General features: G+C 35.4%; 2 protein-coding genes across 2 annotated transcripts; both read right to left on the bottom strand.

Moving 5' to 3' along the window:
* Positions 1-45,415: 45,415 nt before the first annotated feature.
* Positions 45,416-53,902, bottom strand: LOC131802226 (homeobox protein 5-like). Its single transcript, XM_059122009.1, has 2 exons — positions 53,761-53,902; positions 45,416-47,130 (listed from the first exon to the last, which is right to left on the bottom strand). The coding sequence occupies exon 2, from the start codon at positions 47,127-47,129 to the stop codon at positions 45,864-45,866; it is 1,266 nt and encodes a 421-aa protein (XP_058977992.1). The 5' UTR covers position 47,130; positions 53,761-53,902; the 3' UTR covers positions 45,416-45,863.
* On the bottom strand, positions 47,169-52,124 carry LOC131802172 (uncharacterized). The gene is made up of 3 exons (XM_059121760.1): positions 50,408-52,124; positions 47,781-47,962; positions 47,169-47,354 (listed from the first exon to the last, which is right to left on the bottom strand). Exons 1-3 carry the CDS (start codon positions 52,122-52,124, stop codon positions 47,169-47,171), a joined length of 2,085 nt encoding a protein of 694 aa, XP_058977743.1.
* Positions 53,903-72,089: the final 18,187 nt, after the last annotated feature.

Here is a 72,089-nt window from a genome sequence, read left to right as displayed (position 1 = left end):
TCCAAATAACCCATATAAAAAATGTAGGTATAATAACCGTATCCCATATCAATATAACCTCATCAATTAGCCGAAAATTGTACACAACACACATTTATTCAACTTTATTAAAATCTCTTTTCCAACTTTCTGGATATCACCTTCCAAAATTAACAATTAATATTCCACCTTAAACTTGAACAAATTTTTTATCGCCGACTAAGCCTTTAATTGAAGTTAATCCCAAGATTGTGCATTTAAAATCAACCCCCACTCCCCCTTACCCCATTAACCGAATAAATTATGTAAAAAATTAAATTTGCCTTTTTTGGTGTTTACATGGTATGTTTGTGTGTGGGTATGCCTTGGTTGGTTGCCTGACTTGTTTGGATGATTTTGCACTTCGACACCTCACTTGTGAGCAATTATTTTAAAAATGCTAAACATATTTCTTCGTTTAAGTATCTTGTAAATTACTTAATAACACCGAAGGGATTGTGTGTTGAAAACATTCGAAACAAACCATACACATGACTCGAACACACACACACACTCATGTGACTTTACAATGAGATAGCTACACAGATAGAATTGCTTATCTCCCTTATACACTTCGAAGGAGAGGCGAAAGGGTTAACATTCAGGTAAAGTCAAAAAGTCAAGGGTAATCACTTATTTTAAACGTTGTTAAAATATATTTAAACGATTTTTTAGTACAACTTACCGAGCAGGATGAAGTGAATGAGTGCGTGTGTGTGCGTGCTTGTTTGTGTGGAAACGTAAGTGTTGCTTGATCTGAGCATTGAAACCCGAGTGTATACGTCTGTCGGGGTATATGGCTGTATTTAATACAGATTCTACTAGACGTTGGATTGTGTGTGTGCGTACACATTCCCTCATATATATTTATCGGGTTATGTATACGTGTTGAATGTTACAAATCCTTACCTGAAGCAACTTTATAGCAGATACACAGTGATTTTAACTGATGTTAAAATTAACATATTTTTGTTCGCAATACATCCAAATATTCACCAAAGACTGAAAGTATATATTCATGACCAGGGTAAAAATCTTTGTTTATTGTCTCATGCCGGTTCGCCTGCTAAATTCACGATAGGTCTCGGACTAATTGCAGAAACATATGATCCATAAACGAGGAGTTTGAAGGACCTTGTGGCCCATACACGAGGACTTTTTAAAAGAATTATTTTAAGGACCTAATGACACATAAACTAGGATTTTTTAAAATAATTATTTTAAGACCTTTTAAAAAAATATTTTAAGGACCTAATGACCCAAAAACGTGGATTTTTTAAAATAATTATTTTAAGGACCTTTTAAAAAAAATATTTTAAGGACCTAATGACCCAAAAACGTGGATTTTTTAAAATAATTATTTTAAGGACCTTTTAAAAAAATTATTTTAAGGACCTAATGACCCAAAAACGTGGATTTTTTAAAATAATTATTTTAATGACCTCCTGATCCATAAACGTGGATTTTTTAAAATAATTATTTGAAGGACCTCCTGATCTATAAACGTGGATTTTTTAAAAGAATTATTTGAAGGACCTCCTGATCCATAAACGTGGATTTTTTAAAAGAATTATTTGAAGGACCTCCTGATCCATAAACGTGGATTTTTTAAAAGAATTATTTGAAGGACTTCGTGATCCATAAACGTGTATTTTTTAAAAGAATTATTTGAAGGACCTCCTGACCCATAAACGTGGATTTTTTAAAATAATTATTTGAAGGACCTCCTGATCCATAAACGTGGATTTTTTAAAAGAATTATTTGAAGGACCTCCTGATCCATAAACGTGGATTTTTTAAAAGAATTATTTGAAGGACTCCGTGATCCATAAACGTGGATTTTTTAAAAGAATTATTTGAAGGACTTCGTGATCCATAAACGTGGATTTTTTAAAATAATTATTTGATGGACCTCCTGATCCATAAACGTGGATTTTTTAAAATAATTATTTGAAGGACCTCCTGATCCATAAACGTGGATTTTTTAAAAGAATTATTTGAAGGACCTCCTGATCCATAAACGTGGATTTTTTAAAAGAATTATTTAAAGGAATTTATGACCCATAAATGTTGATTTAAAAAAAATATTTGAAGGACCTAGTGACCCACAAACGTGGATTTTTTAAAAGAATTATTTAAAGGAATTTATGACCCATAAATGTTGATTTAAAAAAAAAATATTTGAAGGACCTAGTGACCAACAAACGTGGATTTTTTAAAAGAATTATTTTAAGGACCTAATGACCCATAAACGTGGATTTTTTAAACGAATTATTTCAAGGACCTTATAACCCATGAACGTGGATTTTTTAAAAGAATTATTTCAAGGATGTTATAACCCATGAACGTGGATTTTTTAAAAGAATTATTTTAAGGACCCACAAACGTGGATTTTTTAAAAGAATTATTTTAAGGACCCACAAACGTGGATTTTTTAAAATAATTATTTAAGGACCCACAAACGTGGATTTTTTAAAATAATTATTTTAAGGTCCCACAAACGTGGATTTTTTAAAATAATTATTTTAAGGACCCCACAAACGTGGATTTTTTAAAATAATTATTTTAAGGACCCACAAACGTGGATTTTTTAAAATAATTATTTTAAGGACCCACAAACGTGGATTTTTAAATAATTATTTTAAGGACCCACAAACGTGGATTTTTTAAAATAATTATTTTTAAGGACCCACAAACGTGGATTTTTTAAAATAATTATTTTAAGGACCCACAAACGTGGATTTTTTAAAATAATTATTTTAAGGACCCACAAACGTGGATTTTTTAAAATAATTATTTTAAGGACCCACAAACGTGGATTTTTTAAAATAATTATTTTAAGGACCCACAAACGTGGATTTTTTAAAATAATTATTTTAAGGACCCACAAACGTGGATTTTTTAAAATAATTATTTTAAGGACCCACAAACGTGGATTTTTTAAAATAATTATTTTAAGGACCCACAAACGTGGATTTTTTAAAATAATTATTTTAAGGACCCACAAACGTGGATTTTTTAAAATAATTATTTTAAGGACCCACAAACGTGGATTTTTTAAAATAATTATTTTAAGGACCCACAAACGTGGATTTTTTAAAATAATTATTTTAAGGACCCACAAACGTGGATTTTTTAAAATAATTATTTTAAGGACCCACAAACGTGGATTTTTTAAAATAATTATTTTAAGGACCCACAAACGTGGATTTTTTAAAATAATTATTTTAAGGACCCACAAACGTGGATTTTTTAAAATAATTATTTAAGGACCCACAAACGTGGATTTTTTAAAATAATTATTTTAAGGACCCACAAACGTGGATTTTTTAAAATAATTATTTTAAGGACCCACAAACGTGGATTTTTAAAATAATTATTTTAAGGACCCACAAACGTGGATTTTTTAAAATAATTATTTTAAGGACCCACAAACGTGGATTTTTTAAAATAATTATTTTAAGGACCCACAAACGTGGATTTTTTAAAATAATTATTTTAAGGACCCACAACGTGGATTTTTTAAAATAATTATTTTAAGGACCCACAAACGTGGATTTTTTAAAATAATTATTTTAAGGACCCACAAACGTGGATTTTTTAAAATAATTATTTTAAGGACCCACAAACGTGGATTTTTTAAAATAATTATTTTAAGGACCCACAAACGTGGATTTTTTAAAATAATTATTTTAAGGACCCACAAACGTGGATTTTTTAAAATAATTATTTTAAGGACCCACAAACGTGGATTTTTAATAAGACCCACAAACGGATTTTTTAAAATAATTATTTAAGGACCCACAAACGTGGATTTTTTAAAATAATTATTTTAAGGACCCACAAACGTGGATTTTTTAAAATAATTATTTTAAGGACCCACAAACGTGGATTTTTTAAAATAATTATTTTAAGGACCCACAAACGTGGATTTTTTAAAATAATTATTTTAAGGACCCACAAACGTGGATTTTTTAAAATAATTATTTTAAGGACCCACAAACGTGGATTTTTTAAAATAATTATTTTAAGGACCCACAAACGTGGATTTTTTAAAATAATTATTTTAAGGACCCACAAACGTGGATTTTTTAAAATAATTATTTTAAGGACCCACAAACGTGGATTTTTAAAATAATTATTTTAAGGACCCACAAACGTGGATTTTTTAAAATAATTATTTTAAGGACCCACAAACGTGGATTTTTTAAAATAATTATTTTAAGGACCCACAAACGTGGATTTTTTAAAATAATTATTTTAAGGACCCACAAACGTGGATTTTTTAAAATAATTATTTTAAGGACCCACAAACGTGGATTTTTTAAAATAATTATTTTAAGGACCCACAAACGTGGATTTTTTAAAATAATTATTTTAAGGACCCACAAACGTGGATTTTTTAAAATAATTATTTTAAGGACCCACAAACGTGGATTTTTTAAAATAATTATTTTAAGGACCCACAAACGTGGATTTTTTAAAATAATTATTTTAAGGACCCACAAACGTGGATTTTTTAAAATAATTATTTAAGGACCCACAAACGTGGATTTTTTAAAATAATTATTTTAAGGACCCACAAACGTGGATTTTTTAAAATAATTATTTTAAGGACCCACAAACGTGGATTTTTTAAATAATTATTTTAAGGACCCACAAACGTGGATTTTTTAAAATAATTATTTTAAGGACCCACAACGTGGATTTTTAAAATAATTATTTTAAGGACCCACAAACGTGGATTTTTTAAAATAATTATTTTAAGGACCCACAAACGTGGATTTTTTAAAATAATTATTTTAAGGACCCACAAACGTGGATTTTTTAAAATAATTATTTTAAGGACCCACAAACGTGGATTTTTTAAAATAATTATTTTAAGGACCCACAAACGTGGATTTTTTAAAATAATTATTTTAAGGACCCACAAACGTGGATTTTTTAAATAATTATTTTAAGGACCCACAAACGTGGATTTTTTAAAATAATTATTTTAAGGACCCACAACGTGGATTTTTTAAAATAATTATTTTAAGGACCCACAAACGTGGATTTTTTAAAATAATTATTTTAAGGACCCACAAACGTGGATTTTTTAAAATAATTATTTTAAGGACCCACAACGTGGATTTTTTAAAATAATTATTTTAAGGACCCACAAACGTGGATTTTTTAAAATAATTATTTTAAGGACCCACAAACGTGGATTTTTTAAAATAATTATTTTAAGGACCCACAAACGTGGATTTTTTAAAATAATTATTTTAAGGACCCACAAACGTGGATTTTTTAAAATAATTATTTTAAGGACCCACAAACGTGGATTTTTTAAAATAATTATTTTAAGGACCCACAAACGTGGATTTTTTAAATAATTATTTTAAGGACCCACAAACGTGGATTTTTTAAAATAATTATTTTAAGGACCCACAAACGTGGATTTTTTAAAATAATTATTTTAAGGACCCACAAACGTGGATTTTTTAAAATAATTATTTTAAGGACCCACAAACGTGGATTTTTTAAAATAATTATTTTAAGGACCCACAACGTGGATTTTTTAAAATAATTATTTTAAGGACCCACAAACGTGGATTTTTTAAAATAATTATTTTAAGGACCCACAAACGTGGATTTTTTAAAATAATTATTTTAAGGACCCACAAACGTGGATTTTTTAAAATAATTATTTTAAGGACCCACAAACGTGGATTTTTTAAAATAATTATTTTAAGGACCCACAAACGTGGATTTTTTAAATAATTATTTAAGGACCCACAAACGTGGATTTTTAAAATAATTATTTTAAGGACCCACAAACGTGGATTTTTTAAAATAATTATTTTAAGGACCCACAAACGTGGATTTTTTAAAATAATTATTTTAAGGACCCACAAACGTGGATTTTTTAAAATAATTATTTTAAGGACCCACAAACGTGGATTTTTTAAAATAATTATTTTAAGGACCCACAAACGTGGATTTTTTAAAATAATTATTTTAAGGACCCACAACGTGGATTTTTTAAAATAATTATTTTAAGGACCCACAAACGTGGATTTTTTAAAATAATTATTTTAAGGACCCACAAACGTGGATTTTTTAAAATAATTATTTTAAGGACCCACAAACGTGGATTTTTTAAAATAATTATTTTAAGGACCCACAAACGTGGATTTTTTAAAATAATTATTTTAAGGACCCACAAACGTGGATTTTTTAAAATAATTATTTTAAGGACCCACAAACGTGGATTTTTTAAAATAATTATTTTAAGGACCCACAAACGTGGATTTTTAAATAATTATTTTAAGGACCCACAAACGTGGATTTTTTAAAATAATTATTTTAAGGACCCACAAACGTGGATTTTTTAAAATAATTATTTTAAGGACCCACAAACGTGGATTTTTTAAAATAATTATTTTAAGGACCCACAAACGTGGATTTTTTAAAATAATTATTTTAAGGACCCACAAACGTGGATTTTTTAAATAATTATTTTAAGGACCCACAAACGTGGATTTTTTAAAATAATTATTTTAAGGACCCACAAACGTGGATTTTTTAAAATAATTATTTTAAGGACCCACAAACGTGGATTTTTTAAAATAATTATTTTAAGGACCCACAAACGTGGATTTTTTAAAATAATTATTTTAAGGACCCACAAACGTGGATTTTTTAAAATAATTATTTTAAGGACCCACAAACGTGGATTTTTTAAAATAATTATTTTAAGGACCCACAAACGTGGATTTTTTAAAATAATTATTTTAAGGACCCACAAACGTGGATTTTTTAAAATAATTATTTTAAGGACCCACAAACGTGGATTTTTTAAAATAATTATTTTAAGGACCCACAAACGTGGATTTTTTAAAATAATTATTTTAAGGACCCACAAACGTGGATTTTTTAAAATAATTATTTTAAGGACCCACAAACGTGGATTTTTTTAAAATAATTATTTTAAGGACCCACAAACGTGGATTTTTTAAATAATTATTTTAAGGACCCACAAACGTGGATTTTTTAAAATAATTATTTTAAGGACCCACAAACGTGGATTTTTTAAAATAATTATTTTAAGGACCCACAAACGTGGATTTTTTAAATAATTATTTTAAGGACCCACAAACGTGGATTTTTTAAAATAATTATTTTAAGGACCCACAAACGTGGATTTTTTAAAATAATTATTTTAAGGACCCACAAACGTGGATTTTTTAAATAATTATTTTAAGGACCACAAACGTGGATTATTTTTTAAAATAAATTATTTTAAGGACCCACAAACGTGGATTTTTTAAAATAATTATTTTAAGGACCCACAAACGTGGATTTTTTAAAATAATTATTTTAAGGACCCACAAACGTGGATTTTTTAAAATAATTATTTTAAGGACCCACAAACGTGGATTTTTTAAAATAATTATTTTAAGGACCCACAAACGTGGATTTTTTAAAATAATTATTTTAAGGACCCACAAACGTGGATTTTTTAAAATAATTATTTTAAGGACCCACAACGTGGATTTTTTAAAATAATTATTTTAAGGACCCACAAACGTGGATTTTTTAAAATAATTATTTAAGGACCCACAAACGTGGATTTTTTAAATAATTATTTTAAGGACCCACAAACGTGGATTTTTTAAAATAATTATTTTAAGGACCCACAAACGTGGATTTTTTAAAATAATTATTTTAAGGACCCACAAACGTGGATTTTTTTAAAATAATTATTTTAAGGACCCACAACGTAGATTTTTTAAAATAATTATTTTAAGGACCCACAAACGTAGATTTTTTAAAATAATTATTTTAAGGACCCACAAACGTAGGATTTTTTAAAATAATTATTTTAAGGACCCACAAACGTGGATTTTTTAAAATAATTATTTTAAGGACCCACAAACGTGGATTTTTTAAAATAATTATTTTAAGGACCCACAAACGTGGATTTTTTAAAATAATTATTTTAAGGACCCACAAACGTGGATTTTTTAAAATAATTATTTTAAGGACCCACAAACGTGGATTTTTTAAAATAATTATTTTAAGGACCCACAAACGTGGATTTTTAAAATATTATTAGGACCCACAACGTGGATTTTTAAATATTATTTTAAGGACCCACAAACGTGGATTTTTTAAAATAATTATTTTAAGGACCCACAAACGTGGATTTTTTAAAATAATTATTTTAAGGACCCACAAACGTGGATTTTTTAAAATAATTATTTTAAGGACCCACAAACGTGGATTTTTTAAATAATTATTTTAAGGACCCACAAACGTGGATTTTTTAAAATAATTATTTTAAGGACCCACAAACGTGGATTTTTTAAAATAATTATTTTAAGGACCCACAAACGTGGATTTTTTAAAATAATTATTTAAGGACCCACAAACGTGGATTTTTTAAAATAATTATTTTAAGGACCCACAAACGTGGATTTTTTAAAATAATTATTTTAAGGACCCACAAACGTGGATTTTTTAAAATAATTATTTTAAGGACCCACAAACGTGGATTTTTTAAAATAATTATTTTAAGGACCCACAAACGTGGATTTTTTTAAAATAATTATTTTAAGGACCCACAAACGTGGATTTTTTTAAAATAATTATTTTAAGGACCCACAAACGTGGATTTTTTAAAATAATTATTTTAAGGACCCACAAACGTGGATTTTTTTAAAATAATTATTTTAAGGACCCACAAACGTGGATTTTTTAAAATAATTATTTTAAGGACCCACAAACGTGGATTTTTTAAAATAATTATTTTAAGGACCCACAAACGTGGATTTTTTAAAATAATTATTTTAAGGACCCACAAACGTGGATTTTTTAAAATAATTATTTTAAGGACCCACAAACGTGGATTTTTTAAAATAATTATTTTAAGGACCCACAAACGTGGATTTTTTTAAAATAATTATTTAAGGACCCACAAACGTGGATTTTTTAAACTAATTATTTTAGGACCCACAAAACGTGGATTTTTTAAAATAATTATTTTAAGGACCCACAAACGTGGATTTTTTAAAATAATTATTTTAAGGACCCACAAACGTGGATTTTTTAAAATAATTATTTTAAGGACCCACAAATACTTATAGTATAATTTTTAAAATAATATTTTAAGGACCCACAAACGTGGATTTTTTAAAATAATTATTTTAAGGACCCACAAACGTGGATTTTTTAAAATAATATTTTAGGGACCCACCAAACTTGGATTTTTTAAAATAATTATTTTAAGGACCCACAAAACGTGGATTTTTTTAAAATAATTATTTTAAGGACCCACAAACGTGGATTTTTTAAATAATTATTTAAGGACCCACAAACGTGATTTTTTTAAATAATTATTTTAAGGACCCACAAACGTGGATTTTTTAAAATAATTATTTTAAGGACCCACAAACGTGGATTTTTTAAAATAATTATTTTAAGGACCCACAAACGTGGATTTTTTTAAATAATTATTTTAAGGACCCACAAACGTGGATTTTTTAAAATAATTATTTTAAGGACCCACAAACGTGGATTTTTTAAAATAATTATTTTAAGGACCCACAAACGTGGATTTTTTAAAATAATTATTTTAAGGACCCACAAACGTGGATTTTTTAAAATAATTATTTTAAGGACCCACAAACGTGGATTTTTTAAAATAATTATTTTAAGGACCCACAAACGTGGATTTTTTAAAATAATTTTTTTAACGTCCTAATGACCCAGAAGATTTTTTTGAAAGAATTATTCACTTTATTCTGAAAATAATTTCCCTTCTCCACACCACTGTGCCTCTCAAGGCGTTTATTTGATGTCGGTTGTGTTAAATTCAGTTTCGGGGGTATTTTTGCTTAAATCGCCCGTTTGGTTGTACGTTACAAGTCAGTCAGTCAGGTGTTGAAATTTACATAAATGAACAGCACATAAGCTAAGGTGTTGCTATGGCTGGTGGCTATGGTGTTGCTGGTGTTCAACACTTACCATAGACAAATCTCTTCATGTTTGGCGATGCTGCGGTGTCGAGAAGAGTGGAAGAACAGGAAACCCTTTTTTTGTTCTGTTCAAACTTAATCACATAATAAATGTTCACGCATTACTTAATTTATGGTTATTGCCACATTTTTTCCGTCGACGTTGAAAATTACTTTGTCTTGGAAGAAGAAGAAAAAAAAAACAGAAAAGAAGATTGCCTTTAAAGAACGAAATTAAATGTTTAAATTAATTGCCAATACTTTTGTAATTTACAAGAATATTTAGTTGTATGAAAAATGGTTGGGTGGGAGGGATGGGGAAGGTATTGTGCTTAGTTAAGTTAAAAGGGAGGAGAAGGGATTTAATTTTCTTTTCGGAATTTTAGGAACTCTGAGCAAAAAATCATCCACAATTTTTGGAATATTTTTAATTTATATATGTATATATTTAAAAATCATGCATAAATATTAAAAAAATATAAAAAACGTTAAATTTTCACACACATTTTATGTTTGATAGATGTGAACAACTTCCTCCATTTTAGGTTCCATTTTTAATTTCAACGAGTTTCGCTGACCCCAAATCTCCATTATTTTCATTGCATTGCGATCTTTCTTGCATTCATATCTAAAACTGTTTCTGTGTTAGTCGTAAATTACTCAAACTAGGACATTTACAAAATGTTTCGACCATATTTTAACATCTACCCCTCTAAAAAAAACAATCCCACCACCACATGACCACATTTGTCCTACGATGACAAACAACTACAATGACAACAAGCACCACATTTGCATAGTACAACTCTATTGGAATTAAATGCATGAACTTTATGTAAACACATTTTTGGAAACATCAGCAAAGGAGCTACAGCAATTTGGTGGACATTCCACAGGAAATGATAGTCAATTCAAAATTTGGTTCATAGTAAAATGAATTGTTAATCTAAATAACTTACTATACTAGACTAGGAATTTAATTTAATAACTATTTTGAAAAGCGCGATATAGATCGGAAATTTTGTAGTATTATGAACCACATAAACCTCCCCCAGTTATGTAGGTGTTTCTTTTGCTTCAGATTTCCTGAAGCGTTCCAATGAAACAGGGTGAGATAAAAAACTGCAACAAAGTCAAACGCCATAATTTTTACTTTTTTTTTAAATTTTATTGAATGAAAGCAAAAAATTTTGCAAATAGCATCAAATTTTAGAATAAGTTTAGATTTGTTCGAATTGGTCATCTTTGGCCTTCAATGAAACGTCACATGCTACCCGAATGTCACTCTGTGGTATTTTTTGGCTTATTCCCGGCGAAGTGCTTGCTTGAGGTGATATAAACTTTGGTATTTTTTAAAAGCCAACCTTGCTTTCCAAAATACTCCAGACACAAAAGTCCAACGGATTGGTTTCCAGAGATTTTGGTGGAAATTGTGCACTGAAAATGAACCTAATTTTGTAACCATTCTTGGGTGGCGCGTGCTGAGCGCGATGGTGCTGGGTCCTGTTGGAATGTCCAAGGTCTGCGACCAAAATTTGGCGTGCCAAAGGCTTTAATACACTCTCCAGAATATTTCCACGATAATATTCGGCATTTCTTCTGATACCACGGTTGTGGATTTTTTAATAGAATTATTTTAAGGACCCTTAAACGTGGATTTTTTACAAGAATTATTTTAAGTACCCTCTGACCTTTAAACGTTGATTTTTTAAAAAGAATTATTTTAAGGACCCTCTGACCTTTAAACGTGGATTTTTTAAAAATAATTCTGTGGATTCGTATTTTTAGTGGTAACCTTGCTTTCCAAAATACTCCAAACACAATAGTCCAACGGATTGGTATCCAGAGATGTTTGTGGCAATTGTGCACTGAAAACAAACCTAGTTTTGTAACCATTCTTGGGTGGCGCGTGTCCAAGGTCTGCGGCCAAAATGTTTTCGTGCCCAAGGCTTTCATACCCCCTCCAGAATATTTTCGCGATTATATTCGGCATTTATTCTGATGTCACGGTCGATTAATACAAGCAGAGAGCGACCATCGTCTGGTGATCCACACCATCACCATGGCCGGCGCTTGAGTTCTGGTGGCCAACTGAAGGTTCACATTTTTCAGCTGACCTCTTTGGCAAGTAAACACTATCATTTTGTTTGTTTACAAACTGCTGGACAACGAATGTTTTCTCATCGGAGAAAACCAAATTCAGCCATTCACCACTTTCGGCCAAAGGAAGCAATTCTTTAGCTCTTTTGGGTCTATTTTCTTTCTGATGCGGTGTAAGTTCTTACACTTTTTGGAATTTCAATGGCTTTACCCCGAGCTCAGATTTCAATATTTGGCGAATGGAATATTGCAATATGTTCAGCTCACGAGCGACGCGTGTTTCGATCAATTCGCTTCTTTACTTTTCGAACCATTTCTGCTGATGTTGATCTTTTCTTCCGTCCACTTCCTTGACGTTGGGCTACGCTACCTGTATCACGGTAACGAGCGATGGTTCGAGACACAATGATTTATTCATCAAGGATAACTTTTTTCTGGAAAATTCTCGCCCACAGTCTTAAGATGGGGTTAAATTATTTTTTCATCAGTTAAAATACCTCAAAACATCATATTATTCGACATTTATCTAAATCATCTGACTGCCGTCAAGGAACAGAAGTTATGACGTTATTTATGTTAGATGATTGAAATTTTGCGCAGGCGTATACACTATTCTTACGATGTTTGATATTGAGGGAGGTATATCAGACCCCGATTAAGTATAGCCCTCAAATAATTCCACCACCTGACACTCCGCATTTTGCATATTTCTGCAATTGTCGATCGAATAAGCTCTAATTTTAGAGTTTTATGTTGATGAATTATTTCTCAGACAAGTATTTTTATACCCTACATCACGAGGTGGTCACGGTATTATGTCTTTGTGCATTTGTTTGTAGCAGGCAAAAGGAAACGAGATAGACCCATAGTTCCTTTTGATGATCTGCATAGAATCACATTCTGAGTCGATTTATGCATGTCCGTCCGTGTGTCCATGTATTTTTGTGAACAAAGTACAGTTCGCATTTATTGCCCTATCCAGATGAAATTTAGCACAAATCAGTTGTTTGGCCCAAGGACAAACCCTATTGAAATTGGAGATAATCGGTCAAAATTTAGATACAGCTCCCATATATATCTCGTCCGATTTGGTTTGTCGATTGTGCACCAAACGTGTAATATCAGCCCGAATAGTATGGAATTTTGCACATACAACTAAATTAGACCTGAAAATAAGTATGCCAAATTTGATCGAAATCGGTTCAGATATAGCTATAGCTCCCATATATATTGTTCCTCCGATTTGTTATTTTAGTCCTCCGCAGCAACAAACTGGAACCTCCATTGTAACAATAATATTTGAGGAAATATATCAAATACAGCTCAGAAATACCTTTGCTTAATTTTATCGACATCAGATTGGATTTGGATATAGCTCGCATATATAACTTCGTCCGATTTACCTTTTATTGTGCACCAAACGTCCCAAATGGAATGAAATGTGGCACTTACGACCGAATTGAGTCTAGAAGCTAGCATACTCAAATTTTGTGAAGATCGGTTCAGATATAGCTATAGCTCCCATATATATTTTTAATCCGATTTGTTATATTTGTTACCCACAGCCGTAATATGCACTCCGTAACAACGATATTCAGGGAAATATAACAAATACAGCTCAGATCGGTTCCGATTTGGATATATATATCTTTATCCGATTTCAAATTAATTGTGCACCAAAAAGGCAATACAAGTCCGAATTTAAAAGATACAAATGCTTCGGCATATTTAGTCTTTTGAACTTTAAATTATAATTATAATCATAGCGTGTGTGATTGAATTCTCCCATAAAAACTTTTAGTTGTTATGCGGAGCCCTACTAAATTAGCAAAGTGGTGTAGGGTATAATAAAGTCGGCCCCGCCCGACTTTAAGACTTTCTTTACCGGTTTGAAAGAGTATTAGTCTGTTTTGCCGACAGATGTTTACCCTCAGCCAATGTCTGTCTCTTTACATATATATTGACTTGAAAAGTAAAATTCGATATTTAGAAGCTGTAACAGGACCTGGACATGCATACACAATTCTTGTCATAGACGGTAGTACCCATTATGAACTTCGAATACGAAATTTAATATATATAGCCCATTTTCAATACCAAAAATCCTGCAGACCAAATACACATTTGAGTAAAATTTTTTCAACCTATTCAGAAGGTAGAGCGAATTCCACCGACGGACGGTCATCGTTATATCGACATAGAGTTTTATGCTGATCAAGAATATATACACTTTGTGGGGTCTACAATGACAATGTTCAATTCGATGTACTTGCTTCTAGACTGAATTCGATCGGTTGTGGCAAAAAATCAGTCCTTTTGGTCATTTGGTGCACAAAAAATCTGAAATCAGATAAAGATATATCTGGATGCTGAATCCAAATCTGAACCGATTTTGATCAAATTTGACAGAGGAATTTTCGAGCAGTATCTGATGCCCGGTATGAAATATCATTGTTGTGGAGTGTATATTACGTATGTGAGGGACTTTAACAACAAATCGGATGAAACATATATACGCGAGCTATAACTATATCTGAACCGATTTTCACCAAATTTGATGTAATTGCTTCTAGACTGAATTCGATCGGTTGTCGCAAAAATTCAATCGTGCACAAAAAATCTAAAATCAGATAAAAATATATCTGGATGCTATATCTAAATCTGAACCGATTTTGAATTTTCGAGCAGTATGTGATGCCCGGTATCAAATATCATTGTTGTGGAGTGAGGGACTTTAAAACCAAATTTTTTGTACTAGCTTCTAGACTGAAATCAATATGATGTGCCAAAATTCAAGTCATTTGGACAAATATTGGCCACTTGGTGCACAATTAACCCGAAACCGGTATGGGAGATATATCAAAAATTCCTACTCCCTGTTGCAAACAAATGCACAAAGATATAATACCCTTACCACTATGTGGGGTAGAGTATACTAAAAAAACAAGTAAAAAAGCAGCTATGTTCGGCATGACTGAACTTTTAATACCCTCCACCATTTCGAAGGAATTTAAAAAATTTCAAAAAATACCGAAAACTACCAATTAAATGAAAACCGTTATGCCCATTACGAACTTCAAGTACGAAATTTGTTACAATTACGGTGAATAATGTCGCAAAAATCAAGAAAATGCGGAGAATCGGAAGGTACCGTCATATGAGGGCTATACGAAGACCTGGACCTTCATAGAGAATTTTCTGTCTTAGGCTGTAGTATCTATTGCGAACATCAAATACCAAATTTGGAACAACTCCGGTGAATAATGTCGCTAAAATTATTAAAATACCGAGTATCGGGAGGTACCGTTATATAGGGGCGATACGAAGACGTGGGCCTACAATATTCTGTCATAGGCTGTAGTATCTATTACGAACTTCAAATACCAAATTTGAAACAGTTCCGGTGAATAATGTTGCTACAATCATCAAAATTCCGAATATCGGGAAGTACCGTTATATGGGGGCTATACCAAAACGTGGAAGCTAGAGCGATTTCCACAGATGGACGGACATCGCTAAATCGACATAGAATTTTATGCTGATCAAGAATATATGTACTTTGTGGGTTCTAAAATGTATATTTCGAGGTGTTACAAACGGAATAACAAACTTAATATATCCTCCATACAGACGGACACAGCAAAATATTTTGAGAGTTTATGTTGATCAGTAGTGGGATTCTCTAACGCATTTTTTGAGTTACTGACAAATATCGGTAAAATTAGAACGCAAATTTATGAATGAAAAGTCCAAATTAACATTGAGAACACTGTTATTATCGGTGGGACATACCGACTACTTCATTTTGGTCGCTAATTTGAAGAAAAATGTCGTTAATTACCGAATTTAGAAGCATTTTAATTTTACCGATTTTTGTCGGTAACTCGAAAAAGGTGTTAGGGAATCGCACTAGAGGTACATACAAATATTTTCAGGAGTAGCAAACGGAATATAATGTAGAAGGAAATCAATTTCCTTTATCTTTGGAAATGTTCGACGTTTACAAAATATTAAACTTAACGATGGATTTGTAATGGATTGAATGTTCAGTCGTTGCATTTCCCCCATACACACACAAGCATATTTTTTTTAAACGAATTGGAGTTTAAGAGCCATGTCCGGTGCCCAATTTTCAAACATTTGCTTGAAAATAACAATGACCCACATTTCGCGACAAATATCAAAGCCATTATTTTTTTTTTCATAACAAAATTTAGCTTTTCTATAAAATTTATATATTTTATATATTTTTGCTCGAGTGAGTGTGTATGTGTGCCTGTTGATGTTATTTTATTTCTATAATTTGCATTTTTGTGTGTACTTTTCCAAACACACACACATAAGGGTGACTGTTTGTGTGTGTTTGTAAACGCGTTCTGAGTGAATGAATGTGGAAAATTTATTCAATTTAAATTCCCATCAATCTTCTGAATTGAGCGTATGAATGTATGTGTTGGCAAGTGTGTGTGTGTGTGTGTGCGAGTGTGTTGGTGTTTATGTATGCATGTGATAAGTGTTGTTTCATTTCTATCCAATTTTAGAGCGCAAAGCATGAACATTTTGCAAAACGAAATTGGGGGATGGAGTGCGAAATTTGTAACAATGACAAAAAAGAGGAAAACGCATTTATTGTTGTTGCTGCTGCTTGTCCAAATACTTTTCTACCAATGACATATTCCACATTTTCAAATTGTATTTTCTTCTGTTGCGTTGCGTTTCGTTTTTTTTTTTGGTTTTTATTAAAAACAATTCAGGCATATTTGAAATTGTTGCAGAGAGTGGCATAAAATTAGAAAATAAAAATTTCAAGTCTAACACTTGAAAATTTTGTACAAAAAAAAAAAAAAAAAAACGAATGTTTTATTTTCTCCAAGCTTTGTGTGTTAAACTTTAAATTGTTGTTTTTTGTTGGTGTTGTGTTGCTATGTTGTGACTGGCCATTGTTGAAGTTCACTTATAATGACCTACATGATCTTTGGGGACCATAGTAGCAGTCGTGCAATGAATAAATGAATGCCAACAAATAAAACTTTCTATCCCTGGAAAAATGGAGAAGACCAGCAGCAACACAAGTAGGAAAATGAAAAATAATTCCAGTACTATTGTTTACCTGATGTCCTGCCACTAGTCTCCATTCTCTCTAAACAAAGACAATATGTGTATGTGTGTTTGTAGTGGTCTCCAAATATTAGAGTGGTCTAAAAATATAGTGACAAAAATTATAGTTTTTATACAAAGTGTGCGATTACATTCTCCTGGTGATATGCCGCACAATTCGAAGTCGATTTGGCGATGTCCGTCTGTATGTCTGTCTTTATGCCTGATGTAATTACGCTATCTTTCGAAGGAATTGAGATGGAAGGCTAAAATTTTGCACACATGTGTATTTTGATAGTTGGTAATGAGTAAATGGTTCATGTCGATCTACCCCCAAATAACGGTACCTCTTAACATTCGGTAATTTGATGGTTTTAGCGACACTATAGCCAAGAATTTTTAGAAATTTCGTATTGGTAGTTCTAAATGGGTACTAAAACCTACAACAAAAAATCATTAATGCAGTCCCACGTCTTCGTATGCTCCCCTCTTCCTCGTCAACTTCACATTCAGGATGAGATAAAAACTGCAACAAAGCCAAACGCCATAATTTTTACTTTTTTTTTAATTTTTTTGATGAAAGAAAAAAATGTCGGAAATAGCATCAAATTTTAGAATAAGTTTAGATTTGTTCGAATTGATCACCTTTGGCATGTATTATGGCCTTTAAGCCGCCAATATTTTGGCCCATTCCCGGCGAAGCGCTGGCTTGAGGTGATCGACCCTTTGGTATTTTTTAGTGCCAACCTTGATTTTCAAAATACTCTAGACACAATAGCCCAAAGGATTGGTATCCGGAGTGTGTTAGTAGTGGTCTCCAAATATTAGAGTGGCCCAGATAAATATTGAATGTTTTTAGAGGGCCAGAGTAGTTGTTAGAAAAAGACAAAATGTGATCCGATTCTTAACGTCTTTAAGTTTTTAATATTAAGCTCCTACTTTTCGCACTCTTTAGTAAAAATTTCTTTCTGTACAACTCTTTCTCTATCGTAGATTAAACCTTATTATTGTATACTATATACACCCCTACTCCACTATATGTATTTAGTAGAGCTTGCTGTATTGTCCATGACATGACTTCGATACAAATTATATTAAAACATATTTATTGGAGCAATAGATGTGCCGGACCAATTTTCACCAAATAGTTAAATTCATTTGAATATGACAAAATTCATTCAATTTTGGCGATATTACGTACATGATGAACAATAGCCGTAAAATCGGAAGAAGATGTATATAGAAGCGATATAAAAATCTGAACCGATCTCCATAAAATTTGGCAGAGGTATTTTCGAGCAGTATCTAATGCCCTGTATCAAAATCCATTGTTGTGGAATGCGCCTTACTCATGTGAGGGACTTCAACAACAAATCGTATGAAATATATATAGAAGCTATAGCTATATTTCAACCGATTTTCACCAAATTTTGAAGCACTTGCTTCTGGGCTAAATTCAGTCGGAAGTGCAAAAATTCAGTGAATTTGGGCTAACATTAGCCATTTGGTGCAAAAAAACTGAAATCAGATAAATATATATATGTAAGCTATATCCAAATTTGGACGGATCTTAACAAAATTTTCAAAAATTTATTTCTGAGCTTTACCTGACATCTGGTACCAATGATTATTGTTGTGGAGTGCATATTACGCATATGAAGGTCTTTAACACCACATCAAATAAAACGTATATAGGGTGAGATGAAAAAATTGCAACCAAATTCAGACTGCTGTCATTCCAAAGCCGCTCGTGTAACAGCTGTTAAAATTATTCCAGTGACAGCACATTATATTGGTTACAAGCAAACAAAAGCATTTTGGTGAGAGTTTTCCACAAAAAAGTTTATTCGTGATGGAATTCAAGCGTGATAGTGTGATTTCTTTATATTTGGCTGGAAAACCACAAGTGGCTATCGTTAGAGGACTCCAGCATTTAATTGTGAATAAATCTTTTGTGTCTCGTACCATCGCTCGTTACCGTGATACTGGTGGCGTAGCCCGACGTCAAGGAAGGGGACGGAAGAAAACAGCAACATCAGCAGAAATGGTTCGAAAAGTAAAGAAGCGACTTGATCGAAACCCGCGTCGCAGTGGCCGAAAAGTGGCTCGTGAGTTGAACAAATCACAATATTTCGTTCGGCAAATATTTAAAAATAAGCTCGGGGAAAAGCCATTGAAAGTCCAGAAAATGCAAGAACTTACACTACAACAGAAAGAAAATAGACTCAAAAGAGCTAAAGAGTTGCTTCGTTGAGTTGCTTGGCCAAAAGTTGTGCACTGTCGAATGTGACTTTCTCCGATGAGAAAACATTCGTTGTCCAGCAGTTTGTAAACAAACAAAATGATCGTGTTTACTTGCCAAAGAGGTCAGCGGAAAAAGTGCACCTTCGGTTGGCCACCAGAACTCAAGCGCCGGTCATGGTGATGGTGTGGGTCGCCATAACAGGCGATGGTCGCTCTCCGCTCGTATTAATCGACCGTGGCCTCAGAATAAATGCCGAATATTATCTCGAAATTTTTCTAGAGGTATTATTAAAGCCTTGGGCGCGCAAACATTTTGGCCGCAGACCTTGGACATTCCAACAGGACTCAGCACCATCGCACTCAGCACGCCCAGCCACCCAAGAATGGTTACAAAATGAGGTTCCTCGGTTTTCATTTCCGGCGCACAATGGCCACAAAAATCTCCGGATACCAATCCGTTGGAAAATTGTGTCTGTAGTATTTTGGAAAGCAAGGTTGGCACTAAAAATACTAAAGTATCGATGACCTCAAGCTATCGCTTCGCCGGGAATGGACCAAAATACCGCAGACATTCGTGCAGCGTGTGACGGTTTCATTGACCGGTTGAAGGCCATAATTCTTGCCAAAATGACTAATTCGAACAAATCTAAACTTATTCTAAAATTTGATGCTACTTCCGACATTTTTTTACCTTCATTCAATAAAATTAAAAAAAATGTAAAATTTAAGGCGTTTGACTTTGTTGCAGTTTTTTTATCTCACCCTATATATGGAAATTATATTTATGTCTGAGACCATTTTCACCAAATTTGAAGTACTTGTTCTTGGGATAAATTCAGTCCATTTGGGCTGATATTGACCATTTGGTGCAGAATAAACTTGATATCGGAAAAACATATTTATGGGAGCTATACCCAAATCTCATCCGATCTCGATAAAAATATAGAGGAGTTTTTTTAGCTCTATAAGCTATCTGGTACCAAATCATTCTTACGGAGTGCGTATTACGCGTGTGGGGGACTTTAAAAACCCAAATCGGATGAAATATATATATGGGAGCTATAGCCATATCTGAAAACATTTTCTCCAAATTTAATGTTCTTGCTTCTATACTGAATCCGGTTGAATGTGCCGAAATTCAAGAAATTTGGCCCGACATTGGTCATTTGGTGCATAATTAACCCGAAATCGGTTGAAGATATATGGAAGATAAATCCAAATCTGATCCGATTATCACCAATTTCAATAGGGCTCGTTCCTGGGCCAAACAAATGTTGTTTTTAAATTATCAACCTGCATTTTGTTAACAAGGATACCCCTACCACTATGTGGAGCAGGGTATAAATACCTATCTGTGATAAACATTTCAGGTCAATCCGTCCCAGATCAATATACCCTAAAATCGACGTAAGCTTTGTTTTTATTTCTGGGGATTGCATCCGACATAATACTGTATCCGACATAACACTCCCATCATACTCCCATTGTGATTATGTCCGTTTTGGAAGCGGACATATCTCCACTTTGTTATAGTTATACTGAAAAAAAAAACCGGACAGAGGTGAGCTTTTCATATAATTCCTAACATGTCCCAATATCCGAGACTATAGCACTGTCCTAAACTCTAACCTCATAAAAATTCCATCTCGTTTGGTTCTTGGTTGAGAAATGTAGTGCGACTGCAAAATCTAGACAACTTTTTGAGTTTTTGGTCCATTTTGAACCCTAAATATTTTGCGAACATTAACCAAAATAATATGCTTTTATTTTGATCCTAACCCTACTCCCTAGCAAAATATTGTGAAGATCAGACGATATCCTGGATATCAGCATCAATGTAATGGTCAGAAGTGACCTTTTCTTGTATTTGTGATTCGGCCGTGAAATGTTTCTAGTTTCTTAAATATTTATTATTATTTTATATTGGATCTGAATCTGCACGTATCCTTGTTGGCATGCATATTAAAACCTCTAAATCTCTTATGAATCCTAGCTTAAGACCTAATTTTTTTCTAATGCCGAAGAATCCTTTCGTAGCCTTTCTTTAGTAATTTTAAATTATCTTCGGATACAAACTTTCCGTATACTTCTTAGTTAAATATTCTAATATTCTTCCGGAAATTCCACATTGGAATTCAACTTATGAATAAATTTATATAAATATAAATGTTTCCACAAGTTCTAGTGTTTATTCAAAGCTTTGACAAACTCCTACTTCATATGACCTATGGAGATAAATGTATAAGTTTCTATTCAGTGTTGATAACAGCTATCTTCTGTCTTCCCCAAATATTCACGGTTCATCCTAATTTAACTTCAATATGGGACAGGTGAAATAAGCCCAGCCACGTATATTTCGTTCATGTTCTATTCCCGACTTAAGCATAGTGACCGTCAGTGTCACTATCAGCCAAGTTCATTGTTAGCTTTTGGTTGTAGAGTTTCTGTTGTAGGTTTATGTTGTCGTGGAATTGGACTTTTGTTTTAACTTGTTTTGGGTCACTATGGACAATGGAGGTACACTGTTTGGTGATCCTTTTGTTGTGAGACAAGTGCGGTAAATCATATTTTCAGGACAATAGAAAATGGGATGTGAATGAGGTTTCATAAGGAATGATAACGCACTACAAGAGTCAATTAGTGAGGTGGAGCTTCGATTTTATGGGAAAGGTATTATGTCAGTAGGGCACAAGCCGAAAATCTCAGAGAGTTTTAAGGTCAATATTTTACACTTATATTTTAATATTCTATCAAAAATTATTTGATGAAAAAACAGCAACCAACTTCAGACTGCTGTCATTCTAGGCCACTCGTCCGACAGCTGTTAACATTATTCCAGTGATAGCTCATTATATTGTTTACAAGCGTACAAAAGTATTTTGGTGAGAATTTTCCAGAAATAAAAGTTATTCGTGATGGAATTCAAGCGTGGCAATGTGGTTTCTGTACATTTGGCTGGAAAACCGCAAGCGGCTATCGTTAGAGCAATCCAGCATTTAAATGTGAATAGATCTTTTGTGTCTTGTACCATCGCTCGTTACCGTGATACTGGTAGCGTCAGCCCGACGTCAAGTAAGTTGACGGAAGAAAACAACAACGTCAGCAAAAATGGTTCGAAAATTAAAGAAGCGACTTGATCGAAACCCGCATCGCAGTGGCCGAAAAATGGCTCGTGAGCTGAACATATCGCAATATTCCATTCGGTAAATATTGAAAAATGAGCTCGGGGAAAAGCCATTGAAATTCCAAAAGTGCAAGAACTTACACCCCAAAAGAAAGAAAATTGACTCAAAAGAGCTAAAGAGAAGCTTCGATTGGCCGAAAGTGGTGAACTGCCGAATTTGGTTTTCTCCGTATCCGATTAGAAAACATTCGTTGTCCAGCAATTTGTAAACAAAGAAAATGATCGTGTTTACTTGCAAAAGAGATCAACTGAAAATGTGCACCTTCGGTTGGCCACCAGAAGTCAAGCGTCGGCCATGGTGATGGTGTGGGCCGCCATAACAGCCGATGATCGCTCTCCACTCTTATTACCGCGAAAATATTCTGGAGGGTGTATAAAGCCTTGGGCACGCAAACATTTTGGCACCATCGCACTCAGCATACGCCACCTATGAATGGTTAGAAAATGAGGTTTCTGGCTTTATTTCCTGCGCACAATGCCCACCCAATCCGTTGGACTATTGTATCTGGAGTATTTTTGAAAGCAAGGTTGGCATTAAAAACTACCAAAGTGTCGATCACCTCAAGCAAGCGCTTCGTCGGGAATGGGCCAAAATACAGCAGAGCAACATTCGGGCAACGTGTGATGGTTTCATTGGCCGTTTGAAGGCCATAATTCGTGCCAAAGTTGACCAATTCGAACAAATCTAAATTTAATCTAAAATTTGATGCTATTTCCGACATTTTTTGCTTTCATTCAAAAACATTTTAGAAAATGTAAAAATTAATGCGTTTGACTTTGTTGCAGTTTTTTTATGGCACCCTTTATAGGCGAACGTTTCGCTATAACCCTCATGTGAAGGTATCCACTGATTTCAGCGTGACCATATTTTTCAATAGATTTGGCCCCCATTTGGACCTCCTGTCCGCAAAAAAAAGTTCAATGTGGGTCAATGTTTTGGAGTAGGGCCCATATAAAGCTACCTCCTGATTTTACCTATTTCGAGGGTTTTGAAAACTTTTCCATTTCCAACAATTCCGATTTGGCTAAAAATATGCATTTAGGCTACTTTTGGGGTACAGAACCATTTACATAAAATTTTCAACATAGGTACATATTTTGATATAGTTCCCATATAACAGTACCTCCTATGTCCATCAATCTATGGATACACCATTTGGCGGACAGCTAAAAATAGGATTAGGTTTTTTGGGATTAGGTTTATATCGGCCGGTACGTGAACATTAATTGACGTTTTTGCCATGGCTATATATTTCTATTCAATGGAGTCATTATTAATAATAACAAGTTAAAAAGCAGAAAGGTAGGCCGGGCCGAACTTTGAATACCCTCCACCATTTGGAACGAATTTGGAAATTTTCAAAAAAATAAAATCCGCTAAAAATTCTGTTAAAATCTTAAAAATACCGAATATAGCCGTTATATTGGGGTCTACATAGGTATTGTTTGTCATAAGCCATTACCATATTCAAATTCGAAACTTGAAATAAACGGTGAATAATGTAGCTAAAATCATCAAAATACCGTATATAGGGAGGTATCGTTATATCGGAACTATACGAAGACCTGGACCTGCAAAGACAATTTTCTGTCATAGGCTGTAGCATCTATTACGATCTTCAAATACGACATCTCAAACAATTTCGGTGAGTATTGTACCTAAAATCGTCAAAATCCTGAATTTAGGGAGGTACTGCTATGTGGGGCCTAAACGAAGACCTGGACCTGCATAGAAAATTTTCTGTCACAGACTGTAGATCCCATTACGAATTCTAAAAACGTAATTTGAAACAAATCCGGTGAATAATGTCGTTAAAATCATCAAAATACCGAATATCGGGAGGTTCCGTTATAAGGGGGCTATACGAAGACGTGGACCTGCACAGATAATTTTCTGTCATAGGCTGTAGTATCCATTTCGAACTTCAAATACCAAAGTTGAAACAATTGCGGTGAATAATGTCGCTTGAGTCACCAAAATACCGAAAATAAGGAAAATGGGGGCTATACCGTAATGTGGACCTATAAATATTATGTTCCGCCACCTGCGCTACGAACTTAACCTGTGTACTTTAAAAATAAACACGTGTGCAAAATTTTAGCCTTCTATCTCTATTCGTTCGAAAGATAGCGTGATTACAACAGACAGATGGACATCGCTAAATCGACTTCGAATTTTACGCTGATCGAGAATATATATACTTTGTTGGGTCTGACATAAGTATTTCGAGGAGTTACAAACGGAATGACAAAGTTAATATACCCTCCATAGTATGGTGGAGGGTATAAAAATTGTGCCAAAAATATGCCTTAAAGACTGAAACCACGGGCCGGCAACGCCCAGCAACGGGCCATATGATTTCTTATATTTTAGTATATCACGATCCTGAATTGGGACAATCAACATTTCTCAAGTTATTATTTGTCGTGCTGCCTTTAAAGAGTAAAACTATGCATTCACTAAATTCGTGAATTCGTCTGCCTGAACATTTCCGCTTCCGTTTCTATAAAAATAGCTTTCGTGCGAGCTATTTAAATCGCTGTCGGTTTTTTTTATTGTCCATACTCTTAGTTCACAATTTTATTGCTTCATTTCAGGTCATCTTCATTTCATCGCATCTCTTTTTCATTCGTTTCATTCATTTTCCTCCTTTTTGTAACTGATTCCCGACAATTGGATGTTTTTGACTCCGTAAATGCTGCAGTTGTTCATCCGGCTAGTCCTGTCCTTTTGTTATAATTCAAGCATAAGTAAGTTGTTATTGTTGTCTTGCGGCTGACAACCGCTAAAATCCATGGCATTTGTACGTTAATGCAACAATGTGGCTGGTTTTTTAAGATTTAATCGTCAACTTCCACCCGACTCGACAGATAGGTCTCGAAGGATTAGGTAGAAAATTTAACATTTCTTTTTCGCTTCTCACTTAAATATGCAATTCCGCAGACAAAAGTTACAACTAAAGTTTCGTGAATTTGCCTGAAGCATCTTTGCTCTACTTTTTGAGGTAAACAAATTTTTCCATTCAATGATGGACTAGTTTGCTACTACTTCGTAGGTTTCCTTTTTTTTTTTGGTCGGTATTCTTCTATTGTTTGTTTATATTTCATTCGCATAAAAGCTTTTTCGCATTGTTTTCCGACTGAAATGTCCAAGAAACAGTGATGGAAAAGATAGTTTGTCCGTGGCGGAAATGTTATTCTTGGACTATGGAATTTAAGTGGTTGTCTGAAGAAGGAAAAAAAACGAAAAGAACAAATCGCCACTTTGTTGCTAAATTTACTTATTAAAGTGGCTTATGAATTTTAAGGCAGTTATGAAAAGTAAGTTTTAAGTGTCCGGAGACTCTAGTGAAAGAATCAGTTGCGAAGTATCTTTTTTTGTAATTTACTTTGTAGAAAAAATGCAAATCTGCGGAGAAAGGCGATATAATTTATTGAGTCTAAATGGTGAACTCAATATAGGCCATGAAAAAAATTAGAGACTTCGGATATTCTCATATAAAAAAAAATCAAATTTACAGTCCCAAATTAATAAAGAGTGTACAGCGCACCGATAATAGACCACTCCATAAGAATTTAAACCCTACAAATTATGATATTTACCTAAAATGAAAATACATTAGGGAGCAACAGCCGATTTTCCGACATATATATAATTAGCACATAATATTGTATACACTATAAGTTTGATTTGGTGAAAAATTCTGTAACACCTTGAAATATTGGTCCAGACCCACGATGTTGTATGTCGATATTCCTATCTTGTCGAGCTGAATCGAGGTAGCTATTTGTGTAATCACGCTAGAGTTCGCAGTTATGGCCCGATTCTCACGAAACATGGTATCTGGTTTAGAGTCAGAATAGAAGACTGTTGTTTTTTATACCATTCTCCATAGTATGGATCAGCATAAAATTCTATGTCGATTTAGCAATGTCCGTCCGTCTATCCTTCTGTCCGTCTATCCGTCTGTGGAAATCACTCCAGTTTCCGAACGAAATGAAGTACGTTGATAAAATTTTACTTAAATGTATATTATGTCTGCAGGACTTTTGGTATTGAAAATGGGCTATGTAGGTCCACGTTTTGGTATTTCATATATTCGGTATTTTGGTGAATCAAGCGACATTATTCACCGGAAATGTTTCAAATTTGTTATTTGAAGTTCGTAATGGATATTCAGCCTATAAATGAAAATTGTCCATGCCGGTTTACGCTTTCGTATAGCCCCCATATAATTGTACCTCCCTATTTTCGGTATTTTGGTGATTCAAGCGACATTATTCACCAGAAATGTTTCAATTTTGGTCTTTGAAGTTCTCAAAGGATACTACAGCCTATCAATGAAAATTGTCCGTGAAGGTTTACGCCTTCGTATAGCCGCCATATACCTTACCTCCCTATTTTCGGTATTTTGATGATTTTAGCGTCATTATTCACCGGAGTTATTTCAAATTACGCATTTAGAGTTCGTAATGTATACTACGGTCTGTGACAGAAAATTGTCTATGCAGGTCCACGTCTTCGTATAGTCCCCATATAACGGTACCTCCCAATATTCGGTATTTTGATGATTTTAGCCACATTTTTATACGGATTTGTGTAAATATTAGTATTTATAGTTCGTAATGGGTTTTAGCGCCGGTGGCGGAACGTAATATGTATAGATATACGTTACGTTATAGCCCCAATATAATGGTACCTTCCGATATTCGGTATTTTGGTGATTCAAGCGACATTATTCACCGGAAATGTTTCAAATTTGGTATTTGACATTCGTAATGGCTACTACAGCCTATGATAGAAAATTGTCTGTGCAGGTCCAGATCTTCGTATAGGCCCAAATATCTGTACCTCCCTATATTCGGTATTTTGATGATTTTAGCGACATTATTTACCGGAATTATTTCAAATTACCTATTTAGGCCCCATATATCAGTACCTCTCTATATTCGGTATTTTGACGAGTTAAGGTACAATACCCACCGAAATTGTTTGAGATATCGCATTTGAAGTTCGTATTGGATGCTACAGCATATGACAGAAAATTGTCTATGCTGGTCCGGGTCTTCGCACAGCTCCGATATAACGGTACCTCCCTATATACGATATTTTGATGATTTTAGCTACATTATTCACCGTTTATTTCAAGTTTCGAATGTGAGTATGGTAATGGCTTATGACAAACAATGTCTATGTAGGTCCACATCGTATAGACCCCAACATGACGGCTATATTCGGTATTTTCAATTTTAACAGAATTTTTTAAGGATTTTATCTTTTGAAAATTTCCAAATTCGTTGCAAATGGTGGAGGGTATTCAAAGTTCGGCCCGGCCGAACTTACTTTTTTTAATTTGTTTTAACATGGCTTACATTAGAAATGTTTAAAAATCTTTTTAAAATGGTCTTCGGGGATAAAATTTAATGGAATTTTAAATATATTTATATACAAAAATCATGGACCTTTTTTAAAGGCTTCTTGAAGAACATTTTTAAGATTTCTCGGTCACAACTGTGAATGTTTTGAAAAATTCATTGAAAGATCTCATGGACTCTTTTCAGATTCTTTCAAAATTTCCTAGCAAAAATTTTAGGAATTTTTAGGTAAATCTGGTTCCAAAATATTTGATTTTTAAGAAATTATTTTTATCCAGCCTAAGTATCGTGGATTTGATGTAATAGAGGACCCAAAATAAAGACGAATTTAAGAATTATTTTGCAAAGAATTCTATCTTAAAAAATCGTGAATTTTGTATCAAACATTTCAAGGAAAATCCTGAAAATTCTGAAAAAAAAATATTTTTATTTATAAGTGGCAAGAAAACGTAAGCTTGGTTTCACCTGAAAACATCCCAACAAATCTAGATTATACAAGAGCATCCTGGTAATAAATGGAGGACAGTTTATAAAAATTCATTCGATTTTTTTGCAATGAGATAACAGTATAATATACCCTCCATTGTATGGGGCATAAAACAACTAAAATCACGCGGGATACAAAGAAAATAATGACATCTTCGTAAATTTTACTCCTGAAAAATCGGTTAGTCAAAAAATGTACGGACCACATTTTCGGTCCCCTATTACTGGGAATCTTGGTGTATGCTTCAACTGGAGTAAAATAATGTGTTCTACAATCTTATAATTAATTTTGACCAATAACTTGTTTCGTCCTCATATTAAAAGAGCAATTATTAAAACCCCGAAATTCCAGATTCAACGTTTTCAAAACTAGAAAACGGCAAAAAATGTACAAAAAACACTTCTACCGACCAAATTATTTTTATGGTCCATATTATTAGATTTTTACTAAAAAACTGTATTTCGCCATTTATTATTTTTGTTCGCGAGATATGAAAGGTTCCAATGATTGCAAAATATTGTTTAATATTCCCAAATATCTGTCAATAGATAAATTCTAATTTTTTTCTATATTTTGTGAATTTATGTAGATATTGGTTCTTTTGAATTCAAAAACTGGTCATTAAGCTGAAAGGAAATCTTATATAATATATCACAACAACAATCTCATGTTGTTTCATATTCATATTTAAATACATTCAACGTCAATTATGCGGTGAAATTACAACAACATTTAAAGTGTTCAAAAAAAAATTAAATAATTTTCGTTCTTTACCACAACATTTACAACAACAGCAACACAGTGGCAACTGAGCGCCACAAGAAGCATTAAAACTGATACTAAAGTGCAAAATATTCGTAATAAAAAAATTAAATATGACCGCAAACGAAACTGAAGTTATTCAAGTTTGAGAAACCTCATTCGGGCAGCAGTGTTGTTGTAACTAACACACACACATACATATGTATGACCAAACATCTGTGGAAGCCAGGCGAAAATAAAAACCAGGCAGTTGAAAAAAAAAAGAATCGACGCAGCGCTGCGTAACAGCGAAATTAAAAAGAGAAATTAAGTTCACACGCACATCCCTGTACACACACACAATGACATAAGGTCACACAAATACACATAAACACATATAGAGACAAGCGAAAGAGAGTGCATACAATGTGACCTAACAATGTTAACACATTGTAGGAGCGAAAGTGTGTAAAGCAAGGATATGCGTGTGTATGTGTGTATTTGTGCCTTGTATGGTTTGAGAATGGCATATAAATCTTTGAAAGTGGAAAAGGAATTTAATTTTCCAAAATTACCAAGCCAAACGAGAGAAAAAAAAACGCCAAACTTTCTTTTGTTATGCCATTTTTAATTTTTCACGACTGGTCCCGCCATAAACGTTGCGTTATTCTAAGAAATGGTATGTTGCGTTGAGTGAAAGGTTGGGCGCCAGATGGGATATTAGCTGTGGAAAAATAGCGATTGAAATGGTATAGAAGACTTATATAGTCGTTTGAAGATCTTCTATAAGCAGGAAAATTCCTTAGAAAGAAGGCCTTCAAAATGCAATTGGTGGGAAGAAATTATTCAAGCAGATGTTTATACCCTCAGCCATATGGCTACAGAGGGTATACAGGGTTAAAAAACTGCAACAAAGTCAAACGCCATAATTTTTACATTTTTTAAATTTTATTGAATGAAAGCAGAAAATGTCAAATTTTAGAATAAATTTAGATTTGTTCGAATTGGTCACCTTTGGCATGGATTATGACCTTAAAACGACCAATGAAACCGTCATTTCTGCTGATGTTGGTGTTTTCTTCCGGCCACTTCCTTGACGTCGGGATACGCTACCAGTATCACGATAACGAGCGATGGTACGAGACACAAAAGATTTATTCACATTTAAATGCTGGAGTGCTCTAACGATAACCACTTGTGGTTTTCCAGCCAAATATAAAGAAATCTCACTATCATGTTTGAATTCCATCACGAATAACTTTTTTTCTGGACAATTCTCACCAAAATGCTTTTGTACGCTTGTAAACAATATAATGAGCAGTCACTGGAAATTTTTTAACAGGTGTCGGACGAGTGGCTTGGAAATGACAGCAGTCTGAATTTGGTGGCAGTTTTTTCATCCCACTTTGTATATCATTTGATACGGCCAAAACGTGCCTCATCGAAATAACGGTTTAAAACCCTAGCTCCCTTTCGACCAAATCCGTTTCAGGACATTTGGAGTCGATCTAGGTATGTACGTTCGTCCATCTATCGGACTGGTGCGTACGATAACTCTCGACGGGAGTATCCGATTTGGTTTAAACTTTGTACATCGTCATACTATTGTAAAATTTAGATCGAGTTCGAAGATGGACAATTCACTCCTTCTGTTACCTTCCCCACGAAAGGTCAAAATTTTATGAGAAAATAATTTACTTCATAGAAAGAGTTTGCAGCAAACTTTGCAAATCCCAATATTTTTATCAGTGCTAGGTCAGGTGCGAAAATTGATAATATCGGTTCACTCCATCAAGTACCGGTCCACAAAGGCTCAAAATTTGAAATAATAATTATTATTCCTACAAAACGTGATATGATAGTCCGATTGTCTACAGGTTTGTACATCGCAATTTTGCTTTCAACACAAAATCTGGAGTGAAGGTGGAATATGTCGGTACACTTCTTTTGGTGCCTCCCCCACAAATGGATGACATTTTCACAGAATGTTATTTACCGTATAAATCAAGAAAGGGTCATCCAATTTGATGTCAACTTTGCAAATCCCAATACTTGTATAAGTGCTTTGTCAGGTGCGAAAATTGACAATATCGGTCCACTTCATCAAGTGCCTCCCCCACAAAAGGTCAAAATTTCGAATAATTAAAACTCTTATAAAATTCGAAATAATCATCCAATTCTCTTTAAATTTCACACATTCTAAAATTTTCGGTAACACAAGATCTGGTTTGAAGATGAAATTTGTCGGACCACTCCTTCTGGCACCTCCCCCACAAAGGAGTCAACATTTTTAATAACCCTAAAGCTCATAGAAAGCGAAATGAGCATCCGATTGTTTTCAAACTTAGCCCATTTCAATATTTTTTTGAACACAACATTAGGTGTGAAGATGGATTATGTCGGACCACTCATTTTGTACTTCCCCCATAACGGGTCAAAATTTTGAATAAATATATCCTCTCATAAAATGCGAAGTAAACATCTGTTTCTATTCCTGTTTTACATATCCCAATATTTATACTAACAAAAGCCCTGGTGTGAAAATGAAAACCTCCCACACCAAAGGTTACAATTTCAAATTCCAATTATTCAAAAAAAAAAAAAAAAAAAAAAAAACAAGTAAGCAAAGGCTACAGTCGAGCGGGGCCGACCGTTGAATACCCCACAACACTGTAATAAACCATACAGTTTATATAGGCGAGATACTCGAAAGAATTCCACAAGTTATTGTGACAAATAATAAAAGAAAACCATCAGGTTTCGTTCTCTAATTTTCGAATAATAGCAACTTAAACTAATTTGCTCATTTCCAATTTATTGGTAGATGTTGCATGTAAACGGTCTTCCTAGATCTGGAACCAATATTTCCCAAAGACCTATAATCTCTCAGAAGTGGCGTAGGATTAACATTTATTATTGGTTTTTGACTGAAACGCATCTATATGAGAAACAGACATTTGACTATATTCTTCAACGAAATCAGCGTTAACGAAATAGTCAGAAGTGCGTCTTTCCTGCATTTGTGAATTCCCCAAAAAGTCGCTGGAATGGACATTTTCGTATTTAGTCTACAAAAGTTGGCAAACTATTTCACACATTGAATATTTTTGGATGGCCATCCGAAACTGCTTGGCTTTTGCAATGTGCGTTAACCCCCATTCAAATGTGCGTGAGGATCGGGAAATAATTACGACCTGCCGACAATTTTGCAGTTTTTTGGTCCATTTCAACCCCTAAATATATGGCGATCATCTCCAAAAAGAGTAGGCTTCTATTCTGACCCTCATCTTATCCCCGAGCAAAATTTCGTAAGGATCGGGCCATAAATGAGATCTGTATATGATATCCTGATATCCTAACCACTTAGTTTTGTTAGCTGCAGAAATATTACCAAATGTTTAATTCAAAATGAAAAAATATGCCAAAAATATGACAAAATTGAAAAAATATGAGAAAATGGTACAAAATCCATATTTTCATCATTAGAGAGATATTTTTATGCGATTTTTTTTAGACATTTTTTCTTTCCTGCCAAGAGGCCATTCTGAATTAATGAGAACTGTCGAAATCAGTTCAGCCGTTCTCGACATATAAGAGATCTTTCAAGCATATCTCATATATATATCGCACATATTTTGCTATATATCCGATTTGTTGGATAATAACATCAATGTAAAGGTCAGAAGTAACCTTGTGATGGCTTTGTGATTTCGCTGGGATTTAAAATATTCGCGGTTTAATGAAAAATTTTGATTTTTTTCATCACAAAAGATATGGTCTATTTTACCCGCTAAATATTATCCGATGACCACCCAAATTAGTAGGCTTCTTCCCCGCCCTAAACTCTAGCTACATGCGAAATTCCAAAATTTTTCAGTATTTTTTATCCATTTCAACCCCTAAACATTTGGCGATCATCTCCAAAAGCAATAGGGTTCTATTCTGGTCCAAGCCCCACCTACATTCTAAATTTCATTTGAAGATCGGACAATAATTGCGACCTGTAGAGTGATTACAAATTAACATGGACAGACGGACAGACGGACGGACGGACATACATAGCTAGATCGACTCAGCTCGACGAGCTAGGAAGATCCATATATACTTTCCTATGTGGGAACACAACACATAGTGTTGTAGGGTATAAAAAGCAATCCAAAGTCGGTTATTTATTAGAGCTACTCATAGCTGCTTCCAATTTGAATATTTATTGAAGCTACCTATAACCAATAAACGTATTTATGGAGAATTTATGATCGATTTTGAATGAGTATTATGACTTTAAAGCAGATACAATTTGAAGCCGAAAGACTAAATTTAAATAAATTTACTAAATTTGACGGACTGAACCGAAATTCATCAATATCATTCTTATTTGAGCTGATACTACACATTTTTCGGCACAATAAATGTGAAATCGGACGAAGAGATATATGGGACATCTATCCAAATCTGAACCGATCTCTATTAAATTTAGCAGAGGTATTTATATGCTGTATCTGAAATATATTCGCTGTGGAGAGTATTTTACGGATGTGAGGGACGTAACTACAAAATAGGATGAAACATATATATGGGACCCATACCTATATCTTGACCGATTTTCACCAAAATTTGATACACATTCTTGTAGGTTGAATTCGGTCGAATGTGCTAAAATCTATTTAATTCGGGCTTATATAAACCATTTGATGCACAATAAACTTGAAATCGATGATTAATTATGAACGAATTGTATGCTGTCATTTCTAAGCCTCTGATCACTCTCCGCTCGTATTAATCAACCGTGGCATCAGAATAAATGCCGAATATTATCGCGAAAATATGGAGGGTGTATTAAAGCCTTGGGCACGCATACATTTTGGCCGCAGACCTTGGGCATTCCAACAGGACTCAGCACCATCGCATTCAGCACGCGCCACCCAAGAATGGTTACAAAATGATGTTCCTCGCTTCATTTCCAGCGCATAATGGCCACAAAAAATTACGGATACCAATTCGTTAGACTATTGTGTCTGGAGTATTTTGGAAAGCAAGGTTGGCACTAAAATACCAAAGTGTCGATCGCCTCAAGCAAGCGCTTCCCCGGGAATGGGCCAAAATGCCGCAGAGCAAAATTCGGGCAACATGTGACGGTTTCATTAGCCGTTTGAAGGCAACAATTCATGCCAAAGGTGTCGTTTTATAGTGGTCTATACGAAGACGTGGACCTGCATAAGCAATTCAAGATTCAAATACGAAATTTTAAACGTTTCCTGAAAATAATGTTGCTAAAATCATCAAAATACCGAATATGGTGGCTAGACAATTTTATATCACTGGCTGTAGTGCCAATTAGGAACTTAAAATACGAAATTGAAAAGAATCCCGTTGAATATTGTACCCTAAATCATCAAAATACCGAATATACGGAGATACCATTATATGGGGGCTATACGTGGACCTATATAGGCCATTTTCAATACCATAAGTCTTGCAGACAAAACACACATTTGAGTAAAATTTTATCAACCTGCACATCTTAAATCGACATAAAATTTTATACTGATCAAGAATATTTATACTTTGTGGGGTCTAAAATGTATATTTCGAGGTGTTTGATACGAAATTACAAACTTGATATACCCTCCATACTATGGTGGAGGGTATGAAAAATTAAGTTCAATTCCAAGAATAGAATACCTGAAAGGTCTTCCAATGCTGGAATACTTTTTTATGTACAAAAGGCATTCAACATGTCCTCTGTAGACAGAAAATCTCAATATAGTATACTTCCAAGAGATCTTCGGCAAATGGAGTAAAGGCATGTTGTATTTAGAAGGTTTTACAAAAGATCTTCTGCAGATAGAAGACCTTCAACGTTTTTTTTTCCGTTAGAAGACATTCAAATTCTCTTTTTCATACAGAAGGCTTTTAACAGTTCTTCTGCAGGTAGAAGACCCTCAATAGGTTTTCTAAGATAGGAGTTCTCAACAGGGCCTTATATAGATAGAGAAACTTCAAAAGCGTTCAAAACGTAGAAGACATTCAAGAGGTCTTCCAAACGTAAAACACCTTCAAAATCTCTGTTTTACTTTTAACCGATTTAAAAAAAAAAAAAAAAAAAAAACCCTATAAAAACTTATATTGATGGATCACTGTTCCGTGTAGCTATCATTAATATTCTGCCATACCCTCCACACCAAAAAATATTCCTAAACTCAAGATGCTCTCCGCCACTTTTTCTCCTATACGGATTTTTAACCGACAAAAATTACTAAACGCAAAATTTATGATTCCGCCAAGTGAAAACCGCCAACCTTAGCATAGAAGAAGAATGCGAAGCCAAAGGTTGTTAAGCCATGCTCACATGGATGTTTAGCGATTGCCACTACAATTCCACCACAAAGTCATGAACGCATATGGGCGAGTTAGAGGCAAAAATTGGCGTTAAAGAAGATAAAGCGTGAAAAAAACTAGCAAATTTTGAATTGTTTAAACTACACACATACACTTACAGATACATACGCGTACAATATTACACACATAGCAACCACATAAACATAAAATATTACTGTTTGTATGTCGTTCAATTTCCATGGCAGAATACCCAGCAGAAAATTTCATTAGGGACATATGTAGTCGTGGGAAATAATATATTGTGTGAGTTTTAATTATTTTTTTTTAATGAAGAGGTAATTGAATCTGAAAATAATAGTTTGTTGTGTGTACAGGATGGGAAATTTTTGAAGTCCGCGTTTGAAAGTACACAATGTTATCAATTTTTTGATATAAATTATAGTTTCGAGATTCCCAATTTCAATCATTGTTGCTTTAAAAAGTTGGAGAGGAGAAATTTTGGTGAAGCCAGAGTCGTGAAAAAAATGGGCTGTAGTCGGAGCATTTCCGTTCCGAAGATATTTCAAATAGTTTGAAAATAAATAAACACAAAATTTATATTAAATTAATAAGACCTAAAAACTAGATAGATATTCTAGCTCAAAGTTTAAAGCTTCAAAAAAAAAAAATATAATTTGGTATTTTACCTAAATCCGATATAAATATTACAATGCGCCATACAGGTGGATATAGTCCACCACGTCCTTCACTTCATATGAGCTATATGATCAATTTTGGAAAATTATTGAAATATGCTTGATGTTCCAGATATAGTGGACCGCAGTATATCATATCATCTAATACTGAAAAAAATTGGGATGTGCAGAATTTAAAGAAAGTTGAACATTTGTTTACAATTTTATGCAGATGATTAAATTATTAAAAAAAAATCAATTGGGGGGGTAGTGGATCGATATATTCCGAATTCACACCAGATCTCTTGATGAGATATACTTTTATCCCCGACTTGTTTCGCAGTTATGAGTTAAAAAAATTTACCCCTTTTGGAAAGGCACTAGAGAGAATGAATAGATATCTACCATTTTTTTTCACCAGATCTGCTGTTAGTAGCAATATTGAGATGTGCAAATCTAGATGTACATTTGAAGACAATCGGACTATTATTTCACATTATTGCAAAAGATATAAATAATCAAAATATTTACCCTTTGCGTGGGAGGTACTTAATGGAGTGGGCCGATATCGTCTATTTTCGCATCTGAACATGACCTGCTATAAATATTACAATATCAAAATTATTCGAAAAAATTGGAAATATGAGTGAGGTATTAGATATACTGCACCTAAGTATTCTATTTCACCCAATACTGATAAGAATATTGGGATGTGCCGAATTTAAAGTTGAAACAATTTTATGCGGATAATTGTGAATTAAAATATTTACGTTTTGTGGAAAAGGTATTGGGAGCAGTGGGTCTCTCGACCCAAAATCACATCAGTAATCGGGTTGAGAAATATATTTATATACCAGGTTTGAAAAAATCGCAAGGTATGATAAATAGAAATGTTGTCCCCTTTGTCATGGAGGTGTATTAGTAAAAATATCGAAATGTAGGAAAATTGAAGACAACCGGATATTTATTTCGCAGTTTATCACAGTTGCTTTATTATGCCAATTTTCAGCGACTGTAGGAGAAGTATAAAAAAGAGTTATCCGTTCTATCCGTTCTTCATATTAGATCTTATGTTGGTAAAAATATTTAAATGCGCGAATATAAAGACAATCGGACTCTTATTTCGATTTTTAAATTCAAAATTTTAAACCATTGAGGGGAAGGTCCCTTATAGAGTGGGCCGATACTACCCACCTCCGAACTCAATTTTAATTTGATAATAATATTGCGATGTACTAAATTTGGACGAAATGGGAAACTCCTTTCTAGGGTCCAGTCAGACAAGCGGAAGAACCGACGGACACCCCTAGAGGCACTCCAAATGTTTTGCACGGTTTCAAAGAGACTTAGAGTCTAAAACTGCTTTTTAGATGAAGCACGATTTGACCGTATTAAACAATAAATTTATCAAAAACTTATCTGCATCGAAACATAGAAATTTTCAAAGTCATTTGGTAATACAGGATGAGATGAAAAAACTGCAACCAACTTCAGACTGCTGTCATTTCTAAGCCACTCGTCCGACAGCTGTTAACATTTTTCCAGTGACAGCTCATTATATTGTTTACAAGCGTACAAAAACATTTTGGTGAGAAATTTCCAGAAAATAGGTTATTCGTGATGGAATTCAAGCGTGATAGTGTGATTTCGTTATAGCACTCCAACAGTTAAATGTGAATAAATCTTTTGTGTCTCGTATCATCGCTCGTTACCGTGATATTTGTAGCGTAGTCCGACGTCAAGGAAATTGTTCGAAAATTAAAAAAGCGACTTGATCGTAACCCGCGTCGCAGTGACCGAAAAATGGCTCGTGAGCTGAACATATTGCAATATTCCATTCGGCAAATATTAAAAAATGAGCTCGGGGTAAATCCATTGAAATTCCAAATAGTGCAAGAAATTACACCGCAACAGAAAGAAAGGGAACTCAAATGAGCTAAAGAGTTGCTTTTCTTGGCCGAAAGTGGTGAACTGCTGAATTTGGTCTTCTCCGACGAGAAAACATTCGGTATCCTGATGTTTGTAAACAACCAAAATGATCGTGTTTACTTGCCAATGAGGTCTGCTGAAAATGTGCACCTTCTGTTGGCCACAAGAACTCAGCACCATCGCACTCAGCACGCTCCACCCAAGAATGGTTACAAAGTTGGGCTCCTCTCTTCATTTCCAGCGCACAATGGCCACCAAAATCTCCGGATACCAATCCGGATGACAATGGAGTATTTTGGAATGCAAGGTTGGCATTAAAAAATACCAAAGTGTCGATCACCTCAAACAAGCGCATCGCCGAGGCCAAAATACGGCTGAGAAAAATTCTGGCAGCGTGTGACGGTTTTATTGGGCATTTCAATACCATAATTCGTGGCAAAGGCGACCAATTCGAACAAATCTAAACTTATTCTAAAATTTGATGCTATTTCTGCTATTTTTGCTTTCATTTAATAAAATTAAAAAAAAAAATGTAAAAACTATGGCGTTTGATTTTGTTGCAGTTTTATATCTCACCTTGTATTCCGTTGTGTCTGAAATGAGTATTTCGAGAAGTTACAAACGAAATGACAAATATAATATACTCACTATAGTATGGCGGAGTGTATTAAAAAAGATTTGGAGTTAATAAGAATTTGCTCTCAAACCGACCGATATGTCTACCTTGTTTTTGGAAAAAATCATAATTTTTTAGAGCTCACAAAAATAAACCGCTTGGAATTTTTTTTAATGTGGTTTTGTTGTAGCTCTTATGATAATTGTATACAGGGTTGCCCATATTCGACGGACCTTTGGGCCCATTCCAATCGACGAGGCTTGTCCGCAGGCAACATTCTTTGCGTCAATTGAGATTTGTACGGGAACAAATGCAAATCAATGCGAATAATCCGTTGTAAAGTGGACCGAGCCATGCCCAACTGCTGAGAACGGCGTTTTTGGGATGTTCTTGGGGACCTCTCAACACTGGCTCGTACGGCAGCGATATTCTCGGCCGATCGCCTCGGTCGACTTTTATATGGCCTCTTCGGATTAGAAAGAGCCTTACCAGTCGAAAATTTTTCGTATAAACGCTTAATGGTGTTCTTAGAAGGCGCATTTCTCACATTTTTTAATGTTTTAAAAGCACGTCGAGTTTTCACAATTGACTTCTTCTGTTGAATGTAAATTTCAACTATTTCAGAGCGCTCGCGTGGCGTGTATTGGTTCATGGTAAAAATCTGCTTGGACTGAAGACGTGTATTAATTTATTGTCATAGGTTGTAGTATTTGTTAAAATATTCAAATACCAAATTCAAAACAATTCCGGTACCGGTAGTATCCATTACGAACTTTGAATACCACACTTGAAACAATTCCGTTGAATAATGTCGTTAATATAATCAAAATACCGAAAAAAGGAGTTTCGGTTATATGTGGGGTATACGAAGACGTTGACCTGCAAAGACAATTTTCCGTCATAGGTTGAAGAATCCATTGAGATTTTTCAATACGAAATTTAAAATAATTACGGTAAATGTTGCTAAAATCATCAAAATACCGAATGTCGGGAGGTGCCGTTGTATGGGGGCTATAAGAAAACGTAGACCGACATGGCCCATTTACGAACTTAACGTACCTACTGGTAAAATACACATGTGTGCAAAATTTTATCCTTTTATCACAATTTGTTTGAAAGGTAGCGTTATTACAATATACAGGCGGATATCGCTAAATCGACTTAGAATTTTACGTTGACCAAGAATATATATACACTTCGTTGGGTCTGAAATGATTATTGGAAGGAGTTACAAACGGAATGACAGGGTATAAAAGCTATGGTTTTAATTAGGACTTGCTGAGACTATATAGCTGTAATTTTCTAAGGACTCATATAAAGAAACCGCTTGGAGGTTTTTTTTTAATGTGGTACAGTTGTAGCTCTTATGATAATTACCAACAATTTCGAGAATTTCAAATTATATAACTTCATCTACTGGGTTAAAAGATACAAAACGTATAAATATTAATTTTTTAAAATTTCATCCCGTTAAGGGCCGTAAATGAGACCCAATTGAATTAATCATTTGATTTTAAAATAATTTCGGCGAGTTTATTAAATTTTAGGATATTTTGTATCTCACAATGACAATTAGTTACATTTTAACGTTTTAGTTGTCAGTACCTAAAACGTCCCATAATGCTGATTCAATGTCAGATTTTGTCGATAATAAATTTTGTTGGGTCATTTCAACAAAATATTATATTTTTTCTTCTGCGTGATTATCGCCAGAAAAACCAACTTTAAGATATACTTTTTCAAAAAATATTTCATCGCACACATAAGACCATCAAAGGCAAACAGAAAAGAAAGGTAAAACTATTTAATAAAAAAAATCAGCAAAGTAAGAATGTAACCTTCATGGCCATCGAATGCAGTTGAGCATGAAACTCAAACAAGTTACTTTTTCTGCGTTTTTCTCTTTCAGCTGCAACGAAAACAAACAGAGATAAGGGAGCTATCTCTACATTTATGGCGTTTGTATGGTCTTTTTTGTAAAATGTTTTTTTTTTCGCAATACATTTTTATTGATTTCAGTGTCATTGCAGTCAAAGCAAAACGGAGGAAAAAAAGACCAACGAGAAGCAGGGAAAACTCTTGGCTAAGAGTTTTTTTTTTAATTTCTTTCTCTTGTGGAGAAAAATAGTCTGAACTTTGGAAAGTTTCAGTTTTCTTGGCGAAGCAAACATTTTCCACAGTCCCTATACCCTTTCGTGTGGTAGTTGTTTCTTATTTCAAAAATTTTGGTAATTAAAAATTTTCCTCACATACACAAATTAGCTCGTTTCATCTGCCAACACAATGAAGTTTAGCGGCAGCATTTTTGCCAAGACAAAAGAGTTGTTTTGCCACCGCATCTCTTCAAGAAGGAGAAGAAGAAGAACAAGGGATAATAAAATTATATTAATTTCCCTGTTAAAGTTTTGTTGAAATTAAGTTTCCTCTTTCCGCATTTGAGGGTTTTTTTCTATGCTGCTGCACATTCGCTGCAGTTTCTTTGTTTTTAGTGGTTAAAATTCTGTTTTTCAAGCGAAGCGAAGTTATGAAAGAAGTTTTCTTTTTAGTTAAGATATTCATAATTAAAGTTGAATTTTTTAAGCCTGAAACTCTTTGGAACCGATATGAATTTTCAAGCAGAAGGGACGTTGGGGGAGAAAATTATTCAATATAACAAAGGAGAAATTATGAAATTTCAATAAGTATGCGTTCAATTAATTTGATTGGAGATGCTTTGAGAAATTATCGTTATCAATGATACATACCCTTTTTTTATACCCTCAGCCATATGGCTACAGAGGATACATACAATTTTATACGTTCAAAACGTGCCTCATCGAAATAATGGTTTTAGACCCTAGGTCTCTTTGGACCAACTCAGTTTCAGGACATTTGGAGTTGATCTAGCGATGTCCGTCCGTGTGTCTGTCTGTCTGTCTGTCTGGTGCACGATAACTCTCGAAGGGATTATCCGATTTGATTCAAACTTGGTATATCGTAATATTATTATCAAACTTAGATCGAATTCGGAAATGGCAATATCGGTCCACTCCTTCTGGTACCTCCCCCACAAAATGTTTACATTTTTAAAGAAAATAATTTACTTCAGAGAAAGAGAAATGATAGTCCAATTTTTCACCAACCTTGTAAGTACAGATATTTGCATCAGTTCTATGTCATGTGCAAAAATGGACAATATCGGTCTACACCATCAAGTACCACCCCCACATAGGGTCAACATTTTAATAATTATATCTCCCATTTATTTTCAAATTACACACATAACAATATTTTTATTTACGCAAGGTCTGGTAGGAAGATGGAATATATCGGTCCACTTCTACTGCTACCTCCCCCACAAAGGGTCAAAGTTTTGAAAATTCATGAAGCCCATAAAACACGAAATTAATTTACGATTCCATTCAGACTTAGCACGTCTGAATATTTTCATCAATAAAAGATCTGTTATAGAGATGGTAGATATCGGACCATTTCTTCTGCTATCTTTCCCACAGAGGGTCAAAGTTTTATATAATCAAAATGATCATAATATCCTAAATAAGCATCGAGTTCTCTTCAAATTACACACATCACAATATTTTTATTAACCCAAGGTCTGGTATATCAGTCTACTCCTTCTGGTACCTCCACCACAGAGGGTCAAAATTTTGAGTAACTTTGAAGCTGCACCATCCTGAACGTAGATGGTGTCTCTAGACAGTTGTTGATGGTTACTGTGATTATATCTTGATCCTGTCACCCCTGGGTGAAAGAGATGTGTGTACCATATAATATTAATATGGCTCCCACGATAATACCCAAGCAGGTACTGAAACACAAATCATATGATTTGACTGATGTTGGGGAAGAAACTTCGTCTCCTCATGTAAAAGGTCCACATGTGTTATGAGGAGGCACCATGTGCGACATTCTAGCAGGTCTGAATACTTTTCCATTGTGTCACATTCGTATTCTAGTGCTACATAGCTAACCACAGAACGATAGGTCGGTTTATGAGAGGTCAACAAGGTTTCCTTATCCACGCCCCATATATGTTAGGACCTTGTTTCTACTTTTAAATTTATCGCAGATCGATGTGGCTTGCGCGGACGACTTGAACATTCTTCCAAATGTGACCCTAAGGATTTTGGGATAGTGAGTGGTCAGAATTAAGTGCCCCTTGACCCGCACATTCAGTTGTGTTTTAATCTCTGGTGGATATTCATTTGGTGGCGGATATCTTCATATTCCTTGCACAGTAAAAGGAAGCAAGCTCAACGAGATAGCTGTTCACCCTAACACATATGTCATCAACGACAGGAACCGACGCCATGATCGTACTGTCATCCGCATAAGTTACGATCTCAATGTTGCCTCAACTCTGCAAAGGTAGATGTTAAACAGTTCCCGAGATATCACCCCACCTTGGGGAACTCCCTTTTTCACTCTACGAGGTCTGGACTACCTGTTTAAGAATTCTACGTCCCCACATATAATTGACTGTCCAACATTTGGCCTGTATGATTCGCCTTTGCTGGTATCCTTGCCTGGCTTCAGTAGCGGGACCGCCCTGCCTATTTTTCACGCTTAGGGAACTATGTGAGTGGCTAACGACAGGTTGAAGACTTTAGTGAGACACTCATCTCCCTGTGTATGCAACTGCTTTAACGTTACTAATATTCCGTCCAGGACCACAGCTTTCGACGACTTAGCGTTTTGGATGACACCCATCGTAACTTAGTTTCGACCTGTCACCCTAGTCTCGGCAAATTGGCGATAAACATTACCAAAATTACTGATATCGGTTCCAATGTTGCAAAGACTTGAGATGGCCTAGCCACTTTTTCGCTTGTGCTCCTGTATCAACCTGTTGACTTCCACAATCGGTTCACTGACTCGGGGATCTGTAAGGTTGGTACGCCGGAGCTCATCACACTCATACGCAATTCTGGCTGCCTCTGTCGGGAAATTTTGGTCTTATATCGGGTATTCGACCAGCAGATATATAGTGAGTGAATGCAGCTTTGATGATGTTCCGAAAAATCCTTTTTGTTACCCGAATATCAGAAGGGTTCGGAAGTTCTCGGAAGAGAAGGTTGGTGAACTCTCTAAGTTGTGGCCAGTGAGCTTTCCCATGATTAAGGAAAGTGCGGCGTTCAGAAGCTAACAAATCAGCTGACCTGGAGGCGATTATCGGGAGATCGTCTAAGCCAAGGGAAATTACAGATTTACAAGTCAAGTCATTTATTAGACCCCTTGACACAATAATTAAATCTGTCGAACTGTGACACTCTTCTCAAAATGTGGAGCAGTCAATCCGCTCTGCCACAGCTGATCCCCTCGGGTTATTACCTAGGACGAAACGCCACAACTCATGGTGAGCACTGAAATCCCCTAGCACTAGGCGGTTATTGCCTTCCGAAAGCGGATTTATATTAGGAAAACAACGCGGTTTGCAACTATTAACCGGCGGGATATACATATTAAGCACCTCTACCTCGGCAAGTCCACACTTGAGTGCTACCCCCACACATTCCGTGTTCGGCTCAGGCGAGTTAGGTTTGTGTTTAACAGAATGGTGTAACAGGTACGCAACACTTTTCATTGAACCTGCACCTCAGGTATACGTTTAAGATATTCCTCCGATTCATGAATTCCACCATCTTAACAATTTTACTTCGGAGTCCGTTGGAATTGCATTGCAAGAATAATGTATTATGTGGAATTAAAACACCATTATGTGGCGTTAAATGATGCAGTAAAAGTTGCTGTTCTGGAGACAGCGGGGCTGTTCCATATTCTGATGACGTCTAGGAAGTTGGTATACAAGTTAACACCAGACATATTCAAATTCAACATTAGCAACCCAAAGAATTCATCAACCAAAGTATAAGCGTGTCATTTTGCTGACACTGCAGTTCCCACCGAAACACTGACAACAACATCCAACAGGCAGACAGCAACATTCCATCGCCAACACGAGCAGGTGTCCAGTATCATCTGGGTGCATGAATCCAAAGTATAAGTTAGGGTAGTTTTATTTCATTATTTACTTTGTAGTCCGGAACCTTAACCAATAAAGACGTGATTGCTTGCAGTAAGCAGCAATCACAAATTTTTAAAAAAATAAATAAATTAACATTGAATTAATTGGCGCCCGAGAGCAGGGACCTGTTTTTAAACAGGTACTCGAAACCCGAAGAAAGGATTTCCGACAAAAGTCAAGCCTTCAGGTGGCGCCCCAGTAACTTAATTGTGAAAAGGACGTAACGTTATGTTACAGCCCCTAAAGCCCGCGACGTGGATCACTAGATTACGGTAGTTTACAAATAAAAATTTTAAAAAAAGTGAAAGTAAAATAAAAACATTGATACAAGAATTGTGAAAAATGAAAAACTATTAAAGAAAATAAAAAAACTCCTGAAAAATTAAAAAACAAAGTAAATTAAATTAAATAAAAAGTGAGTGTTTGCGTAGCAAAGGGGAAAAGTGGAAATAGCACCAAAAAATATAGGAAAAGAAACAAACAATTTTTAGTATTTTGTCCAATAGAAATATTGGATAGTTTTATTTATTTGAGTGAATATTGTCGTAGAACAATATTCTTACCTTTTTTAAAATGTTGCTGAGAAAGCTCGTTGTTGTTAGGACGTAATCCAAAAAACAAGTAAGTGTCAAACAACAACGAGCAAGCCAAGATGTCGCAAGTGGCGTTTGAAAAATGTCACTCGTTATGATTTGACAGTACGACTGTATGATGAATATCACACAGTCGTACACGAAAGTCCGTTACAAATTTGAAAACGGAGTAAACATTTAAATGAATATATTCTAGTGTAAACATTGCCGCCAGCCTTGCAACATCTTGCTATGTTGCAATTTAAATTAATTACATAAAAATATAAATTCATTTTACATTTTTTTTCTTATTTAAAATTCAAATTTCAATTTTATTATTCATTTTTTCTTTGTTTTGATAATATTGCGCTCGTAGAGCAAGCGGCACATTGCCGCGCAATAAAAATTGTCGATTGGCACGGGCGAGCTCTTCTAGCGAAAGTGTCCCAGCAAGAAATCACATTGGGCATGGACCCGACAATACCCATCCAAAAATGGTAAGTTGGGCCCATGGGAATCCAGGGCTCGAGTAGACCTGGGTCTTCATAACTTTAGGGTACACTTCAGCACCCAACACCACGGCGACTCGGGACGCTTTAAAGAATTGTGGATCCGCTAGCATCATACCTTGGTAGTGCTCCTTTATCGATTCCGAGGCAGATTGACTTGGGGACAAACGACGGGTTAAATTCGTAACCCGAGCGGATACCGACAATCGTTGGGCGGAGTCGAAGGTCGAGACCAGTGTGAATTGGGCAAACCGGTCGGACCCGACTGGGATGGAGTGCAGTCGCAATGACTTGACCAGCGTATTGCAGATTTGACTACTATCTGCACATGGGTCCAGCATTGCTCGGACGGGAATTATTTTTGTGGGGGAGACCAATTGAGCGACGATAGTTGGCCCTATTGTGATAATAGGTTGGATTGCCATGCTATGTAACGTAGTTACATGCGACGAAAAAGCGGACGGATTACTCTGTACGGACGGACGTTTGTTGCTACGTGAAGACGTAGACGGACCATTATTATTAATATTATCTTTATTAATATTATTATTGTTATTTTTATTATTTGCATTTTTATTTTTATTATTAATATTATTATTATTATCTTTATTATAATTGTTTTTATTATTTTGTTGGGAAAGTTGGGCAGAAGGATGGAGCAGGTTGTGATGCTTGCCCTTGCATTGCTTGCAGCCTGGATCTTTGCGGCAATCACGAAGTAAGTGGTCCGAGTCCAAACAATTGGAACAGCACAAGTGCTTGACCACGGTTCGGATCTTCTTATCCAAGCTGAGCCTCTTAAAACGCCCGCATTGCCGAAGATGGTGTTTTTGGTGACACCAACTACAGCGGCGCTTACTGGAACCCGTTGAGCCCGCAGTTGATTTCGGCGTCGCCACTGGGTCTTTGCTGTCAGAGCGTCTATCTGAACCACCCGGTGTAATTACTCGTCGAGGAGTGGTTGGCGCAGAAGACATCCCTGCCGTAGGCTGCATTGCTGTCTCAGGCTGAATAACAGCAGCACAAGCTGCGAGAGCAGGCTCATTGTGAGTAGCGGCAGCATCAACATTGGTACCAGTGCAACAATTGGGAGCAAGTTCAATATCCGTAAGGGGAACCAAAACCATATCATCGACATCTCTTTCCTCATCCGACATGGGGACATCTTCCTCATAGTCAGGAAGAGTAGCGACCATCTTGTTTTGATTTTCCATGCTACGAAAAAAAAATAAAGATGGCGAGGAAACAAACATCTAATTGGTCAAAGCGACCAGCTTAACCACCGGACGCCGCACAATGCCATTTTCAGTTTTTACGTCGGCGACACGAACGCGACCGTCTGTACCGGGAAAAACATTGATGACCCGACCTAATTTCCAGGATGTTGGAGATAATTGTTCTTGTCGAATTACTACTAAATCGTCCGTTTGTATATCGCGCTGAGGAAATTTCCATTTATAGCGTTTATGGAGACTTTTTAAATACTCTTCCTTCCACCGTAGGCAGAACTGTTGAGTAAGCGCCTTAAGTTTTCTATACCGATTGACGATATGCAAGGGAGATTCTTGTATTAGTGGTTCCGGAGGGGATAAAATAGGAGATCCTATCAAAAAATGACCTGGAGTTAAAGCCAAATAACTATCCAGACTATCGCTCATCGGACAAAGCGGTCGAGAATTTAAACAAGCTTCTATGCGCGAGAGAACCGTAGAGAACTCTTCAAAAGTATATTTAATGTTTATAGCGTGTTTTCGAAAATGTTTTTTAAAACTTTTCACCGCAGCTTCCCAGAGGCCGCCCATATGTGGGGCACCAGCCGGGATGACCTTCCACGAAAGCTCTTGATACTGGTATGCGGAACATACCCGATCGCGACTTTCATGAACAAGTGATTTGAATTCACGCTCAAATTCTCGAGAAGCACCAACGAAATTGGTGCCATTGTCAGAAAAGACAGTCTTAGGACATCCGCGTCGCGAAATGAACCTGTGAAATGCTGCTAGAAATGTTGTCGTCGACAAATCAGAGGCAGCTTCTAAATGTATTGCTTTCGTAGAAAAGCAAACAAAAACACAAACATAACCTTTCGTAATTTTACAGCAGCGACCAGTAAAAGATTTAAGGTCAAAAGGACCAGCAAAATCGACACCTGTAGTGGCAAATGGTCGCGTTATAGTTGTTCGTTCCGGGGGAAGAGCAGCCATAATCTGAGTACAAGCTTTTTTCTTTTCTAAAATGCAAGGTTTACAATTACTAATTACTTTGCGAATGAGTGAGGTTAATCTGGGAATCCAGTATTCACTGCGAATAAGACGCAACATTAATTGATTTCCACCGTGAATGGAAATTAAATGCATTTTCTCAACAAGAAGACGAGCGAATTTACAATGATAGGGAAGCAAAATAGGATGCCGTTCTGAGTACGAGAGAGTAGGTGATCGAACTAAACGTCCATTTAGCCTCATAACACCTGCATCATCCAGGAACGGATTCAAGGACAAAATCGAACTTTTTGAATTTAAGGACCTATTGTTAGATAAAGAACTATATTCTTCGGCATAATACGCTTTTTGAGCCAAAACAATAAGCCTTAATTTAATATTTTTCAGTTCGGAGCTCGAAGGAGCTTGTCCTTGAACAATATTTTGACCAGTAGAAGGATGTATTTTGTAAAAAAATCTAAAAACGAATGAGACGACTCGTAAAGCCTTATCTAACGATGAAAAATTGTCTAAAACATCAACGAAATTTTCGAAGTAGGAAAAATGACTTTTAACCGCACGAATTTCTACATCCGTATCAAGAGCGGACAAGTCACGTAACCTCCATTCAGAACTGTTTAAACGGAGCCAATGTGGTCCGTACCACCAAATTTGTGAAGAAGCCAATTCAGCGGGCGTAAGTCCGCGACTTCCCAAATCAGCAGGATTATCTTCTGACGATACATGATGCCAAACATTTTGACCAACGTTGTCCTGTATCTTGGAGACCCTATTCGCAACAAAGGTTGACCAAGTTGACGGAATTTTCTTTAACCAAGATAGAACGATCGTAGAATCGGTCCAAAAGTAAGTTTTCGAAAATCTAATATCAATCTCAGCGATAATGGCTTTGAAGAGTTCGGAGGCCAAGACCGCACCACACAATTCTAGACGTGGAAGAGAAATCGACTTGATAGGAGCTACTTTAGTTTTACAGGACAACAAATGTGTAGAAATGTTACCATTGGAAGCAATATTACGAATGTATACCACCCCCGCATATGCCTTCTCTGAGGCATCAGAAAAAATATGAAGTTCGGCAGAGCAATCTGGAACATAATTGACCCATCGTGGAATTTGAATATAATTGACGTCCTGATACGTCTCAACGAATTTCTGCCAAGCACCCATTGTCGTAGACAGAAGAGAATCATCCCAATCGATGTGATCTAACCAAATGCGTTGCATTATAATTTTGGCTACAATTAGAACAGGTCCTAGCCACCCAATAGGATCAAACAATTTGGCAATAGTAGAAAGCACTTCTCGTTTAGTATATGTGGATTTTTTAGCAAGTGGTTTTACATTGAAATAAAATACGTCTAGTTGAGCATTCCAACGAATGCCGAGAGGCTTAGAACTGCTGGCTTCAACAAAATCTAAAAGTTTAGTGTCTATTAGGTGTTCAGCTGAAAGACCTTCTAGTATAGAACGGTCATTAGAAGTCCATTTCCGCAACTCAAATTTAGCTGAAGATAGGACACGTATTAATTGGTCTCTAGAAAGATGCGCTGTTTCTAAGTTGTGATACCCTGTCAGTACGTCGTCGACGTACATGCATTTCCGCAGGATATGCGCTGCAAGAGGAAATTCATCTTCGGTGTCATCTGCTAACTGCAACAAAGTACGAATAGCTAGATATGGAGCACAATTTACTCCAAAGGTCACCGTTTTCAACTCAAAATCTTGAATAGGCTGGTCGGGAGAATCCCGGAAAAGAATACGCTGAAGAGGCGTTTGAGCTGAATCTACTAAAATTTGGCGATACATTTGAGTAATGTCGCAATTAAATACATATTTGAATACTCTCCATCTCAGTATGAGTAGAACTAGATCTATTTGAAGAGTCGGACCGACATAGAGCACATCATTCAAGCTTTTACCATTTGAAGTTTTATTAGAGGCATTAAAAACCACCCGTAATTTGGTAGTTTGTTTCTCTGGATTAATTACTGCATGGTGAGGCAAATAGCAAACCGTAGAGTTTGCGGAAGGGATTGAAACTGATCTCATGTGATCTAAATCTATATATTCCCTAACCACCCCATCATATATTTGTTTAATATTTGGTTTTTTAAGCAGAGAAGCCTCATTTCGAATGAATTGTCGTAGACAATTTGCTCTAGAATGGCCAAGATAAGGTTGACCAAATAATTCTGGTTTTATGGGAAGAGTGACAATATATCTGCCATTAGAATCCCTTCTAGTAGTATTTTTATAATTTTCCTCACAGTATTTTTCGGCAGGAGACAAGATTGAGCGCTTTGGAACTTCTTCCAGTTCCCAAAATCGAAGAAGTGTCTTGTTAAGAGCATCTTCTTCAGAATATGCTACATTAGTAGAAAATACTCTGATGTTGCTAGAAGAAATGGGACCAGTAATGATCCAGCCGAACACAGTATTTTGCGCAATTAAAGAACCCATAATATTAGATTGCATTCCCTGTAAGAGAATTTTAGGATAAATATCAGCACCTAATAACATATCAACTGGTCTACAGTCGAATAATTGGGTGTCAGCCAAACGTAGATTTGGCAACCTGGAAGAAAATTCAGTACTAACCACAAAGGATGGAAGATTTCCAGAGATGGTAGGAACTACCAACGCTGTAATTTTCATAAGTACTGAACTATCTATGGATGAAGAAATACCAAAAGAACACAGTTTCCTCGACAATGTTGAAACAGTTTGATTAACACCTGAAACAGTTGCTTGAGTGGAAGTTGTAGAAATACCCAAACGCTGTTGTAATCTAGCAGAAATAAAGGATGCTTCAGAAGCAGGATCAATTAAGGCGCGAGCTGGATACGTCATACCCTGGTGAACAATATTCACCATAGCTGTGCCCAAGAGAACCGTCCTATTTTGTGACGTATGAAACACCTGTCTATTTACGGAACTAGATTGTTGGCCAGAAGACGTAGATGGAAGATTCGGGTTAAAATTGGCAGTTTCTGGTAGACGAGGAGCAGGAGCAGAACCGGACGGGCCGTGAGAGGATGGTGGTACATTATTTGCAGATCTGGAAACTTGAAAAGCTTCCCGGTGTAGCAAAGTGTGATGTCTTCGATTACACTTAGCACAACTATGAGTGCTGCTACAATTTTTTACATCATGACCCCTGGAGAGGCAATTAATGCAACAATGATGACGTTTAACTATAGATAAACGATCTGAAAGAGAACGATTTCTGAACTCGGGACATGATCTTAAATGATGAGACTGCGATGGACATAACACGCAAGTTTTTTCAGGAGACGAACGATTTGAATTGGCAGAATTAGTAGAACGAGAACTGGCAGCATTTGTAAAATGTGCCCGAACCTTTTTATTATCAACCTTCTTGGAATCAGCTATACCTTTGATATCTCTCAGGCAAGTTAATGTCTGAACTCTTTCCGAAAGAAAATTGTTCAGATCATTCCAAGATGATAGCGCTGACTTATTCTTGACGCTTTGTTCCCACAGTGTAACTGTTTGTTGGGGGAGTCTTTGCAGACACAAAAATACCAAAATTGGATCCCAACCGTCGGTTGGCACGTCATAAATAACCATAGCGGAAACACAACTATTAATTCCACGCTGCAAATTTTTCAAACCTGAACTTGACTCATTTTCAAGAACTGGAAGATCGAATAGAACTTTTAGTTGATTATTTACCAAAATACGCACATTATCATATGCTTCTTTCAAAGCTTTCCAGGCTAAATTGAAACTTTTATGCATCAATGGGAACTTAGAGACTATATCTCGAGCTTCGCCACTCGTTTTCTTAAGAAGGTGGCACAATTTTTCAATTTCGCTCAAGCGAGAATTGTTAATATAGACAGCTGAGAAGAAATCCCTAAAAGTGGGCCACGAAAGAAAGTCACCACTGAACACATCTATGTCACACGGAGGCAAATTAAGGCTATGAGTCAAGCTATCATTAAGTGAAATGCCATCCATGTCCCTATGACTAGAGGATTTTTGTGAAGCTTCTGAGATCGAATAGACATCATCCGCTAGAGGAGAATCTACACGGGGTGTAGTTGGTGGCTGATCGGCATTAGAATGAGGAACAGACGTTTTAGACTTATTTTTAATTTCATCTACCTTTCTATTGATGGCAGACAACACTTGCAGAAAAGCTTTATAAGCGACATCATACTTACTGTCAGCTGAAGTGATGTCCTCTGCACATGCGTCTTCCGATGTTTGCAAATAGTTTAAACATTTATCAAATAACTGTTTCACCTTACTCCAAAGTTCTTTTGCTTCACTTCCTTGAATCTCAAGTGAATAGATATCAAGGTCTTCATCCCGTAGGTCAGAAAAGTTTGCAGAGAACTTGACTAGAGCGTCAGTTGCTCGGATGAAAAAGTCAAGAGGAGTAAGCGACATTTTAAAAAATTATTAAAAATCAAGAAAGAAAACAAAAATGACGAAAGTCTAAAAACTTTTAGCAAAAAATGGAAATAAATTTGTTTCAAATTGAAAGAAAAAGCACTAATATGTGCAAATATTTCAACAATATTTTTTTCCAAAATCTCAGATTTTTAGTAAATTCAACGATAAGAAGAACGTAATTCTTCGGAATTGTCAAAAAACAATGCAAAAATAGTATTAAAATTGCGAATATTATAAAAAATTCAACAACAATTTTTCTCAGTGTAGCGAAAATACACTAAAATTTACCTCAGTGTATTGGAGCGAACACAAATTTTTATAAATTTTAGAAAAATCTAGTAGAAGAATTAACAAATCCTGCAAAACAACCAAATTTTTCACAAAAAATTAACTTTTTTCTCAAAAATAGCAATTTTAGTTAAAAATGCCGATCATAGGGTGCACGGACTGTAAAATGCACAAGTAGCGGCAACCAGTTAACAAAAAATTGCGAAATAAATTTCAAAATTTGAGAAAAAACTGGTAAAATATTTTATTATATATTATAAAATAATCTGTAAATATTTTAAAAAATAATCGATGTTACCGAATGTAGGGTGTAAGAAATTTATTTAGCTACGACACGCACCGAAATCTCCAAAAAAATCAAAAAAATCGATATATAATTTTCCACAAAAATATTTATTGAATTTTATTCTAATATCGTATTTAATACTTTCAAAACGACCCCTCGTACATTAGCGCTTGCTGTGTCTGCGTGCGTATGTATGTGCCTACCAACGTAAGCAGCGATCGAGCATCAACTAGGCACTGCAGTGATGTGTTGTTGTTGTTATTTTTTATGACCACTCAACGTTAGGCGAATGGTAGTTGAATTGTTATTGCACTTTTTTTCTTATTTTCTTTTGTTTCAATTTTGTTTTTTGCAATATCAATCACTTTAATATTCTTCTTTTTAGAATAATAACAACACAGATCACTGGATATTAGTTGATGCGCTTTGTTGGTATTTTTATTTTATTTTCGCGTAACGAAAATAGAAATAATTACATACATACGTATATTCGTATGTGAATATTAAAAGCGAACAACAACACTGCGCGGCACTGTTTGGACGACCGTAGGTTAAGCGATTTTTTTGGTTTTCTTTTGAAATAAATGTAACACTTCGCTCACTAAATTGCACTGTACGTACCTGTTTGTAATTTTTGTTGATGTTTTGATGAGGAAATGTTGCTTCTGCTCTACGTATTGACGTAGTCAAACCTTTTGGGAAAAAAAGCAGAAATCCTTATTATTTCTTGTTGCACTTATCCGGCTCGCAATGGACCAAATGTTTGCGTAGCAAAGGGGAAAAGTGGAAATAGCACCAAAAAATATAGGAAAAGAAACAAACAATTTTTAGTATTTTGTCCAATAGAAATATTGGATAGTTTTATTTATTTGAGTGAATATTGTCGTAGAACAATATTCTTACCTTTTTTAAAATGTTGCTGAGAAAGCTCGTTGTTGTTAGGACGTAATCCAAAAAACAAGTAAGTGTCAAACAACAACGAGCAAGCCAAGATGTCGCAAGTGGCGTTTGAAAAATGTCACTCGTTATGATTTGACAGTACGACTGTATGATGAATATCACACAGTCGTACACGAAAGTCCGTTACAAATTTGAAAACGGAGTAAACATTTAAATGAATATATTCTAGTGTAAACAGTGAGAATTTAAAAAAAAAATTAAAAAAAAAAAGTATCAAAATAAAGGAAATTAAAATGATAATTACAAAATGAAAACTTAAAAAAAAAAAAAAAAACTTGTGAAAACTTAAATGCAAAGTAAATTAAATGAAGTGAGAAATAAAAGAGAAACAATTGTGAGAAATTATAAAAAAAAGAGATAAAAAATAAAGCAATTTAAATAAGTTTGAATGAATATAAATAAAAATAAAGTTAAGACAGAAATAAAAATTAAAATAAAAAAATTGTTTGAACAATATTAAATACTTTAACAATTTATAAATAAAAGTGAAAAAAATCGGACACAACAAAACTTTGAAAACTTTGAAAGGACTAAGAAAAACGATCATCTCATCTCATCTCATCTCATCTGTACTAGAAGGATGCTACTCCAGACTCTAATGATGCTGCTATTGTAAGAATAACTTTAAGAATTCAAATTAAGAACAAATTTAGTTCCTAACATTTTATAGTTATAGTTATTTGTTACCTATGAAATTTTTTTTCCCAATACTGATAAATAACATAACTTTGATAGCTCCACCTTTCCTTTTGATAAAGAGAAAAAATGTTAGAATCAGTGGATGATATTGCCGCAAAATTAAATAGAATTACGATAAATCCATCTTCAAATAACATGGAGACTCAAACAAGGGCAAACACCCTTACATCAGGTAGTTCAGCACTCACGGACAGACAAAGAAATGAAATCACACGAATGATTACAAACCTTTTGGCCGGACAAGACGAAACGTTTGACGATGGTAGTGACATACCGGTAGGAACAGTCTCCTCGAGACTGGAGGAACTGGACAAAGTTCCAGATATAGTGAAATCCTTGAGGGAATTTTCGGGAAAACCCGGAGAATTCAGCTCTTGGAGGAAATCAGTCGAAAGGGTGATTGATTTATACTCATCACTTCGTGGTACCGGGAAATACTACGCAATTTTGCATACAATTCGTACGAAAATTATAGGTGAGGCCGATACTGCTTTAGAATCCTATAGGACTCCATTGGATTGGGCCAAAATACGCAAATGTCTGATGGTGCACTACGCGGATAAACGAGATATAGGTACACTAGAGTACCAAATGAATGTTTTGTGTCAGGGGCACAGAGGTGTCACAGAGTTCTATCAGGACGTCTATCAAACACTATCTCTAATTTTGGATAAGGTTTCCTGCCTGGAATTGGACGACGGTAGTCTCAGAGCCATGACGAATACATATCGAGAGAAGGCACTTGATACCTTCATAAGAGGCCTGAACGGCGACCTTCCTAGGCTGCTCAGTGTCAAGGGTCCTACATCTCTACCAGAGGCTCTACATCTTTGTTTGAAGCTAGACAATATGGCATTTCGGAGAGATTATGCCCAGAAGGGAGGCCATAGACAGGAACCATTGAGGATGTCAACTGGTTCGAAATTTTACCCAGAATTGGCAAATATTCCGACTCATAGGCCTAGAGTATCCCCAGCTTTTCCATTTCCGAACAATTTGAATATGCAGAATCAGCGTCCTCAGTTTGGGGGACAACCATTTGTTCATCGTCCTCAGCAATTCTTTCAACGAAATCAGATGGGAGGACACCAAATCACTCGTCCTTATACGGGAACCCAGAATTTTCCTCAGAACCAATTTAGGCAATTTCCCTCACAATTTTACAATAACCAGAGTAAGCCAGAACCCATGGATATTGACAGGTCAATACAAGTAAGACCCCAACAGAACCAGAATTTTAAAAGACCTGCCCAGTTTTCGGTACAGACTCCTATGAATAAGATTCAGCGTAATTTTCATGTAAACGTGGATAATCAATACCCAGATATTGAGAACCAATCCCCAAATATCGACGATTACCGAGACAACAGTGACTATCAGCCAGTAGACGAAAATGACACAGGGAATTACGGACAACAGGATATAATACCGGACGATTACCAGGAACGTAACCCCGATGACATTCCAGCCAACTTCATAGATATGAATTTTTTAGATTAAACTGTTCCTCGTTGCCATACTTTCAAGTCAAAACGAGGGACGGGAAGACATTAGACTTTTTATTGGATACAGGAAGCAGTAAAAATTATATAAGACCAACTTTGGTCCTGAGACCCAAGTTGAATGACAATAGGTTTAGCGTAAAATCTGTAGGCGGCGATGTGGAAGTTTCACACCACACTCTTCTTAACATGTTCGGCGTCAATGACGTCCCACTAAAATTCTTCCTTCTACCTGGTTTGGTATCTTTCGACGGGATTTTGGGGAATGACAGCTTGAAGGAATTATCGGCAGTAATTCATACTTCCGAAGATTATTTCCAAGTAAGAGGTGGCAAGAAAATTGCCATTAGACAGAGAATATCCCAGAATGTTAATAGTCTGGAGCTGGAGGCTGATCATCTATCATTAAGTCAGAGGAGTTCTCTCAATAATATTGCAAGGCAGCACCGGAACCTGTTCTCAGATCCGGATGAGAGATTAACATACACCTCTGTTGTGGTTGGAGAAATCCGAACTGAAAACGAATCTCCAATCTATACGCGAAGTTATCCTTACCCAATGGCATTAAAAGATGTCGTGGAGGAAGAGATTCGTCGTCTCCTTCGGGATGGCATCATAAGACCATCCAGATCCCCGTACAACTCCCCTATTTGGGTAGTGCCCAAAAAGGAGGACAGTTCTGGTCGAAAAAAATATCGTTTGGTCGTTGACTTTAGAAAGCTCAACGCCGTCACCATACCGGATAAATATCCGATTCCCGAGGTGACGGAAGTCCTATCTAACCTAGGGGGGAATCAATATTTTACGGTCATTGATCTTAAAAGCGGTTTCCATCAAATACCCCTACGGGAGGAGGATAGACAGAAAACCGCATTCTCAATCAACAATGGCAAGTACGAGTTCACGAGACTGCCATTTGGCCTGAGAAACGCGCCAGCAATATTTCAGCGAACGCTGGACGATATACTCAGAGAATTGATTGGAAAAATCTGTTTTGTTTACATCGATGATATTATCATCTTTGGCAAGGACGAGAAGTCACACGCCGAGAACATAAAGAAAGTTTTCCAAACACTAGAGTCCGCTAATATGAAGATCCAGTTGGACAAGTGTTCATTCTTTAAACAAGAAGTGGAATTTTTGGGATTTATTGTGTCGAGGGATGGTATAAAAACCAACCCAAAGAAAGTGGAAGCCATTCTTAATTTCCCGATTCCTAAGACACTTAAGGAACTTCGTTCTTTCCTTGGCCTCTCGGGCTACTATCGAAGGTTCGTAAGGGGATATGCCGATGTAGCAAAGCCGCTGACATCGCTCCTCAGAGGGGAGGAAGGCAGAATTCCAAAGACAGCTTCCAGTCAAATTCCGGTGACATTAGATGTTTCCGCCGTAGAAGCTTTCAACGAGCTAAGAAATGCATTGGTTTCAAACGATGTGATACTTGCGTATCCAGATTTCAGAGAAGATTTTGACCTAACGACGGATGCCTCCAGTGTCGCTCTTGGAGCAGTGTTGAGTCAAAAGGGAAGACCAATTGCATTCATTTCAAGAACTCTGGTTGAAACAGAGGAGCATTACGCCACAAATGAGAGGGAAATGTTGGCCATCATATGGGCCCTCACTACCTTGAGGAATTATCTATACGGATCAAAGAAAGTTATAATTTATACCGACCACCAACCCCTCACTTACGCCATTAGTAACAAAAATAGCAATGCGAAGATGAAACGCTGGAAATGTACTCTGGAGGAATATAATTACGAATTGCGGTACAAACCCGGAAGACAGAATGTCGTAGCAGATGCTCTGTCTAGAACGGTACAGAAGGACAATAATGCTATTACTCCGATTAATTCAATGACTCCCACACAGCATAGTGCGGAGAGCTCACCAGAGACGCTTATACCCAGTGTTGAGTCACCCATTAATGTTTTCAAGAACCAGCTTCTCATAAGTGTGGATGACACATCAACGTACCAGTTCAATGTTGTTTTCCCAAGCATCCACCGACACACAATTACTGAACCACATTATGACGAACGAAAACTTCAAACAATCTTGAAGAGGTATTTGAACCCGTCTGTAATTAACGGAATCAAGGCACCCGAACAAATAATGGGAAAAATTCAGAACATTTATCCACTCCATTTTAGCCAGCACAAATGCAGGTTTACTCAGAAGATAGTAGAAGATATATTATCAGAAAATGACCAGGAAAGAATAATTATTGATACCCACAATAGAGCCCATAGGAACGACAGAGAGAACAAAACACAGATTTTGGAAAATTATTATTTTCCGGGGATGTCGGGAAAAATAAAGCGAATTATAAAACTGTGCACGACGTGTAAGAAAAACAAATACGAGAGACATCCCAATGAACCTTACCTTTGTGAGACGCCTATTCCAAATTACCCAGGTCATACTATTCATATTGATATATTCTCTACAGATAGGAAATTAGTTCTGACCTCCATTGACAAATTCTCAAAGTACGTTAAAGTGAAAATACTAGACGGAAGATCTACTGAGGCTATTAGAAGACCACTGAGGGAATTATTATTCTCTTACGGAGTTCCGAAGAATGTGGTAATGGACAACGAACCGTCTCTAAATTCCAGTTCGATATTATTCATGATGAAGGACGAATTAGGAATAAATATTTTTACGACCCCATCCTACAGGAGCGAGGCTAACGTACAGATAGAACGTTTTCATTCTACCCTCGCTGAGATAATGAGATGTTTGAAAAGTGATGGAACATCCAGGAATTTTGAGGAATTACTGGAGAGGGCTGTTAATGAATACAATCACTCGATTCACTCCACGGTGAATAGAAGACCTGTTGATTTGTATTTTGGACGCACAATTGACTTTTCTCCACAAGACATAGAGACTACCAGACGGAATATTGTTGACAAACTCAGACAGAAACAGGCCAACGACTTGACGTATCATAACAAAAAGAAACGACCAGTTAAGGATTATATTCCCGGACAATTAATTTATGTAAGCAACAACAAAAGGTTAGGAACGAAACTAAGCGACCGTTACAAAGAGGAAATAGTTAAGGAAAACCGGAATACCACCGTTTTGACCGAAAGCGGAAGGGCTATTCACAAAAGCCATATTAGAAATTAATAAAATCCTAAATTTTACAGATTGTTTCCTGGAAACGCCCTGGCTGACTTCAGCATCCTCGACTACTCGAACGCAAGACTCATTTCAATTCATAATGGAATAGCAAGGAAACAGAACGGGACATTTAAAGTAATTCATTCAATAGATCTTGAACAGTATGAAAACCTCACTCGTGAAACCGAACACATTCTGGACAAATTCGTGAACCTAGACCATCCTCTCCGTCCATTTATGAAGCAACAATTAATTGACATCAATGGACTATTAGACCGTCTGATGCCGCACAGAGAGAAAAGATCGATAGACTTCATAGGAAGTGCTTGGAAGTGGATTGCAGGCAGTCCAGATAGTCATGATTTTCAGATCCTAGAACAGAAAATTGGCAATATTTTAGAAAATAACAATAGACAGCTGATAATAAACCAATTAATTTCGGAAAGAATAACCGAAATAACTAATAAGACGAATGAAATAATAAAAAGGGAAGGGTGGAACGATGAAGTAGTATTCAAAATCGAAAGAAAACTTAATTTTATTGAAAAAGAGTTACAAAACGTAGAGTTTGCAATACAGTGGGCTAAAGCTAATATCGTCAATTCATTTCTGCTTTCTAAAATCGAAATCGATCAAATAAACACTGTTTTTGAAAAATATAATATTCCTACTTATTCGATAGATGAACTATTAACTTTTGGATCCGTAAAAATTGTTACAAATAAACGAGAAATTTTGTACATCCTTAGTATCCCTGTAACTCAAGAAGAAGTTTGTAAAGTATATTTCATAAAACCTATAAAAACTGGAGATGTAATTGATAAAATTGAATACGAAAAAATTTTGGAATGTAATAAAGAATTATTTGGAATAAAAACCTCTTCCCGCCTTTTTGCAACCAAAAGGTCCAAAAGACAAATTAGAAGAAGTAATATCATTGGAGCTGCTTAAACAGTTGAACGTAAAGAACATCGAACGAATACGATCTATGGAAACCAAAGGTACCTTAGCAGTCGGCATCGGTTGTGTTTCTGCAATAATCCTCACAACTATAACAATAATATCACTGAGAAGAAAATATGCAAAAAACTCCGAAAATAATAATCTGAAAATCGAAGATGCCCCAGGAGATGAAATAGAGATTGCGGAAGTAAATTTACCTACAACTTCGAAAGAAACTAAAACATCCAGCATTTACAATATTCATTCATTTTGAACAATCGGGACGATTGTATTTAAGAGGGGAGGAGTTAACACCAGACATATTCAAATTCAACATTAGCAACCCAAAGAATTCATCAACCAAAGTATAAGCGTGTCATTTTGCTGACACTGCAGTTCCCACCGAAACACTGACAACAACATCCAACAGGCAGACAGCAACATTCCATCGCCAACACGAGCAGGTGTCCAGTATCATCTGGGTGCATGAATCCAAAGTATAAGTTAGGGTAGTTTTATTTCATTATTTACTTTGTAGTCCGGAACCTTAACCAATAAAGACGTGATTGCTTGCAGTAAGCAGCAATCACAAATTTTTAAAAAAATAAATAAATTAACATTGAATTAATTTACATGCCTAATGATATTCGAAGTTTTTGATGATTCAACGATTTTAGCCACATTTTTATACCCTCCACCATAGTATGGAGGGTATATTAAGTTTGTCATTCCATTTGTAACACCTCGAAATACACATTTTAGACCCCAAGAAGTATATATATACTATATATATATATATATATAAATATATATATATATATATATATATATATATATATATATATATATATATCTAGCTTCCGAACGAATTGAAGTAGATTGATAAATTTTGCTCAAATGTATGTTATGTCTGCAGGACTTTTGGTATTGAAAATATTTAAAGTTCGTAATGGATAGAAAATTGTTTGTGCAGGTCCACGTCTTCGTAAAGCCCCCATATAACGGTACCTCCCGATATTCGGTATTTTGATTTTATCGACATTATAACCGATTTTTTTTAATATTGTAATGACTTATGACAAATGTTACCTACGCAGGTTCATGTCGTCGTATAGACCCTAATATAATAGCTACATTCAGTATTTTTATGATTTTAACAGAAGTTTTAACGGATTTTATTGTTTTTGAGAATTGCCAAATTCGTTCCAAATGTTCAAAAAAGTTCGGCCCAGCCGAACCGTTTTTTTACTTGTTTAATGTAATTATATCAAAATTGGAATTTGAACTTCACAACAGGTATTGCCTATTTTGGTTATCGCCCCATTTAACTGTACCAATCGAAATTCGGAACTTTAACGGTATTTTCAATGTAATTTATTGAACCTTTCTGTCGCCTTTACGACTCATGGAATTCCTCACCTTTATTGAAGAAACTAGTATATTTAACTTTTAAAGGTCGAACCCGAAACAAATTCATCGATTTGTTACATACATTGATCCGATGCCCTTAAAAATCTCCATTCGCAATTAAAGACAAATATCTATTAAATTCAAAATATTTTATTGAACTAAAAATAATCATTAAAGACAACCAAATTTTTGCAACGACGTCCTTCCTCCACACATGCATACATATAAAGCAAATTTCCATGTAAATGTGTTGGTAACTTTTTTTAAACACTCGTTTTTTATTTTCTGCGAAATTTACATTTCTAAATAAAATGAACAATAAATTTGATTGTTTACTGTGTGCACTTTGTTTATTTCCCTCTTGATACAATTCTCTAAACTGATTGTTGCCATTTCATTGCTGTTATTGTAGCTGTTGCTGCTGCTGTCGCAGAATGGAGCAACAGACAATATAAACAATAGAGAGTCCTTTGCAACAGCAGCAGACATACAAACATAAAACACATAAACATTAGAATGTGAAACATACGTTATGTGTTGGAACTTTAAATGAGTTCGAAGTTTGTATGCTCATGTGCGAGTGTGTGAGAGAGACATACACTCTTCCCCACACTCACATGTATTCTCTACCAGACTCATACAAATTTATTGTCAAAATTAATTTGGTTTCCGTTGAAAGTTGTTGGTGTTTCCAGCGTAAATTGTTACTCTTCGTTGTGTTGTTATTACATTGGCGGAATGTGTGTGTGTGTGCGTATTGTATGACAATTAGTTATAAGTGTATGCAATGTCTGTGCGGATCAAAGCCAAGTTAATTTTGTTGTTATTTTATTTGACATGGAAATTTCGTTGCGCGCAGTTGTTTTTATGTGGTTTTTACATGTGGATATGTTTTTATATAACCGCTTGAATAAAAATATCGGAAGATATGAAACATTCGGCATAATTAAAAAAAATATATATATCATATGATAGCATTAGGATTGCAGTAATAAGATATTGGAGTTGATTACCAATCTAGAAAGGGACACTATTGGAAATATTTCTATAAATATTGAGATAATTTATTCGAGCGGGATGTATATTTTTTTATTTGTTATTGGAAATTTGAAAAGAACTCCGTTGAAAATTATGGGTAGGTACCGCTATATGAGGACTATACAATGAGGTTGACCTGTATAAGCAATTTTCTGAAGGTGGAGGTGAAGGTAACAAATTCCAAATACGAAAGTTGATACAATTCCATAAAAAAACCAGTAAAGAAAATCGAAAAGTCGGGCGTGGCCGACTTTATGATACCCTACACCACTTTGCTATTTTAGTAGAGCTCCGCCTAACAATTATAAGTATTTATGGGAGAATTCAATCATACACGCTATGATAATAATTATAATTTAAAGTTCAAAGGACTAAATATGCCGAAGCATTTGTATCTTTAGGTGCACCATTAATTTGAAATCGGATAAAGATATATATGGGAGCTATATCCAAATCGGAACCGATCTCGATAAAATTTGGCAAATATATTTCTGAGCTGTATTTGATATATTTACCTGAATATTGTTGTTACGGCGTGCATATTACGGCTGTGGGTAACAAATTTAACAAATCGGATGAACAGTATATATGGGAGCAATAGCTACATCTGAACCGATCTTCACCAAATTTGACATACTAGCTTCTATACTCAATTCGGTTGTATGTGCCAAATTCCAACCCATTTGGACAAATATTATACGTTTGGTCCACAATAAAAGTTAAATCGGACGAAGTTATATATGGGAGATATATCCAAATCCGAACCGATCTCGATAAAATTTACCAAAGGTATTTCTGAGCTGCGGAGGACAAAAATATCAAATCGGATGAACAATATATATGGGAGCTATAGCTATATCTGAACCGATTTCGATCAAATTTGGCATACTTATTTTCAGGACTAATTTGGTTCTATGTGTAAAATTCCATACTATTCGGGCTGATTTTACACGTTTGGTGCACAATAAAAGGCAAATGGGACGAAGATATATATGAGAGCTATATCTAAATTTCTACCGATTATCTCCAATTTGAATAGGGTTCGTCCTTGGGCCAAACAAATGATTTGTGCAAAATTTCATCTGGATAGGGCAATAATTGCGAACTGTACTTTGTTTATAAAAATACATGGACAGACAGACGGACTGAAGGACATGCATAAATCGACTCAGAATGTGATTCTATGCAGATCATCAAAAGGAACTGTGGGTCTATCTCGTTTAATTTAGTCTGTTACAAACAAATGCACAAAGACACAATACCCTCACCACCTTGTGGTGTAGGGTATAAACACAACATATGCAGGCCCACGTCTTTGTATAGCCCCCATATAACGGTACATCACAATATTCGGTATTTTTAAGATATTGGCGACATTATTCACCGGAATTGTCTCAAATTTCATATTTGAAGTTCGTAATGGGTACTGCAACCTATGACAGAAAATTGCATATGCAGCTCCAGGTCTTAGTATATAGCCCCAATATAACGACACCTGCAAGACCACGGGTTTATATAGCCTCCACATAACTGTTTTCATTTTAGCGTTTTTTTTACTAATTTTTTATTTTCGATGGTTTTTTTATGTTCAAGTTCCTTCCAAATGGTATTTGCCCCGGCCGAACTTAGCCTCTTTTTGGCTTCTTTGTGATAGATGTTTTTTTTTTTTTTTGGATAGAGAACACAACAGGTAGAGACAAAAAAATGCAACAAAGTAAAACGCCATAGTTTTCACATTTTTTTTTTAATTTTATTGAATGAAAGCAAAAATTGTCGGAAATAGCATCAAATTTTAGAACAAGTTTAGATTTGTTCGAATTGGTCACCTTTGGCACGAATTATGGCCTTCAAACGGCCAATGAAACCGTCACACCCAATCTCGGCGAAGCGCTTGCGTGCCCAAGGCTTTAATACACCCTCTGCAATACTTTAGTGATAACACTCGGAATTTATTCTGATGCCACGGTGAGCGACCATCGGCTGTTATGGCGGCCCACACCATCACCATGGCCGGCACTTGAGTTCTGGTAGCCAACCGAAGGTGCACATTTTCACCTCTTTGGCAAGTGAACACGATCATTTTGTTTGTTTATAAACTGCTGGACATGGATTGTTTTCTCATCGGAGAAAACCAAATTCGTCAGTTCACCACATTCGGTCAAGCGAAGCAATTCTTTAGCTCTTTTGATTCTATTTTCTTTGTTGCGGTGTAAGTTCTTGCACTTTTTGAAATTTCAATGGTTTTACACCGAGCTCATTTTTCAATATTTGCTGAATGGAATATTGCGATATCAGTTCACAAACCATTTTTCGGCCACTGCGACGTGGGTTTCGATCAAGTCGCTTCTTTACTTTTCGAACCATTTCTGCTGATGTTACTGTTTTCTTCCGTCCACTTCCTTGAGGTCGGGCTACGCTACCACATTTAAATGCTGGAGTGTTCTAACGATTGTTGTTTTCCAGCCAAATATAAAGAAATCCCACTATCACGCTTGAATTCCAGTAACTTTTTTCTGGGAAGTTCTCACCAAAATGCTTTTGTACGCTTGTAAACAACATAATGAGCTGTCACTGGAATAATTTTAACAGCTGTCGGACGAGTGGCTTAGAAATGACAGCAGTCTGAAGTTGGTTGCTGTATTTTCAACTCACCCTGTAGTCCCACATTCGTTTGAAACTTTTTCTAGGCGTAAGTGATGCAAATTTTCCATTTTTTTAGCTTCAATTTGACATTTTGCTATATCAAAGGGTTAGAATACCTATTCGCGAGAAATTTGCTTACAATAGATTTTTGAGGACCTTGTCCACATACTTCAATCGATTTTCATTTTTATATTCTCAACCATTCTTTGGAATACCTAACAACAGTAAATTTTTAGTAAAGGATATTAAGGGCTTTCAATCTACGGTCTTTATTCAAAAGAGTTTTGAACTCGAATGACAAATTGTTACTTTATACAAGGTTGAACCAATTTAGTTTTAAGGGCCATGAAATAACAGTTTGGCCTGACCTAAAAACTTTTTGGGGGCTTGTTCAATTGATCCAAATTATTTAAATATCAATATCCGTTACCGATAAATGTTAAAATGTAACGTCGATTACTAAAATTTTAAATAAAAGTAGTATACTTCTATGGTGAGCTTTGGGTATAATATGGACTAATGCTTCTCAAATTTTGGTGAATAGAACTGTATAAGCATCATTATAAATGCCTATATCGATAAAAAAAAAAGCTCCTTCATATTGTCCTTTAATCGATGGTCTCCATGAGACATTTTTCCCAACTCCAGGTATTCTGAATACGTTCTGCATATTCTGTGTGTTTGGGAGAAATGTGGGTCCACGATTTTAATCTGTCTCCATATGTAAGTCCTTCATCGATACCCAATTTTCCATATTCTCAAACCGATAGCATTTCATTTGATATTTTGAGTTCTCAGAAGGTCTTTTAGGTTTGAACTTAACGCGTTTCCCATTACCTGCATATTGGGCGCCACTTTCACGTTCTTGTAATATGTTGCATTTCCTCTAAAACTCTTCAAATTTAACAAATCTGTTCGCCCTCATACATATTGTTTAAACTTTCACATACATATTGTTTAAACTTTCACTATTCTATTCCGAGCTTTGTTTTTATTATGATGATCGTCATTATTTATAAATGTTTTCATTGTTCTTTGTCTCAACAAATCATTTGTGACAGATGTTGTCATTTATGTGGTAACATAAAATCACGTTTAACATGATAAAGTGACAAAACGTTTTGTTTCTCATTTATAAATCCCACTCCAACGCACCGGCACTTACACGAAGTGATGGAGAAGGTGACAAATACCCAAAAGGGAATTCCTCACCCAGCCACCAACGCCATTCATGTTCAAGTGGCCATACCATAAAAGGTTTATCAACATCAACGTACGCTACATTTACAAAGCAAGAGCAAATAAATATGATTTATAAAAGTGACTGGCGACTGGTCATTTGTGGAGGGGAGTGTGAGGTGGATTAGGGACAGGGTGTGTGTGGACAAAACAATTGCGAGTGGAGTTAATGAAAACATTTTTGCAGAGATTGAAATAGGAATAACATTTGTGAAACATTAAAATTACAAAAGTGGAAATATATATTCTATTTTCACATTTGAAGTGACAGTGGCAAAAATATTTAGATTTTTATACCCTACAACACTACGTGTTGAGGGTATTATGGGTTTAAAAGGGGTCAAAAATTGTGCAACACCTCTAATTATTGGTCCTGCATTGGGATTTCATATATGGATCTTCCTATCTCGTCGAACTTTCATGAGGTCCGGTCCTCAGGAAAATTTGAATGTTCACCTCTGACCTTTACAGTAATACTGAGATGCAGGAAATCAAATAAAGAAATCCAAATTTTCAAATATTGTTTTTAATACCCCTAACGCGACATAGAGCGTAAATATAGGGCAAATGCATGACCTCGTGGTTTCATTCAAGAGCCAAGATATCAATTTTGCAGGACTATTTGACATTATTTCAAAAACGAAATGAAAACAAGTACCAAAGTAGCTATGTTCAAACTCCACCACTTGGAAGGAACTTGAAAAAATAAAATAATCCAAAAATTACCACTTCAATGATAACCGTTATATAGGGGCTATACGAAGACGTGGACTTGCATAGTAATTTTTTTGCATCGGCTTTAGTACCCATTAAGATCATCAAATATAAAATTTTCGGTGAATAATGTCGCTAAAATCATCAAAATATTGAATAAAGAGAGGTACCGTTATATGTGCTATATGAAGACGTATTTCCGTTAGGTTGTAGTATCCAATGCGAGCTTCAAATACGATACGATGAAGCCCAATGCGGGCTTCAAAAAAAGTTAAGAAATTTCGCTGAATAATGTCACTAAAATGATCCAAATACCGAATATAGAGAGGCATCGATATATGGGAGCTTTTGTAAGGCGTGGACCTGCATACGCAATTTTTTATACCCTCAGCCATATGGCTAGAGAGATTATATGTCAATTGATACGGCCAAAACGTAAATGGGCAATATCGGTCCACTCTATCAAGTAACTCCCACACAGTAGGGTCAACATTTTGAATAATTATAACTCTTATAAAATAAGATCTAAGTGTCAGATTGTCTTCAAATTACACACACCACACACCAAGGTCTGGTGTGAAGACGGAATATATCGATCCACTCCTTCTGGTACCTTCCCACAAAAGGTCGAAATTTTGAATATTCATGGAGCTCATAAAACACGAAATTAACATCCGATTTCATTCGGACTTTGCACATCTCAATATTTCTATCAACACAAGATCTGTTATAGAGATGGTAGAGATTGGACGATTTCTTCTGGTACCTCCCTTCACATAGGGTAAAAATCCAACTCTCTTCAAATTTCACACATACAAACATTTGTTCTGATCTGAAGGTCAAAGTTTTGAATAAGAAAACAATTATAAATCCGAAATAAGCATCCGTTCACTTGAAATTACACACACACAATATTTTTATTAACCAAAGGTCTGGTGTAAAGATGGTGTGGTGGTGGTGTCTGGTGTGATATATCGGTCCACTCCTTCTGGTACCGGTCCCACAAAGGGTCAACATTTTAAGTATACATGAAGCTCATAAAAGGGAAATCAACATCCGATTCTATTCAGACCTGGTACATCTCAATATTTTTATCAACACAAGATCTGTTATAAAGATGGTAGATATTGGACCATTTCTTATGGTACCTTCAAGATTTTGAAAAACAAAATGTTCAATAAAAGCGAAATAAGCATCTAACTCTCTTCAAATTTCACACATCCAAATATTGTTGCTAACGCAGGATCTGTTTTGAAAATGATATGTATCTGCGAACCCCTTCAGGGATCTCACCCACAAAGGGTCTACATTTTCAATACTTTTATCTGTTATAGCTTGCGAAACAAGTCGGTGAATCTTTACAACTTGCTATAACTAAATATTTTTCTTAATCAGAAATCTTGTATGAATGTGTAATTTATCGAAATTTATGATTTCGCAAAAACTTGCCAAAACCAATGCCATAGCAATGTTTTTATCTGTATTACATGAAGTATGAAAATCGACTACTTCGGTCCGCTATATCTGTTACCTTATGCATTTTTCTACATTTTCCAAAAAAATTGCGCATATCTCATAAAAAAGTTTAGGAGTTAGTCGATATAGTCCAAATCTGCCTCGATGTAATATTTATATCAGACTTAGGTCCGATACGAATTGGTCAATATTGTCCTAAAATTATTAAAATACAGGAGTAAATAGGGGAGTACAGTTGTATGGGGCATATACGATCCAGAGGGTAAAGTACTCAGAAGAAACTCCGTGCATGGATTTTCAGACAATTCCATTAAAAAATGTGGCTCCTTAAATATCGAATATGGGGAAGGGGAGTGCCTTTATATGAGGGGCTATACGATAACGTAGACAAAAAGTGCTCATCTTTGAACTTGATCAGCCTGCAGACAAAAGACTGGGCGAAATTTTAATTTCCTAACTTAACCCGTTTTGAATCTAGCGTTATTACAACGGACGGATATGATTAAATCGTCTTAGAAATTAGGTCTAAAATTATTATTTCGATGAGTTAAAAAACGGAATGACGAACTTAATATACTCTTCATGGTGGAGGGTGTAAAAATGATTTGGAAACAAATTTTTCAGTATGAAATTAATGTTCTTTCCGAAAGAGCGCATTAGATATTTGACGTAGTAGACGATGCTTTTTTAGTTCATAGTGGTTCTAGATCTATGGTGATAATTCAAATAGGGGAGAAATTATGTTCAAAATTTGATTTTGTTGTGTACTTGATGTGGGGATGTTTTTTAGGGGAATCTTCATTCAAGTCAAAAGGGTTTCAGATCTGCAAAAAAATTTACTTTAGTGTTGTAGGGTATCAAATGGTCGGCTCTGCCCTTTGCTTACTTGTTCCAAATAAGACACTAATCCTGAAAAACAATTAAGCTCCAGTAAAAACCAATTATAAACACTTTTTTTCATCTTAATTATTTTTTTAATTTATCGTTGGCTATTTGTAAAGATTTTAACTTTGATGCTTCAACCAAAAAATTATTGACATCACTGACCACTAAAAACTTCAAAAGAAAGGAAAAATGCACCGCTCAAAGATAACAAAGACTTCAACAACAACAAAATAGCATTATTATGTGAATATTTATTGCTTATGAATATTTCATAAATGTTTTCTTTTAATAATCCCCTGGCTCTCAAGAAATTGCCATGCATAAAATTGCAAAGCAAGGCAGCAGCTATCTAAAGCTTCAACGCCGAAAAAAAAGTGTTTTATGCAAACACTTGTTTTCAGTCACTTGCCATTTTCACTTTAGAACAAAGTGTTGAGCCAACTTGCTGTAAAGCACGCACTTGCAAGGAGCCCCTGAACCCCATATCCTTTATAAGCCGATGTGCCAATACAACACACAGAGAAGATGGATGCTAGTTGCTTTACTGTCAGCCATCCTGCCTCATGCAATTAACATAATCTCACCATCTGGAATGGTGCATATGCCAGAGTGTGTATGTGTGAGTGTGGCAGCTTTTGCTGGCTCTTCCCCCAGCTGCAATCGAGTAATCAACAATAAATGAACGTAAGAAAGTGTTAATGCTTTATTACCGAACAAAGCTATCTAAAGCGTTCACCAACAAACCAGCCTTGCCAACTTCATTTTCACGTTGTTATCCCTCTTGTCAGGATAGTGGCGTTCTTGTTTGAGAATATCTCAAGGATATTGAGAGCATCTAAATATATTAGGTTGCACTGACTTTAAGTTCGGAATTTTATAAAAATACATTTGTACGACTGAAAAAGAAGATATTTTGAGTGTATATTTTTCAACGACTCGTAGCGGTGGGGTTTAATTACATTTTTAATGATTATCACAACCACAGGCATAGAGCATTCTCACCAGGCAAAAATGCCAGCAAGGGTGAGTCATATAGTTCGATTTCGCTTTTGCTGCTGGAAACGAAGACTCTTTAGGGTTTTCCACCCCGGCACTGTATAAAGTTATCCAGTTGACGATCATAAACGGGAATTACGTCCACAACTGAGGTCACGCTGTTTGAGGATGTCTATACAACGACTTTCCGGCTAAGTTTGAAACGATAATAAACCATATGTATGGTTGCCAGTCGAACGTGGAATTCGAGAACAAAAAGTCAAAACCCAAACAGTGAGTTTCCCATGGTGGGTTGATATCTCCAGAACTGCTTATCCTCTACCTTTCCGAAATTCCTCGCCCTCCAGATGGTATTGGAATCGCAGCTTATGTGAATGATTGCAGACGTCAGGTACCATCATGAGACCAGTGGGCCTCATGTGGGCATGGTAAGCTGAATGTTCTTCCCTTCTAAATAATATGCTTTCGGTGCAGTGGGGGTCATCCCAACCACCATATGGTGAATGAAACTCCTCCACCTAGGCGTGTCAGGAAGGACCTGCGCGATCTAAAGAGTAAGGTCCAACGCTTTACAAGAGATGCTTTACAGCAGCAAGCCTATCAGGCAGGTCTGAGTGACATTTAAACTGATGCAGACACAGACGCCAGCAGCAACTACAGAATGAATGCCGTCCTCGGAGTCTATTGCAGCAGAAGAACATCGGCTGCCTGGCACTTAGACAAACCAGGCACCTAGATAAACCAGACTGTCTAGATACCAGAATGGTGCGAACGTCTCAATCCGTATTGGGAAAAAATTGTTAATGATGTGCAAAACGTAAATGTTTATCTCCTATATTAGCCGGCCAAACCTAACCTGCTAACTCCAGAAGATCGTTGGTTACATCCTGTGAAAGTAGCCGAATTTTACTAGAGTTAGAATTGGATTACCGGAAGCAAAAGCAGCATAATCGAAGCAATGTATGACTCTTGCAATAAAAATAACATGCATTGGGTTCCAAGGATAAAATTTAAGGACATGGATTTTTAGTTAATATTTATGCCCTAATTTTTAAAGAAAAATTTTACGAGGATAAAGCGTGGATTTTAAAGATTATTTTTTCAAGACGTGTATTTTAAAGATTATTTTTTTCAAGGACTATAGGCGTAGATTTTTAAGATTAATTTTCAAGGACAATAGGAATAGTTTTTTAAGATTATTTTTTCAAGGACTATAGGCGTGGATTTTTAAGATTATTTTTTCTAGGACTAAAGGCGTGGATTTTTAAGATTTTTTTCTAGGACTAAAGGCGTGGATTTTTAAGATTTTTC

Source organism: Musca domestica, unplaced genomic scaffold (assembly GCF_030504385.1).
Source record: "Musca domestica strain aabys unplaced genomic scaffold, Musca_domestica.polishedcontigs.V.1.1 2, whole genome shotgun sequence".
NCBI classification, from domain to species: Eukaryota; Metazoa; Arthropoda; class Insecta; order Diptera; family Muscidae; genus Musca; species Musca domestica.
Note: the sequence above shows the minus strand (reverse complement) of the source record. Positions and strands in the feature narration are given on the sequence as shown.

Coding starts and splice junctions, on each gene's coding strand:
- LOC131802172 (XM_059121760.1), bottom strand. CDS start 52,124: ATGGATGGCATTTCACTTAATGATAGCTTGACTCATAGCCTTAATTTG. Junction 47,963..50,407: donor GTCTCCTGCCGAAAAATACT/GTGAGGAAAATT, acceptor TTTCTACGAAAG/CAATACATTTAGAAGCTGCC. Junction 47,355..47,780: donor TTCATGAAAGTCGCGATCGG/GTATGTTCCGCA, acceptor AAATTTCCTCAG/CGCGATATACAAACGGACGA.
- LOC131802226 (XM_059122009.1), bottom strand. CDS start 47,129: ATGGAAAATCAAAACAAGATGGTCGCTACTCTTCCTGACTATGAGGAA.